Source organism: Engraulis encrasicolus, unplaced genomic scaffold, assembly GCF_034702125.1.
Source record: "Engraulis encrasicolus isolate BLACKSEA-1 unplaced genomic scaffold, IST_EnEncr_1.0 scaffold_33_np1212, whole genome shotgun sequence".
NCBI lineage: Eukaryota > Metazoa > Chordata > Actinopteri > Clupeiformes > Engraulidae > Engraulis > Engraulis encrasicolus.
In genome coordinates this window covers 137,501-202,500 of record NW_026945632.1, presented here as the reverse complement: position 1 = coordinate 202,500, position 65,000 = coordinate 137,501, and the positions used below count along the sequence as shown (strand labels likewise).

Below are 65,000 nucleotides of genomic sequence, written 5' to 3'. Positions count from 1 at the left end.
AGCCAGCAGCCTGGTCCAACCCATCCTCACCAGTGGCAACTGTATAAATTGTAGCTTATGTGAGTGTACGGTTTAGCAATCATTCACTATTTCGATCGGATTGGATGTTCTGAGAAAATTGTAGTGACATTGCAATGATAAAATATCTATAAATAATACTGATAATAAAAAACCTACAACTACAACTACAAAACAACTACAAAAAAACTGATCTGTCTTTTTGTGAACTGAATATGTTAAACAGTTATTCAGTATTTCGATCGGATCGGGTCTTGTAAGAAATTGCAGTTTGGTTATTTGGCCACAAGAGGGAACTCTTTGATCACCTTGTCCTTAAAGCCCAGCTGGGAGACTCCCATTGACCAGGCCCGTCTCCAGGGCTGTGTCTCAAATGCCGCACTTGTGCACTTTGGGCACTGTTTTTCAGTGCCTAGGGCGCTCACGCTGAAAATGTCAGTTGAGCCAGTGCACTGAATTCATATTATTAGAATATTGTAATAAAATCACCTTTTACTTCAGAAACAAAGAAAGATATTTGGGTCACATCAAATCAGTTGACATTTACATAACATGTCAATGTTAAATACGATAAATAAATAAGTACATATATAAACTAGGAGCAAAAAATCGTGGTTGAAGTGGACTTTTCTCCCTTTTTTAAAAAATATATTGTTTGGGCTTTTTATGCCTCTATTGTGACAGGACAGTTACAGAGGGACAGGAAATGAGAGGTGAGAGAGAGAGAGACGGGCTATGTCTCAAATGACACACTTTTGTCAGTGCACTGACAGTCAGTGCACAATGCACACAGTGCACTGAGGTCTTTAGTGCACAGTGTCGTGGAAAAATTTGGGCACTATGCACTATGCACTGCTGGAAGTGACGGCTGAGCATGGCATTAGCTCGCCAAAATATGAGTTGACTTCTGTTTACAATGCACAGCATCTGGTGCTTGTATTTCCATGTCCTTCACCCCAAAAGACAACAATCACACATACAATAATTTGGTTGGCATGAAAAGGTTGGTGTCCCATCAACATTACTTACAGAATTAGGAGACTGTTGACCAAACAGGGTACTGAAAAAACTAAAATCCAAGGCAGCTGGCCCTGATGGCGTTTGTGCAAGACTGCTCAAGACATGTGCTGAGGCATTAGCTGAGCCATTACATCACCTGTACAATAGGAGTCTGCAGGAAGGAAAGGTCCCCACCATGTGGAAAACATCATGCCTGATACCCGTCCCAAAGAAAGCACACCCCAAGGAACTCAACGATTACAGACCGGTTGCCCTCACCTCACATCTAATGAAAACATTCGAACGGGTGCTGCTGCGCTACCACCTCAAGCCCCAGGTACGACACGCACTGGATCCTCTGCAGTTTGCCTACCAAGAGAACGTGGGAGTGGAGGATGCTATCCTGTATCTCCTCCACAGGATACATTCTCACTTGGACAAGGGTGGCTGTGCTGTGAGAATCATGTTTTTTGATTTCTCCAGCGCTTTCAACACTATTCAACCACTGCTGCTGAGAGATAAACTGGTGCAGATGGGAGTGGAGCCTGGCCTGGTGACCTGGATCACTGACTACCTCACGGAACGACCCCAGTTTGTAAGGATGGGTGACATCACATCTGAGACAGTGGTGAGCAGCACAGGAGCGCCACAAGGAACGGTGCTTTCCCCCGTACTGTTCACTCTGTATACAACAGAGCTACAACTCTGCGACATGCCACATGCAGAAGTTTCTCAGACGACACTGCAATTTGGGGGGTGTATCAGAGATGGTTCAGGAGGAGGAGTACAGGGGACTGGTTGACAACTTTGTGGGATGGTGTCAAAACAATCAGCTGCACCTGAACACCACCAAAACCAAGGAAATGGTGGTTGATTTCAGGCGCTCCATCCCACCCTTGGTGCCTGTCTCTAATGGGGGAGAGAAAGTGGAGACTGTCAGCACTTACAAGTACCTAGGAGTGCACCTCGACAATAAACTGGACTGGTCCACAAACTCAGATGCACTCTACAGGAAAGGCCAAAGCAGGCTCTATTTCCTCAGAAGGCTGAGGTCCTTCAATGTCTGCAGCCGACTTCTGCTTATGTTCTACCAGTCTGTCATGGCCAGCGTGCTCTTCTTTGCTGCGACGTGCTGGGGAGGAAGCATCAGGAAGAGAGATGCTGGACGCCTTGACAGACTGGTGAGGAAGGCGGGATCAGTGGTGGGCATGGAACTGGAGAACACTCACCTCCATAACCGAGAGCAGAACACTGGAGCAGACTAGACTCTATTATGGACAAATCAGCATCACCCCCTTAAACGCCACCTTCACTAACCAACTGAGTCTGTTCAGCCACAGACTCCGTGCTTTCACCTGCAGGACTGACAGACTAAGGAGGTCCTTTGTCCCATGGGCAATTCAGCTGTTTAAAAACACACAGAAGGACACTAAGAAGAACATTATCATAGGGGACTGGACTGCATGAGATGCCAGAGCTGGCCCAGCCCGGGAAACCTCTTGGTGTGTGTGTGTGTGTGTGTGTGTGTGTGTGTGTGTGTGTGTGTGTGTGTGTGTGTGTGTGTGTGTGTGTGTGTGTGTGTGCGTGTGCTGTCCAATAACTGCACTAAGGAACTTTTGACCCTTGACCACTGGACATTCTTGTTTTTCCTGCCTACCACAAGCAAAGACCGTGATCTGTCGGAGCTGGCCCAGTTACTGGGGAACCTCTTTGTGTGTGTGTGTGTGTGTGTGTGTGTGTGTGTGTGTGTGTGTGTGTGTGTGTGTGTGTGTGTGTGTGTGTGTGTGTGTGTGTGTGTGGTGTGTGTGTGTGCTTGCCTAAAACACTTACCTGTACCTTACTGTGACATTGTAAGAATGTTCAACCCCTATCATACTCTGTACACTGCCTACTTCTACATACTATACTATATCATAGATGTATCCATCAACACTTGTTGTCTACCTTAACTGACAGAGTATGTTTTTCTGCTTTGGTCTATCCCAACTCACAGAATGTCTTTTTGCACAATTACCTTTTTCTACATTTATCTCTATTATTTTATTGTATTTTCCCCACCCTGATGACTATTCCTGTGTTTATTTTTGTCTTGAAATGTCCATGTGGGCTTTTGTGTATTTGTGTATTTATGTAAGCTACTGGATACCTGAATTTCCCCCTGGGGATCAATAAAGTTACTCTACTCTACTACTCTACTACTCTACTCTACTAAACTCTTCTACTGAACTGAATGCCACATTTCCTCCGTGTCATTGTCAACATGGCCGCCATTTAGTGCGTGCAGTGTCCATCTTTCAAGCACTGCATTTTTCCGCCATTGAAAGGGGATCATCCTGGCACTTTCAGTGCACTGGCTCAACCAAAATTTTCAGCGTGAGTGCCCTAGGCACTGAAAAACAGTGCCCGAAGTGCACAAGTGCGGCATTTGAGACACAGCCACGGAGAAGGTTTGGCAAATGACCTCAGGCCGGAATCGAACCCGGGTCGCCGGTGTAGCAGTCGAGTGCCCAGCCGATTGAGCCACAGCATGGGCCAGACTCTTCTCCTTTTATCTGGTCATGTGTTTGTCCTGTTTCCAGGTCAGATGTTGGATGTGCAGGCGTTAACCTCCTACTTGGAAATTCTCTCACTGACAGCATGGATTACTGTTTGGATATGCAGGCTTTAACCTCCTTTGTTAACTTTGTGAAGTACATTGAGTTGCACCTGTGTATGAAATGCGCTATATAAATAAACTTGCCTTGCCTTGCCTTACTTGGACATTCTCTCACTGACAGCATGGATTACTGTTTCTCAGCCTCTCTGAGCTGTACAAGTGGCTTTAATTTTCCGATTTCCATTTGCAATGTTTCTTCAGATGACCAAAAGCCACCTCTTTGTTTACACTTCTAACAAAAACATTATATGACTCAATAAGAAAACTTCTCCTATTTTACCCCAGTGTGCAAATATGCTAAAATGGACCAAGGGAAGAGCTGTGTTTGTATAGGGACACACATGTCAGTTTTGCTGTGATGTAGTTGGAGGAAGTTACATTTTAACATCATCCAAGTGGTTAGTTGGAGGAAGTTACTTACACATATTAACGTCATCCAGGCAGCTGATGCTGTGAAATGTGGAGCTTGTAGGTGGGTCTAGATGGTGGGTGTAGCAATGTCTGGCAGGTGGCAAGTTTGAGTCCCGAGTGGTGAACGAGCGCAGATCACCTCAGTTACACCAAATCATCATACTTCCTCCCTGCCTGGTCCATGTCTAGCCCACCCCACCCCACCCTTCCCCTGTCTTACTGTATTGTGCATATATAATCTACAGTTGGGTTGACAGGTCTGCTATTTTGAGTATGTAGGCCTACATATCCCCAATACTTTGTATTTGACAAATATCATCATTATCATCATCATTATCACCATTATCATCATGTAGGCCTATAAGAAAAGGTAGGAAATGTAAAACTAAAGCAAATATGATAGCACATCACAGGTAACTATATGAACTAATGCACCCTTGTGGCAATGTAATGTGATGTGGGGGCTTATAGTGTATTTGCTATACAAACCAATGCAGTCTAATGGAATAATGGCTTCGGGTCGTGTAGTGAAATTGTAAGTGGAATATTGAGTGGAATACTGAGTGGACTCACTCAGTGTATTATAAATGAATGTTGCACACTGGAAATCCAACACTATGGACACTCCCATGCGTTATAAAGTACTGTGGTTTAGTTGAAATCTATCTCTATAACTTTTGAGTCACCTGAGCCTACTTAAGGGTCATAGGTCAGAGGCTCAAGAGAGCCACTTGGAGACCTGTGGAACTGATGAGGCGCTAGTCACGCATGCTGGGCCCATAGAGGTAGAAAATAACACTAGAGAGGACACCGCAATTTGCGACAGCACTGGGAAATGGCAGCTGGAGCTTCCCAACTTCCGTAGGTACCTTCAGGCAATGCAAGTCAATGGAGAACACGCCCACCCCTGTCAAGAAATTGACTAAAACTGTGTAAATATGAAGTAACACTTTAATCAAAGACCAGATTTTAAATGTCAGGCTAAATATCTACTTAAATCATATGAGTCGATAAAATACATTTAAAAATCAAATAATATATTGTATGAACATAGTTAGCAACACACTTCAACTATTGTCATTGTATAGTGTGTTGGTGGACATTTTTTGACATGATTAAGCCATTTTTGACAGAGGTGAGCCTCGTTCTCCGTTAATTTCCATTTCTCTGATCTACCTACAGATAATGGCCGCTACAGATTGCCGTAAAAAGGGGGGCGGGGTCCACTCTAGTGTTATTTTCTACCTCTATGGTTTGGCCCCATAAAAGTTGAGCTTTGTGACCCAGTATATAATAATCTAGTGGCACAAAATAATCGAAACGCTACTCAAATGGGGCCTTTGGGGTTGGCATTGGAGCTAGCCTGCTCCAGAAAGTGTTTAGAGACTGGCCATGTGCCTTTGAACCAGTAGCGCTACAAAGACCTTGTGGACTTGCCTGATGGGATTGTACTGGGAACTTTTGTATATCTGTCTGGGAGTTTTCTCCCACTGTCTGAACTTTGGAGGAGAGCCAGAAGGATGTCGGCTCAGGGCCGTGCTCGCCCATCAAGGAAGATGTTCTGCTTGGGTTTGCCCTGGGCACTAAGGTAAGAGCGGTGCCCCAGACATACACCCAATATTAGCGTTGTACATGCCAACTGTCACATCAATGCACACATGAAATGTTAGGATTTAGACAGAATATTGTATAATGTTAAAGGTGCGCTGTGTAGGATGGTGGACAGAGTAGGTATTGCAACTATGCAGATCTTTGAAACTGTGCTTTCTACTGCCAAATTTAATCTTTTCATGAATATTTAGTAAATAATGAACTAATATTTACTGGTATGACAAAAAGTACCATGTGTTTTCCAGCTAAAAATGTACAATTCTGGAAACTCAAAATGGTGGACCATGGAGAAGATCCCCCTTTTCATGTAGCTATGAAAAGTACAATATCCCCAGTCTAAATGAATACTTATATGATGGTGGTGGTAAGTATTCATGAAAAAGGTAACATTTTTGAACGGGCAGCATGAATTCTGGAAATAAACTAATTCAAATACAGTATTACACCGTTAATTGCAGCTTTAACACTATGTGTGTGCATTACGTAACTCAGCCAGTTGAGATCAGTGTGGCCACGTCATTACACACAGTCAGCACCACAACACCATCTGTGTCATCTGTCCATTTGCCAACATTGTACCAAGATCCAGACTTGTGACCCAAAGGCATTTTTGAGACAAAATCAGCCTAATAGAGCTTGGCATGTTGCACATTTTAATTCAGTTCACCCAAATTGCCAAAATGAAACTGTTTGCCAACTTTGTGTCAAAAATGCTGTTAACTCCATAAATAATTGGTAGGCCTACTACTAGTATAACATGAAGAAAATTGATGGACCCAAATCAGAATAATTAAATGAATCAAGTTATTTATTGAGCAGAAATCACATGGTTACATACAGAAAGAAATAAAACAAAGAGTGCAGAGAAATCATCCAATTTGAAGTGAAAGAAAAATACAGAGAAACATTGTACAACATAATCAAGCTCTCTGGATCTTGATCCAATGTCCTTTAAAGTGGAAATAATAACCCACCACGATCCCACAAGAGTTTGCCTGAAATTGAATTCAAACAAAATTTGATCTTGACACTGATTATGAAATTTTCACTGAGATATTGAATAGTAACAAAGAAAAAGCAAAAAAAAGACAAAAAAGTAATCGTATAATGGAAAAATATATCCCCACAATTAGTAAAGGTGATAAAACAATGTGAAAAACCCATTCAATTACACAGCTGTTTAAAAAAATAACATAATGGTGATAAAAGATAGAAGTGACACTATGGAATTTGTGAAACAATCAAACCACATGATCGAACCAACACCTAACTCCTCAATAAAATACAAAATACATCTCATAACTATAAAAAAGGGGAAACTCCAGGTGAAAAAGAGGAAGTCCATTAAAACGCCTTTATTGTCGTAGGGCTAAAACATGATTAAAAAAGCCAACATGTTTCGACCGCACCTGTTCACCTGGAGTTGCCTGGATTTTCCCCCTTTTTTAATTGAACTGATCCCCTTCACCCAACAAATAAGAAGATACTGCGACTTTTTGAGCTACCAGCCATTTTGTGTTTTATCAAAAAATAAGTAATTAATTATGAGATGTAAAACTTTGCCAGTCAATACATTTCATAGTTGGCTTGGGAAAGATATTCACCATGGCAGTAAACGTAGCCAGAGAGATGTTGCTGCTGCTGATGTACTTCAAAACACAGTAAACGGGGACCCACTTTATCATAGACGTTAGCTTACATTTTCATTCCTTTTTTAAATTGAAATCAAATTCTGAAGAAATGCAAACAAAAAATGCAAGCAAAGCGAAATACAAGTGGCATTATGTAAAGTAACCCAGAAAATCATTGAATGCCGCCTTAGTTTTTGATTTCATCATTTGGAGTATTGATGTCTCTTTTCCACTGAGAGTGATTTTCTCTGCCACCTTCTGCATGAGAATAGCTCCTTGTTTTACTTCTTGTAACTCTTTGATGCGCTGCAGATATCCAGGTCTGGCCTCCTGTTCTTCTGACTGTATCATCAGGTCGATGTAGTCTGGAGCAGCCAAAGGATCTGGCCGGAGTGCAATCTCTTTCAGACGCTGCAGACAGGTAGTTACATTTTCCATCATCTCCAACACCCTTCCCTGCATTTGGTGATACTCTACTTCCAACTTCTCCACAATCTTCTCTGTACTCATCTTCTCTCCCTTTGCTTTTTCGTACTTACTCTTCAGGTCATTGTAAGTTTTCTTCACCTTCTTACGTTTTATGTCCAATTTGTAGGGCATGTTATGATGAACACTCCACACACATTTTCCTGGACACACTGTGCAGTCTCCATTTCTCATTGCAGCACAGCCCCTTTTATAGGCATCATTTGGTATACCACAGGGGTAGTGGCAGGTGTGATTGCATCCAAGGCAGTTGGTGATGAAAGTTCCTTTTGGAATATCAGTCTTAACTGTTACGTCCTCCTCTACTTCATATTCAAAGTTCTTGTTTTCCTTAATTTGTGTCTTGTGTGTTTCCAGAATAGCTTGTGTGGTTCGTATTTGCTCCATGGTTGACAAACCCTTCCGGATGAGTGGCTGCACTCCCTGGACAGTTGCCTCCAGCTGTTTACGCTCTTGAAGAACTTGCTTTGTCAGCGTCAGACTCTGAGTTTCCATCATTCCAAGATGAGTAAAGAATTTGTTCATGCTGGCCTTTCCCATTTTCCAGAACATGTAATCAAAGTCCTCACCACCGCTGCATCCGGTGTTGTCGGCAAAAAGAACAGAATTGTTAAACTTGAAATGGACAGGTGTCCCATCAGCTTGTGCGGCACATGGAATCTTGGCTTCTGTGATGGCTTCCAGTACTGGAGGACTTTTGCCATCAGCAAAGGTGACCAGAGTGATGATGTTGTTGGAGATGTCCTTCCCAAACACAGAGAGGATTGCCTGAAATATGTACCGCTGTGTGTGCGTCAGACGAGCTAAAGCAGACTGCACTACGAAACATACTGCATCAATTGCATCAATTCCACCCTTCTTATTGAAAAACTCTCTGATTTTTTCTGTAATCTCCTTGTCTTGTTTGATTCCTCTGGTGTCTCCAAACCCTGGGGTGTCGATGATTGTGAGGGAGTACGGAACTTGGAATTCATCTGTGCAGTGAATCTGATAGGCTGTCACCTCTGAAGTCTGACTGTGTGCTTGTGATTTGTTGGTTTCTTCATCAATCAGTTTAAATCTCCAGTTGTCCTCCCAGTCAACTCCTAGTATGTAGTTGATCATGCCATTGATGAGGGTTGTTTTGCCAGATCCAGTGGCACCAACAAGCATGATGGTTTTGTTTGTAGGGCTACGGGATGATGCTTTCCCGAACACCTTCTTGTTGAACCGATGTGATGAAGATTTTTTCATTTTCAGCAGATATGCTTTTGGAGTACCTGAGAGGGGAGTAAACCTTTCTGTATCCAGTGGTCCTTTCCTGGTTTTGGTCTTAATCTCTTCACCAGGTTTGCTTACACTGTTAGCAGCATCTGTGTACATCCTAATGGAGAAGGTTGTATTCGGTTCCAGGTTCTTCAGAGTAAATGTGTACACCTCTGTTTTGGTTTCTTCTCTCTGCCAATCACTGCTGTTTTCCTCCTTATACTCAATGGTGTACTGCTTTACAGGTTCACATTGTTCTGGGTTTAACCAGGACAAGGTGATGGAGTTCGCCTTCACTTCCTCCACTTTCATATTGGTTGGTGGGCTAGTAATAGGTTTAGCAGTCACAACAGTAACAGCATCACTGCTGATGACATAGCCAAGTTTACCCACAGCTGTGACTCTGATCTCATATTTAGTGCCTGGCTTCAGTCCTGACAGAGTTACTGTCTTCTTGTTTTTCTGCACAGGGTGAGACATCCATTCAGTCTCCTGTGTCTTCTGAAACTCTACTCGATACTCTACAGTGGCAGAATCTGGATCTGATACCCCAACTGTTAATGCGTCAAACGATACATCAGAGGTGGTTGGAGTGGCAGGTTTGGACGGAGGAATGAAGGTGACAGGCTCATCATTCCCATCTTCGTATATGAATATACAGGCTCCAGGGTAACGCTCATCATGTTTGGATGACACAATGAATTTGGTGGCATCACTGTTGGTCATCTTCTTCAACTGCATGAACAGTTGTAATTGTCTCCTCATGCTTTGTCTGGTATCAGTTAGCCAGTCAGTATTTATGCTCTGTGGAACATCCGCCTGCAGACTTTCAGTCATCATTCCTGTGGGAGTAAGGAAACTGGATTGTTTCACGAGGCTGCTATCAGGCTGGTCTAAAGAGGTAAATGAAAAGCTCACAATGTTTGTGATGTCTACATCAGACAAAATATCATCCAAGTTGTCATCCAGTTTTAGGCCATGCTTCTCTAGCTGCTTGAGGAAGGATTTCAGTGTCTCTGATTCCTTTTCCTTCTGCTTTAGCCACACATCCAGGGCTCCACTGTTGAAAGGAGATTTCTCATGAGCCTTAAGGATGTCTTCAAGGGCACTCTCCTCTTTTCCACCCCCTCGAATAGAGGGAAGAACTGACCCGAGCTTCTGCATAAACTCTAACTTGTAGTGACGGCAGTTTTGCATGAAAGTCCTCAGGTTCTTCTCCATGGCAGAGAAAGTTGACGCTGCTGTGTCCTCCACCAGGTCATTGCACCTCATCTCCGTCTTGTTTAAATGCTCTATGACTTCTGAGGAGTGTGTGATGAGGCTGTTGTTGATTTCTCTGTGCAGTTTTGCAGCTTTTGAGTCCAGCTTCACCAGAGGGTACAACCACACCTTGACTGGAATGGCATGCTCCCCATTATCTCCCAGGAGTGTTGGAAGTTGTCTGTAAACATTTACAGCCTCACTGAATGTCGACGGGTTGCTAGGTAGCTGGAAGTCTCCATGAAATGTGCAGCTGAATTTTTCCACTGCTAATTTCTCTTTTTCATCCATGTTAAAAGATGCCTCTGCATTTACTTTGAGGAATTTCAGTTTTTCCATCATGATTTCTGCTTCCCCCTCTACTTCTTTCTTGTTTTCATCGTTAGATAATTCTCTGTCAAATACAAAGTAAGCATTGGCCCCGTACAAGATGGCAGTGACAACATGTGTGGCGGTGTCCTCTTCAAACACGTTGGGATGGGATACCTTACCGCGGCCCAGATGAGCCATTGTTAACGCTTTATATCTAGTTGTTGTTTTGTACTGAAGAGTGATCCGCTCTTGTTTATGAGATTTCTTTGTGTCCTGGAAGTATTTAGCTGATCCTGCCACATTCACTAGTCCTCCATGGAGACTTAATTTCAGAGATCCCGATACATTCAATGAATTTGACTTCTCCTCAATTGAGTCTAATGTTGTTATATTGAATTCAGAATTGTGTTGCTGGCGTTCATCGGTATTCCTCTGCAGCTCATCGTGATCCCACAGTGTCACACCTGTTGACAAATCAACAATTACAGAAAGGACATTGGAATTTGAATGATACATTTTATGCATCTAATATTAGGCAGTTGATTGATCTGCATGTATTTGGATACATCCTTTCCCTAAGTGGTGTGTGTGTGTGTGTGTGTGTGTGTGTGTGTGTGTGTGTGATCCTTGAGACCTCACCTGGAACGAGACCATCTGTTCGGCAATCGTACAGCATCCCCAGAGCGAATGGTCTCCCAAGGGCAGCAATCTCTTTCTCCTTGGGAGATGAAGCCATGTTTTCAGTCCAACACTCTGCAAATGGCAAATGCAATCTTTGAGAACAGCACAATCAATTTTATACATACAAACTGAGAAGCAATTACTGCATTTTAAAGCAGGAATTCACAACCTAGTTGCAATTCACTTTTTTTCCAATTAGTGAATGTGGGCAATTCTTATTGGGAAACAGGTAACATGGCAGCCTTCAATCATGATATAAATGGGCGGTACAAGAGGATCTCTATATGGAGGGGGCGGAAGTTGCTCGTTAACACCAACCAGCTGCAGTACCACCACAGACAAGTGACAAATGAATGAGTTTTTATAATATTTTTTTTTCTCTGTGTATTTTTTTTGCTCTGAAATATTAATATTCATTTTAAAGCTAGTCCTTTTTTGTGCCACTAGATTATTACCTACTGACTCAGCAAGCTGAATTCATGAGGCAAAATCCATATACATTAGCAGCTAGCCAGTCAAAATCAATTGCACTGCTGGAAAAACAAACACTGAGTCTCTGTACAGGTGTCCAAGGTAACAGCTTCTCCATCCTCTCCATCTTAAAGAAGGACATTAGATTACGCAATACACATCCGTTCAAGTGAAATGTAGGAAATGGTTTCTAAGTATAGTATGTATACAATAGGAAGGCAGAGGTAAATTGTTAGCCTAGCGAGCCAGACCCGTACAGCAAAAAGCTGTACCAGGGTCTAGGAGGGCTGGGCAGCAGTGTGGGCGGGATAAACGGTTGCTTCAGCACTCAACGCCACGCAATTGGATGGCAAACAACCAATCCCCACACACTTCTGTGTAACGTCACAGCTGTCTTGTGAAGCGGCAATTTCGAGCCGTCGTAGCAGTGAATGCGTGTGATCACCACAGCCACAAACAAGTTTCCTAATAAATCGTGTTTTCACTTACATAGTTCAAAAATGCCTCGTTTTCAACCACACGGCCCTTCTTGATCATCCAGCGAAATGTCGAGCAATTTGGGGCTTGTTAAATGGTTATATGATTGTTGTCAACATGGCATGTTCGGTGTTAGCTAGCTAGCTGTATACCCATAACTAATACACGGCTGGATATTAGCTCTGTGTAATTGACGACAGATTGGCTAGCCGCTAGCTCGGTAGACTTTAGGTGTCATTCCCATCTATTTAGTAAGCGACTTACAGACTTTCAAAGCTCCCAAATGTCTCGTTTTTAATGACATGGATCTTATTAGAATTTGGGGCAGGCATATAATACAAGGCTGGATACCTAGCTCTGTGTTATTATTGGCGACAGGTTAGCTAGCCAGCGAGGGCCCCTTTGTAGGTGGAGCGGCAAATTCGAGCCGTCGTAGCAGTGAATGCATGTGATGACCACAGCCACAAACAAGTGTCCTAATAAATCGTGTTTTCACTTATACAGTTCAAAAATGCCTCGTTTTCAACCACATGGCCCTCCTTGATCAACCAGCGAAATGTTGAGCCATTTGGGGCTTGTTAAATGGTTATATTAAGACTGGATACCTAGCTCTGTGTTATTGACGACAGGTTAGCTAGCCACTAGCTTGGTAGACTATGCCATTCCCATCTATTTAGTAAGCTACTCAAAGACTTTCAAAGCTCCCAAATGTCTCGTTTTTAATGGCATGTGTCTTATTAGAAATTGGGGCAGCAATTTCATTCTACACCTACAGTAGTGGTCTGATAATAGCGTGTGACTATCTGGTCCTGTAAAATGCTCAACTTAGCTTACCGAGCTAGTTTAAAACATCGAATGATCATGGTATTGTGTTGTGATCTATTTGTGTCCGATAAGTTCATGGTGTATTATTACATCAGTCCATGTCAGACACAAAATTATCATCCAGGCTTTTTAAATTAAGTGCACTTTCGTGCTGTACGTAGCACGGACGGACACCATGCTTCTTCTTAGAAAGTTTCCTGTTTACTAAGTAGCCCGGCCCCCCTCGCGATTTGATTGGCCCTGTCATCGGATAACTTTCAGCCTCGCAAAACGACCGGGGTCCGCTAGACTGCCCCCGGGAGCAAATTCAATTTGCGGTCGCTAGGGGCGTCTAGATTTCTAGGCTAGTAAATTGTATTCTTTCCTGAATTTGAAAACAAGTCCTCACCTAATATTTGTGTCTGAAGTTGTATTAGGCCTACAGTTGGCTCAGTAATCTATAGTCTCTTACCCATTAGAGTTCTCGTAAATATTTATATCTAGCCTTCGTAAATACTCATGAAAGTTGACGGGGGGTCGATGGTGCATTCACATACAACTGGGCTGTATGAGCAACTGCGTAGCTGCGCAGATGTGTAGCCGCGACAACACCGTGTTCATGACTTTCATGCCATGGTGAGTAGCAGGAGCGAAAGAGTCCTAATCTAAACGGTAACAGTTACTCATTACTCAATTGGGAAGTCGTCTTGTGAATTGTTGGGGTTTAGGTTGGACTGTAGATTTTAGCCGTAGTCTTCCCTCTGTAGCCAAAGTGCATTCGCAAACCAGGAATTAAATGAACATTAGTCCCATTGTGAAAAGTACTTTCGGTGGGATGTTTATCATAATTTCTCAGCGTGCCCTCTCTTCATCTAATGCACTGTGAAATCTAATGAAGTAACGCTCATCTGGCCTGCATGTCCAGGTGCATTTGCAAATTAACATTGGTCGCGCTGTTTTTTTTTTTTTTTGTGGCAGCGTGCGTGCATCTATGAGGGAGTGAGCTATCCCTGTCTAAACTACTTGCGATCCCTTGCAATTTTCATGCTCCGTTGTCATAGTTATTAAAAGCAAATTTTAAGAAGGACGAGGCTCGCGAAAGAAGCAATTTGTAGTCTAGGCTACGGATACCCATACTGTTAAACTCTACTCTACGGAGAAGCAACCAAGATACTCTGTCTTACGGAGACCCCACGTATGTAAAACCGTTTCGCAATGAAACGAAATTAGTTAAATGCTTGCGAGCTGATTATTGTGCATTATGAAGACTTATTTGCACGAGTGTTTATATTTCTCCTGTCTAACCGGCTTCTCACAAGGAGGCTTGGATCTTCCGATGGCTTCATGGCAATAATAGCTAGGCATATTATTTGACTTTTTCAAAAATGGGTTGATAATGCCGTCAGCACAAAATAAATAAATTGACAACTAATTCCTTGGCCAAGGACTGGAGCTTTAACTGCTTGACCAATTGCCAATGGTCGAATGGAGGCGTAGCCATACTTTTCTCCAACAAATTGAATTGTACTAAGACTAATTTGGGCTCTGTCTCTTCATTTGAATACATGGCAATGAGGGTCCAAGCAAACGTCACACGGATTATTATTGTTCTGTAGCGCTCACCGAAATTCTCTCAGACATTCATGTCTGAAGTACTTACTAACTAGAGTGTGGCTCGGGCCGTTTTTTTCTGTCCGAGCCCGGCTCTCAGCCGACAAAATAGTGATCGACCCCGACCCGAGCCCGAAACTAATTAAAATGTTCGAAGTGTCCGAACCCGGTCGAAGTCTGAGAACACTGTAATAACAACAGAACCTGTGCGCAAGCAAGATTTTCTATGTGGGCTCCTCCATACTCAAAATAGCATGTGATAAATAGCCAGGATAGGCAAAGACGTTAGGATGAGGCAATTTGTAGTAGCCTAATTTAGTTACACACGCATAGTAAGTATAAACACACACATACACACACACACACACACACGCACATGTGACAGCGCACCTTATGTTTCTTTCGGTTAGACTAACCAGAGATGTTGGGTGCGGTGATCGAATGCATGGGAGGGGCGTGAGAGGATAAGAAAGGCGAAAACTCACGAATACGTTTTGGATGCAGTCAGCGCGGCTACCGAAGCATTTGTTACGTTACTGTTAGTGCAAATAAATCCCTGCGAGCCCCGTGAAGCTGCCGCTCCTTGTCGTTAAGAAGGATGAGCTATAAGTTAATCCCGAAGAACAGTAGCCTGTTCGGCCCTGCAAGAGAATGCCATTTCCCCTGATGTCCATGCTGTCAATGTAAAATCAAGAAAGGTTGCACGAGCATAGTTACAACTGCAGTAAAAGTGACAACAATTAAGAACCTACGTCAAGGACATGACATGTCACAGTGGACAAAATAGTAACAGGAAACCTCTCCGCCCCTACCTTACTCCACGTAGCGTGTGCGTCTTCTTAGTTATCCATATTATGCTCCTTGCTAGCCCATGCTGGAAATGTAATCCTTGGCGAACAATGCAGTGACAAACTTCGTCATTTTATGTTCAACATTCAAGACAGCCTCGAAGGCATGCTAAAACATGGCCTACACTAGGCCTACAACAAAAGACCATGCGTTCACTGAAAACTGTTGATTTGGCGCTTATTAAGAAAGCAAGTTGACTCAGCATCCCTGTAGTCCGGCAGCCAAAAGCCAAATATCAGCCGAACCCAGTTTCGTCTGATAAAGTTTTTTTCTTTGCAGTTTGTGGTTGCCTAAGGTGTACCTATTAAGATTCCAGACGATGCCCGGTGATATCCCTTGAGCATTTTCAGATATTGAGCCTTTTATGCTTGATGTGCTGCAGCCATAGATTACAACAGTCTTTGGCTCCCAATTCATGTTATGCTGACCAAATACCCTATACCATACTTATTTTGTGTTTGTTTACATGGTGGGATGTGTATAAGAACAGGTGGTGAGGTATGGACATCAGTGGAGGTGGGGTCATGCATGTTTGGGGGCGGGGCATTCACCCAAAAAGCCTGATTTTCCAAGTCGGAGACACAAAGGCCAACATTTCGCCAAACGTGACTTTATATCTCATAGTGGGTTGTTTGGTTTTGCTGTTTGTAGTTGTCCAACACTTACCCATCAGGATAAGAGTGGGTGATGTGCCAATTTCAGATATTAACCCTTTCATGTTGATTTCGCTGCAGCCATAGCCCACAAGCTTTTGACAGCTTCATAACTGCACTATGATTAACCATAGAGCATTCTGGGTGGTAGGCCTGCCACATCAAAGTGGAGAAAGTGTCCTCGTACCAAATAAATTTTAGACAATTACATAACTAGCTGTTTGTCAAGCAGAAATATGTAACATTTAGGCGAATATTGGTGGTGTCAGCTTAGACATACCCAGAAAGGATTACCGGTACTAATTCAACACAGAATTTCACCATTTCATACATTGCTATTTATCCTGTGCTGTTGTAACACAAAATAAAAAATGTAAGTAATAATTACATAATTTTTGGCTGATTATTTGTTTGCCTACAAAGTACATAATTTCAGTGGTGGTCGTATTAACATGGAAAGAGATTAAATTAAAAATGTAAATCCACAAAATGACATTGTAATTGACCTTTTACCAGCCCATGCCATATCAGGGTGTGACACTGTGGCATCCTATTTTGGTATTGGTAAAGGCTCTGTTATCAAGACCCTAAAAGCTGGATATCACTTGACATCAATTGGTAATGTGCTGGCACCATTCCAACAACTTTCCAGAGAGGCCACTAACTTTGTGTCGGCATGTTATGGCATTCCAGACAGTATCAGCATGTCACATACAAGGTTGGTGGTATGGGGAAAAAAAGAATGGGAAAGGTCATTTATCTTCACCTAACCTGGCTGCTCTTCCACCAACAACAGAGGCATTTCTTGAGAATGTGAAAAGGGCTCATTTTCAAGCAATATTGTGGAGGACATTGGTTCACACTCCACCTGAATTATATCCTGAAGCATTTGGATGGAAGAAAGACCCATGCAACAAAGCACTGATACCAATAAGTGTTCCAGAAAAGGTCAAAGTGGCACCAGACTACATTTTACAGATGATCAGATGTGGTTGCAAGAGTAAATTCTGCAATTCTAAGAAATGTAGCTGTGCTGTAAACAGTGTGCCTTGCACCATTTTCTGTGCATGTTTTCAGTTGGGATGCTGCCGAACCAATGTTGTGTGAGCTTTACCGTGTGTGTGTGTGTGTGTGTGTGTGTGTGTGTGTGTGTGTGTGCGTGCGTGCGTGCGTGCGTGCAGTATAATGTAGGCTATAGGTGTTTTAGGTGTTAAGGACTCTGTATGTTGTATAGGTGTAGACAGGTCTTTCTGTGCGAATTTAAATGCATGTACATGTCTTATTTGATGGCTTCATGGACTTTTAAGTGATCATTTAAATACCAGTCAGGATACACTGGATTGACTTTAATTTTTTGACTCAACGTATATATAATGTATAGCTGTTTTCCTATGTTTTAGACCTCTCTCTCTCTCCTCTCTCTCTCTCTCTCTCTCTCTCTTCTCTCTCTCTCTCTCCTCTCTCAGCGTGCGGTACTGTATGTTGCAGTGTATATAGGTCTTTCTGTGTAAATTTAAATGCATGTACAGATCTTATTTGATGGCTTTATGGATTTAAGTGATCATTCAATACCAGTCTGGATACACTGGTGTATGTCATGTCTTTACTCATCTTTTGGAACAGCCAACGACTGCTCACCAGTTACCCCCACACTCTGTTGTTCTTTTTTTTTTTTTATGTTGGCTATTTGTGGTAGGCTACCTACCGGCGATGTTGTCATGTATGTTGTCATGATGTGATGTTATGCAGGATCTCATGCACAATCCGTTCCATACTTTACAGTCTTATTCTAAGCAATGTTGTGAATGTTTTTACTGAGGCATTTGTTTATTTGTCATTCATGACCTGATTTATATAACTAAATGCATAAAAATAGGCTGAAATCGCATTTTTTAAGGTTATTAGCAGTATTTTCTCTGTACCTGGATAACAAAAGGAGATAGCCACAATTAACCACAGTAAATATTCTTGTATGTAGGATATTAACAAGATAAAAAAGGAATTTTGAAGCTGGCATTTTCAGGTGGTCAGATTCATTGCATCAAATTATAATGCAAATTAGTGCATATTTAATTAGATAATAGCCTAATTAGCATATTTAAACATAAAATATAGAAAACTTGTAATACATTTTTTTCTCCAATTCATACGAGTAATCATCTGATAAAGTTTCATATTGATATCTGCAAGTTAAAAAAAAATACCCTATTCACCTACAGTGTCTCGTCTATTTGTGGGATTGCTGTTATGAAAGGGTTAATTATTACCCCCATATTGGGTTTGTTTCATAAGGGCAGTGTTAAGGCAGTCCAATGTGAATGTTTTTCAGGTTAATATAAGCAATTTGGTACATTTTGTACATTATTCACAGTAATATTAGGTGTCTTTAGTTTTTTGTCATAATTTGCATTTATGGGACAATGAAGGCTCAAAATCTGAAAATGCTCAAGTGATATCACCGGGCATCGTCTGAAATCTTGAAGACTTACTTAAAATCTATCAGATAAAGCAAAAAAAATAACTTTATCAAAGAAATCTGGGTTCAACCCCACTGCTCCCGGACTACTGCCCGGCTGACTCGGAGTGAGAGTCCAAATGTTGCCACTGGTAACTGGCGCGTGCATACAGCCAATAATAATCACTCGCACGAGTAGCCTACCAACATTTTCATTTATGCATATTCAATTACTTATTTTTTAATCACAAAATGCCGTTTGCATGAACTGAAACGTTTCCTCTGGTTGCTTACAATTTTCACAATGTCTGTTTGCATCAAGCCCGAGTCCGACCCGAGTCCGACAGATATTCTATTTTTTTTGTCCGAGTCCGGCCCGGCCCGTCGGGTTACAACCAGGCCCGTAGGGCTTCGGTCGGGTTGCCATGCTCTATTACTAACTATGATAAAGCAATAATTGCTGGCGACTTTAATATCCACGTAAGTAAATCAGATGACGCAGTAATCAAGTCTTTTTTAGATACATTAACACTAGAACTACCAGGATTTTTCTGCCTACCTAGAAGTACCAGAGAGGGGTCATTTGACCCGGCGGCTTTTACCTAATACACTAATCACTCATTTTGTTATGGTAATGAGGCTGTTGGGAGCCGTGTGTGGGGTGAGGGGTGAGGGGGTCACACCTTACAGTGCTAACAGCCAAGACAAACAGGGACAGACAGCTTCTTCCCAAGGGCTGTCAGCCTCCAAAATCACCACAGGTAAATAGCAACTTGCATGAAGATATCAGCAATAAAGACAGATAGCACAGTTTGGCGGACAGTGTGTTAGAGTTTTTCTCCAAATCCCAAAACTAATTTGCAGTTCCTCACAACAGAATGGCATTTATCATTGCTTTCATCAAATTTCAAATGCTTTTGTACATGTCTCAATCATTTAGTACATCCTTGCAAATGGCTATGTACAAGTATCCTACAGTTAACACAATCAGCTTACATTTAGTAGAATTTTCAAATGAATGTACCTTGCTGATCCGTCCCAATTGGTTGATTCTCAGTGTAATGGTTGTCCTGAAAACATGTCAGCACATTTTCTTCATATAAGTCATCAATGAGCGTGTGAATGTCCCATGTGATCATGATGAATCATATGACTGCAACCAGATAATGGTTGAATTACAGTTTTTCTCGATTGGTTTGGCTCATTTCTTGAAACTGAGATGACATTCCTATAACCATTGGGTCATTTGGCCAAACATTCTTACACTTCTGCGCAACAGTTCAGATAACTAGCAAAATGTCATATACCTCCCAAAACACTTCATTCTTGCATCAGCACTAAACCGTCTCATATATAAATAGTCAGTACCATCAAAATGGCATAGATCCTTCTCAATTGCTTTGGCTCATTTGCATTCATTTAGTCCTTCTGTCAAAATAAACTGGATGGTTCAGCATAACTATGGATCCTCATCACTCGCTCATATCACCCCAAAAACAGTTTACCCATGTGTCAAAACTAAATATCTTCCCCACATATATCATCAGTACCCCCAAAATACATTGTCCCTTTGCCATTGTGTAAGCACTGCCAGTCAAAATGGTTAGGTGTTTTATCTACGTTCAGCTAACAGATTTCGACTATGAAAAAGTGAGTGAAACCATTGAAGTTTGACAACACAGATAATTTACCAAGGACATTTATCACTAACTTTCTTTACTGTAAATTCATATACAGAAAGTAATGCCCATATATCACAGGTTTCTCATGGGTTTGGCTCATTTCTCAAAACAGAGATAATATTCTCAAAATAACATGGACAAATGCCAAAGCAACTAGCAATTGTTCAAAACAGAATGTTAGAAAGAAAAAAAAAATCATGAAATTAGCCAAATAACAGAGGAAACTGTAGTATACACGGTTGTAAAATTATTTTCTACTAACTAGTAAAGTTACAATACCATCTGACCTGTTGAACACTGTCATGAATTTACTATGTAATGAAATTCTTAAAATATGATGTCCTTGACTGTTTTGGGAATTGCGTAGACCACTTTGCATATGATGACTTACACAATGAAATAATGCTGACGTGTTTTGGAGAGGGCAACCATCAGACTGAGAATAGTCTAATTCGTTTATATAAGCATGGTCAATTTATTTGGAAAATGTGCTGAATGTATGCTGAATGTGTCAACTGAAGGGTATTTGTACATATCCATCTGCAGAGATGTACTAAACATTTGAGACATGTACAAAGCATTTGATATCTGATGAAAGCAATGAAAAATGCCATTCTGTTTTGGGAAATTGCAAGTTGGTTTGGGGATTTGTCCGTGTTGTTTTGAGAATGTCATCTCAGTTTCAAGAAATCAGCCAAACCAATCGAGAAAAACTGTAACGTGTGAATCTTCCATGCCATGTGACCATAACGACTCATGTGAATGCAACCTGGCAATTGTTAGATGGATAAATACCAGTGCATGTGGACTACTGCTTCATTTCCCTCAAGAATTTTGTGGTGAAAGAAGCTCCTCTCCAAGGAACGAAGATGCAGAGATGCAGGCATTGGAAATGATCCACACACGCACACACACGCACACACACACACACACACACACACACACACACACACACACACACACACACACACACACACACACACACACACACACACACACACACACACACACACACACACACACACACACACACACTCTGTCTCTCAAGTGACAGCTGTGAGCTGCTAACAGCCACATTTCCACAACAAAAGGAGTGTCCGCAGGGGGTCCAAAGGGTCAAATGACCCTCTTGTGTGGCTTTTAGGTAAAAAGGTCAATTGACCCCTCCGTGGTATTTCTAGTGTTAAATGGATTCGGTCTCGTCCAGAATGTTACTGAACAGCCTACCCATTGGAAAGGCAACACACTTGACCTTGTTATTTCACATGCGCTTGATATCAACAATATATCGGTCACGGATGTCGGCCTCTCCGACCACCACTGTGTGTTTTTTGATTTTGACATTTCAACTCAAATTAGTACACCAAACAATGTCATTCACAGACGACACATTAATGCCTCTGCTGAGCTTAAGATTTCAGACCTCATCAAATCAGGCGACCTACTAAGTGGTCACCGCACACCTGATGAAATGGTTGATAGCTTCAACAACAATTTAAGAGGAATTCTAGATGACATAACTCCAATTATAAGGACGACAAGAACCAGAGCTAGGTATTCACCTTGGATGAATGACTCGCTTAGAGTCTTAAAAAGAAAGTGCAGAGCTACTGAGCGTCTTTGGAGAAAAACAAAATTAGAAGTCCACAGACAATCCCTTAGGGATAAGATTTCCTCCTACAATAATGCGGTACGCTCAGAAAGGAAAGCATATTTTTCCAAAATCATAACAGACAACCAGCATAATGCTAAAGTTCTTTTTCCACTATTGATCACCTGCTTAATCCAACACATAGCAATAACAACCTAAATGCAGCATCGCATGCTAAGTGCGAGGAATTTGCTAGATTTTTAAATAAAAAGATTGCAGACATTAGAGAAGGCATCCAAGGTGAAAACGCAGCAACCTCTGGCGCCCACTCAGGCGACACACTGAGGGGAGGGTTTAAAACATGTTTGTTTAAAACATGTCTGCCTGCCTTCCCTCTCTCACATAGGCTACTAAAATAGTCTTTCAAAAACTTAAAACAACAGCATGTGGAAATCATATTGGCTTTGGAGCGCTAAAGTCTATAAGACTATACTGTACTCTACTGTACTCTACTGTATTGCACTGTACTGTACTGTACTGTACTGTACTGTAATGTGATATACTGTACTGTACTCTACTGCACCGTGCAGTATGCTACTGTACTGAACTGTACTGTACTGTACTGTACTGTACTGTACTGTACTAGACTGCACCGTACTGTATGCTACTGTACTGTACAGTACTTAACTAGACTCCACCGTACTGTATGCTACTGTACTGTACTGAACTTTACTTTACTGTACTGTACTGCACCGTACTGTATGCTACTGTACTGCAGTGTTTCCCAACCTTTTTTGTCTTGTGTACCCCCAAGCCTTTTCGTTGTGCCATGAGTACCCCCTAAGTCAAGTTCTATATCGCTTTCTCTATCCCAATATAACTAATCTCAATATATTTGTCAAAATTTAAATTTTCCAAGTACCCCCTGCAGTGTGCTCGCGTACCCCTAGTGGTACACGTACCCCTGGTTGGGAAACACTGCTGTACTGTACTGCACCGTACTGTATGCTACTGTACTGTACTATACTGCACCGTACTGTATGCTACTGTACTGTACTGTACTATACTCTACTGTACTTTATTACACTGCACCGTTCTGTATGCTACTGTACTGTACTGCACTCCACTGCACTGCACTGTACAGTACAACTACATAGAACTGAAACATGTAAAGCATTCTGAGGACATGTACAATATTATGCAAAAAGGTGTAGTGGGAATGAGTTATGTTACTGTTACCACTCAAAATCTTGAAGGTTAAAAAAAAGTCTTGTGGCATTTTGTTTGGGGGGGCGGGGTATGATCGACTATTCTTCCTCCCAGACTATTTGTGTGCCTTGCATATCAAGAAAATGAGTCCAGGTAATGATTTACTTTCATAGTATATACCATATGAGAATTGTTGTTCTATATAAATATTTCTCCTATGGGTAAGGGTGGCAAAATACCTACGGTACATGTTGTCCATCAGCTGACAGTTTGATAGCAATTTAAGTACTCAATGATTACTGAGCTAACTAATACAACTTATGACACAAGTACTAGGTGAGGACTTGTCTGCAAATAAAAAAACTTCTTAATCAACATATACTAAGAAATCATTCCCATTTAATTTGAACTGAAGCCATACTGTGGCCTACATGTAGGCCTATATTGAGTAATCTGTAATGCCATTCTAAAGATGACTGAAATGCTCTCACAATATGCACAATGCCTTGTAAAAATATAGAATTAGGTGATCTTATGGGGTTCTTCATACATATGGAAAGGTCCTGTCCTTTACCCTCTCTCATACAAATAAAATACGTATATCTGTTATGGAAATTAGAGGATGGAGAACCTGCTACCTAGGGCATCTTGCACTGACACTATCCCATTCAGATCGAGCATTAGCAGCAGTCTATTCTCACCATAGTTTTAGTGTGGGCAATGCTCATGCTAATGTTCACAATATTACATGCTGTCAAGCACGTAAGCACAGACTCACCCATACTTTCGCACTATGTACATTTTGTAGTTTTATCAATCTGGTCTAGCAGGCTACCCTTGCTTCATCTCTGCTGAGGACTATATTAACATTGTCAGCTAAGTATAATGCCATGTAATAACAATGTAATGCATTACCAACATGACATATTGTATATGACATGGTAGACATTTTTTTTCAAGTGGCACCCCTTCTAGGATGTCTTCAAATCAGTCAAGGAACACGTGTACCGAATTATATGCTTCTATCCAGCGCGTAACGATTTCTCGGCTTAGAGCCCCTACTACTAGGTGTGGTCATAGACTCGGATTTGAGTTTTGAGCCTCACATCAACAAGAAAACAAAATCTGCTTCTTTCCACCTTAGAAATGTCAACAAAGTGCGCGGCTTGGCCCCCCGACAAGACGCTGAAAAACCTATTCATGCCTTTGTCACCAGTAGGCTAGACTACTGTAATGCTCTCTTCTCTGGCCTGCCAAAAAAGTTAATTGACAAATTGCAACTCATTCAAAATTCTGCGGCAAGAATCCTAACAAGAACCAGAAGGAGAGAGCACATCACTCCTCTCTTAGCAGACCTGCACTGGTTACCTGTCTCATACAGAATTGACTTTAAGATTCTGCTGACAGTATTTAAAGCATTAAATGGAGTTGTCCCTAGTTACATCTCTGACATGCTCTCTTTTTATGCCCCTGCTCAAGCTCTCAGGTCCCCCCCCCCCGGAAGACTGGCAACGCCACATTCGTTTGCTATGCGCCCAACACATGGAACGCCCTCCCCATCAAGATCAGATCAGCCAGCTCCGTTGACTCCTTCAAGAAGCAGCTGAAGACCCACCTTTTCATCCTTGCCCAGGCGAATTTCTACCCTAAATTGTGTCTAAATCAAAACCATCCCTAAACCTAACCTGTCACAGGGCGTTGTGGAGCACGACTTAAATTGAAAATGCGTATTGGACACAGGCGATAGTGGGTTCAAATCAGCGTGTCATACATAGGCCTATGCATGTTGACACGTTGCTCTTCTTCCTCTGCCTTCCTGCTATTTCTGCCTCTCCTCTCTACCTCTCCTTTTAAATCCATCTCTAACAATGATTTTTTCCCCCCATTTGTTAAGCACTTTGAGTTGCATGCCTTGTATGATACAGTGCTACACAAATGCAATTATTATTATCAATCCACTACAGTAGCCTAAAAACAGGTGGTAGGAAAGCCATGGTGATTTTTACAGTGCGTGGGATAGATGTGTAGCCTACACATGATGGTAAATTCTTACAGAGAGGGCAACATATCACAGTTGGAACTAGACTCGCCCTCTCAGAACTACGTCTGGGGAGATTCTAAAATTGACACTGTTGAACCGAAGATGGGTGGGGTAAGGGCTGGGTAAAAAAATAAAGTGAAGCCACGCCTCAGTGGAACGAAAACCCTGTATAACCGGGCTAGTGGGCAAGGGGCTTTGATTGGTATCAGAAGCTGACAGCTCATGGCAAGAAGTCGTGTTCGACTTTCCCAAATTTAGCCCTGATCATAGTCTCATATGGTCCCTAATACTAGTGGAAATTGACACAGAAATTGACAGAATTCCTGCAGTTGCTCCGCTTTGTGTTGTGCCCCAACTCTCCTTACCCATTATAAATCAAACACAAACCCACATTCTCTTCTTTAAATAAATCATAACCAGAGAAAGCATAGCTACAAAGTGCAATAGTCTCATTTACATTGGCCTATTTAGCGATAAATGCAATAACAAACATGTCAATTTAATATTACTTTAATGTTCATCCTTCCGTAGAACTATCATGGATATTAAAAACAAAAACTTGTGTCACGTACTGTCTGATGGAAAGCTGGTCCTCTTGATCAGCCGTTCAGCCTGGTCATCTGAAGGGCTGGTGGGTGCAGACTGTAGGCTACAGCAGAAGAAAGTTTTAATTCATTTAAAATTGATATCAGGAAATCCGCAAAAAAAACAGATTCTGGTATTTTTGACACCATGCATTTTAGCAATGGAAAAGCTACTTCTTAGAAATGTGTTGAAGCATATTTATTGCATTGGCACATTTTACAAAGACACCACAGTTGGTGTTAAAGGGACACTGTGTGAGATTTTTAGTTGTTTATTTCCAGAATTCATTCTGCCCATTCACTAATGTTACCTTTTTCATGAATACTTATCACCACCATCAAATTCTAAGTATTCATTATGACTGTAAAAAATACATTTTTCATACATGAAAAGGGGGATCCTCTCCATGGTCCGCCATTTTGAATTTCCAGAAATAGCCATTTTTAGCTGCAAAAATGACTCTACTTGGGCCATACTAGAAAATATTCATTTATTACTTTGTAAACTTTCATGAAAAGAAAAGATCAAATTTGGCAATAGGCAACAACTTTTCAATGAGCAGCATAGTTGCAGTACCTTTTTTGACAATTTCCTGCACAGTGTCCCTTTAACCAATTACTATTTAATTTATTGGCATTAGCTGTAGTTGTACCACCTGATGTCTCAGCCTCCCCACCCCAAAGAAAACATCTTTGTACATACATTTGCATTCTATCGCAACTATTTGCCAAAGCTAAATCAGTTCAATTTCAAAAATTAAATTTTTTTATTGCTTTAAAACACCTTTTTCTTTGTGAAAGCTTTTATATGTACACACATTTAATGCCTTGTAAAATTCACTGTTCAAACAAAAATGGAGTTTGACCGTGACCTGCACAATAAACATAGATGGTGTTAGAATTACTTACTTGAAAAAAGAAAAGGAAAAACCTTTGTCACTATCTGTCGGACGGAGATATGGTTCTCTTGAGCAGCAGTTCAGTCTGGTCTTCTGCAGGGTGTGAGTCTGAGAGTGGCAGATGGAGAGTGAAGACTGCTGGTTTTATAGTAGAAGAAGGAAAGTGAAAGTGTCTGTGCATTCTGAAGGTTTTCTTAAAATGACCACAATGAACATGTTGGTTTGAAGTGGCAAATATATCTTCATGTCATTTTGCAAAGTGATTCCAAGCCATACAGGCTAAATTGCACTGAAATTTAACTGTACAATCGAACCTCCAAATGGTACACCACCACCACTCCACCACAACACCCACACATCCATTGCCTTGGCTTTAGGTGTGGTTGTTCAACTGTGTGAAATGAATGTAACTTCATGTTTATTTTAAAAAGAAGGATTCTTTAATAAAAAATACTATTATTGTTAAATACACATATGTGTAGCCTGTGGGCCATTGCACTTGCTCGCTCTAGTTCCTTTTTCTCTCCATCTGTAAACGCCACTAATTGGGTCTTGGGATGGCCACTGATTAGGCTGCCTAAGCGGCATAGCTGGGACACCTATAAAGTTACTTGGGGTCCTTGTCGTTGCACAGGACCCGCTTAGCACGCTCGGTGGTGGCGTTTGATGTTTGAAGGGGCTACCTTCGCTTCAGGTATGTTTCTGCTATGTTACGAGGGTAAATTATTTTACTTATGAGTAGCAATCTAAGCGTGCATTTGTTTGTGTAGTGTATGGGGAGTCGAGAGCTGCCAGGCTGGCTGTGAAGTGAACCCCTGGATCAATGTTTACTGGCGGCCATTGCCGCAGTGAAACTGGTTACCTGCAAGTTAAACACCGGGCATATGTCGTCCTTAGTTGGGAGGTATGTGTCTCCTTGTCTGTACATTCCTGTCGGGTCGCATTGACTGGTGCTTCGTAACTTCGCAGTGTTGTTTAGTGATCGCACGTTTGTTGATGTTAGCCTCTGGCATTAGTCCCACCGGCAGCTGTCTCCATGTTGGACTCGATGAATCTTCAAACCCCTTAACTCCTGGGATACGCTGCTAGACTAGGAAAGGTGTATGTTATTTTAACTATGTCCCTGCCACGATGTTTGTAGGCTACTTTTATAATGTAGTGTCTACAGTAGTATAACATGAAGTCCATGCACTAACAGCCCCATTGCCTTAACGTGCACACGGTCTACTCGGGCTGGTAATTGTGTTTCTGCACTGTGTTAGAAATGACAAATGAATGAACACTCGTAGCCTACCCATTAAGCGTGTCTGGCTTTTAGGTCCGAACAGCCACAGAGCATCGTTAGTTGCTGTTCTCTGGTGTGTGAATGTGTGCTTGCTCAATGTGTGTGCGTGAACCGGTACTGCTCAGGTTGTGTTAGGGTATTTTTTTCTTTTCTGTTTCCTGCCTGTTAGCTTGCTGTGGCGTAGCATCTACGGTCTGAAATAGCTACAGGCTAGAGTGGTTTCTTTTTTCTATTGTCGTTTGTTTTGTTTTGTCCGTATGTTAGCCCCTCTCCTGTCCCTGCTCACTCGTTGCTGGCGTGTGGCGTGCCTACTGACGTGTGTGAGAGGCCACACTGAAAGACTAGGTCTTATCTTAGAGTAGTGACGAGTTTGCTGTGACATTACGTGACTCCTAGTGTGTAACCGAAAGGTGGGGATCACCGAGTGGGAAAGCAAATGTGTAACAAGTGTGAATTCCAGTGTGTAACGAAACAAATGTGTAACAAGTGTGAATTCCAGTGTGTAACGAAACAAGTGTGTAACAAGTGTGAATTCCAGTGTGTAACGAAACAAGTGTGTAACAAGTGTGAATTCCAGTGTGTAACGAAACAAGTGTGTAACAAGTGTGAATTCCAGTGTGTAACAGACAAGTTTGTTCGCACCACATTAGGTGTATTATTCTTATTCAGTGGTGGCCTCCTAGCCAGGCCCACGTCTGTCAGGGTTTTCCTTTTTTGTTGATGTATTGTTTATTTTCTTTTTGCCCCATTATACCCATGGGAACCAGATTTTCTATGTATTTATTAATAAAAACTGTATTTTATTGTACTCTTCTAAAAAACCTGAGTCTGTCCACCTTTTGTGGTATTTGGTCCCTTTACTGTCTCTCACGATTTCATAGGGAGGTAAAGGGTGGCATAGTCTACTAGCTGTAAACTAGAAGTTAATTATAACTCTTATTTAAGTTCTTGGGCGTTACATATGTATTTTGTATGTGTGTGTGTGTGTGTGTGTGTGTGTGTGTGTGTGTGTGTGTGTGCGTGCGTGCGTGCGTGCGTGCGTGCGTGCGTGCGTGCGTGCGTGCGTAGTGTAGGAAATAGATGTTTGGGCCTTTACAAGTGACACCAGCTACTGCAGCTGTGCCCAGCCACATACTGTGCACGCCCCTTAACGGTGCACCTTGTGGTTTGGCTTGCAGCGAAGACGAACAGCACACTGAAACTGAAAAACACTCCTCTAAACCCTTTTTCTTGTTGTGTCTTCCTTTATGAGTGTGCTTTGCACATGTAGCACACCCTTTCAACAATAATTTGCAACTATACCTGAAGTAAAATAATAATATACGTATATACACAGTGTGTGTGTGTGTGTGTGTGTGTGTGTGTGTGTGTGTGTGTGTGTGTGTGTGTGTGTGTGTGTGTGTGTGTGTGTGTGTGTGTGTGTGTGTGTGTGTGTGTGTGTGTGAAGTAACACAGGGGGCGACTTGTGTTACCCCCCATCTCTTTGTCCAAGGAATGCAATGGACACTGTAGTAGGCAGAGAGACTATGGACACTTTATGCCCACTTTGTCTTGGCTTCTACACTCGCCTCCAAAAGAGTTGTCGCCTATCCATCTGTTTGGAATAACAGCTAATAACCTGTCTTTCAATTAATCACTTGGCTTCAGAAGTCACTCATATGAAAGCTACAACCCTCCCGAATGAAAATGTATGTACAAAAATAAATTTCATGCCCCAAAGAAAGATTGACCCTTTATTGAACACAGACAGGGCAGATTTTCACAAGACAAAAGTTTTGTCGCCTATCGAACATAATGTGAAAATGAGCAGATAAGTCACTTCAAAACACTTCAAATATGCAGATTGGGTGTCCTACTTAATCACTGAATCACTCTCACCTCTCCAGAAAATCGACTTTGGCCTTAGGTGTATGTTTAGGGTCATTGTAATCATGGAAAGCAACAAAATGAAAATCAATGGAGTTCAATGAGAGATGGTGACATATTCGCTATTCGTAGAGCAATACATCTTAACTTCATGATTTAATCAATGATAAAAGCCCTCAAACACCTGCAGCATGCATGCAGCTCCTCATAAGAGCTGTATCTGTACCATGTTTCACTTTATGCACCATTTCTCTTTTTTCATATTCTTCATCTCCAACACAATATAGTTTTGATGCTATCAGTTCTAAAATGGTTGATCTTGGGATCTTGACTTCAGAGTATGAGTCCCATTAACCTTCATTTTTGTCAGAATTAGGCCTGACATACTCTTGGCTGGCTTTTTTGAGACAGGACAGTGGGAGAGACTTATTTGGTGTTAAAGGTGAAGAATTTGGAAAAAAAATACATGGTGCCTAAAGTCAAACATGGGAGGGATACAGCTCTTATGTGGAGCTGCATGCATGCTGCTGGTGTGTGAGGGCTTTTATCATTGATTACATCATGAAGTTAAAAATGTATTGCTCTACGAATAGCAAATATGTCACCATCTCTCATTGAACTCCATTGATTTTCATTGTGTTGCTTTCCATGATTACAATGACCCTAAACATACACTTAAGGCCAAAGTTGATTTTCTGGAGAGGTGTGAGTGAATCAGTGATTAAGTATGACACCCGATCTGCGTATTTGAAGTGTTTTGAAGTGACTTATCTGCTCATTTTCACATTATGTTCGATAGGCGACAAAACTTTTGTCTTGTCAAAATCTGCCCTGTCTGTGTTCATTAAAGGGTCAATCTTTCTTTGGTGCATGACATTTATTTTTGTACATACATTTTCATTCGAGAGGGTTGTAGCTTTCATATGAGTGACTTCTGAAGCCAAGTGATTAATTGAAAGTCAGGTTATTAGCTGTTATTCCAAACAGATGGGTAGGCGACAACTCTTTTGGAGGCGAGTGTATGTGCCTCTCAGCTAAGGCACATGTGAACACTGTGGACACTTTACACTTTCTTGTGTGTGTGTGTGTGTGTGTGTGTGTGCGTGCGTGCGTGCGTGCGTGCGTGCGTGCGTGTGTGTGTGTGTGAGTGAGAGAGATATGCCTTGGCAAAATGTATGTAACAGTGAGGTATATATGATTTTTTTTTGTGTGTAAATGTGTGTGTTATGTCTTGTGGGCAATGTCTTTATTTATGTATGTATGTATGTATGTATGCTACTTGACACCTTAATTTCCCCCTGGGATCAATAAATGATACTCTACTCTACTGTCTACAAATGCCAAGTTTTTGTGATGTAACAAAATGATAGACAGGCAAATAATTGCACAACTTAAGATTTTACACATTTAATATAAACTGCTAACCTGTATAATGTAATTGAAAAACAACCTCAAAGCTTTAAAAGGAAAAATAGAAAATAAAAAAACGTGAATTAACATGGATGCATAAATAGGAACACAACAAATACTGTGCATTGTTCCAGCATTTTTTTTATTACATTCTTCTTTTTGGGCAACATATCTTGATGTGGCAATATTAGCCCAGTCTTCTTTGCAAAGGCACTCCACATCACACAGATTGTAAGTCCATCTCCTGTGCACAGGCCTCTTCAGATCACCCAACAGATGTTTGATTGGATTCAGGTCTTGACATGGGTTATTCCATTGTGTGTGTGTGTGTCTGCGTGTGTGTGTGTATTTATGTGTGTGTGTGTGTGTGTGTGTGTGTGTGTGTGTGTGTGTGTGTGTGTGTGTGTGTGTGTGTGTGTGTGTGTGTGTAGCATGTCAACCTGGTGGTGCGTTCCCTCCTGAACGTGATCCTCTGTGGTGTGTGTGTGTGTGTCTGTGTGTGTGTGTGTATGTGGGGTTGTGTGTGTGTGTGTGTGTGTGTGTGTGTGTGTGTGTGTGTGTGTGTGTGTGTGTGTGTGTGCGCGCGTAGTGTAGGAAATAGATGTTTGGGCCTTTACAAGTGACACCAGCTACTGCAGCTGTGCCCAGCCACATACTGTGCACGCCCCTTAACGGTGTACCTTGTGGTTTGGCTGAAACTGAAAAACACTCCTCTAAACCCTTTTCCAGTTGTGTCTTGTATGAGTGTGCTTTGCACATGTAGCACATCCTTTCAACAATAATTTGCAACTATACCTGAAGTAAAATAATAATATACGTATATACACAGTTGGTATGTTGGAGAGGTGGGTGTATGTGCTGATTTAATGATTATAGGTTACCTAAATACACACAGAGCCTATGAATAGTATACACACCCCTGTTCAAATGCCAAGTTTGTGTGATGTATCAAAATGACAGAAAGGCAAATAATTGCACAGCTTAAGTTTTTACACATTTAATATAAACTGCTAACCCGTACAATGGCAATTAAAAAGAACCTCAAAGCTTTAAAGGGAAAAATATAAAATCAAAAATCATAAATTAAGATTTGCATAAATTTGCACACATCTAATATGTTGTTGCAGCCTTTCTGGATTTTATTACAGTACTCTTTTTGGGTGTCTGTCAACGTAACATACGGTATCTTGATGTGGCAATATTAGCCAGAGATGGATTCTGATTATTGGGGGTTCAGGAGTTTCTCCCCCGAGAAAATGTTTAAATTTGCACTTAACACAATATGTGAAGAAGGGATGTTTTGATTATTAGGGGGGATGGCATCCCCCCCCCCCCATCCCCCTACAACTCGAGCCCTGCCTAGTGCTTGATTCTAGCCTAGCGAGCTAAACCCCTACAGCTGAAATTTGCGGCCACAAGGGGCGTCTAGATTTCTAGGCTACTAGGATTCGAGAGTGCCACCATGAAATTGGTGGAGGAATTCTACAAACGTTGTAAAAACTTAGAAATGAAGTTTCTTTCATATTGTAGATACAGTATGTACATTTGATATACACCGCACAGGTTTTTATTCTCACTGCACATGTGGCTCAGGAGGATTTCAGTCTAAAGGCTCATACGTACCAGCAGGAAACAGCCAACCACAGCCTGCTGTGTGTGTGTGTGTGTGTGTGTGTGGGGGGGGGGGGTTGTGTGTGTGTGTGTGTGTGTGTGTGTACAGCTCCAGGCCTTTTTATTAGAATACCATGAAAAAGTTGATTTATTTCCATAATTCCATCAATAATGTTAATCTGTCATGGATTGTAGATGCATGGCCCAGTTTTTTAACTATTCCAATCATTATTTTTTTTCTTTTTATATACGTTGGCCTTCTAGCTCAAAAAACCCATGAATTGGGGAATTCGCATTATTAGAATATTGTTATAAAATCACATTTTTCTTCATCAAAATTCGGGTCACATTAAATCAGTTGAAATTTGGTACTTTCTACATAACATGCAATGGTCAATACTTGGTTAGGACATTCTCTGTCTTCATAATGGCCATGATGCATTTAACATTGAAGTCAATGGCAAAAACAGTGCATGGGAGTTATGGAAGCCCAGATATCCTTGATGCTTTGCTGTCAGCTGTTCTTGTTTGTTGACCTGGTGCCCCACACCTCCCTCTTCAATATACCCGAAGATTTCAATGCCACGTTTTGGTGTTAACTCACCAGTTTAATTCACAAGGCAAAAAAGGTTGGGAAACACTGATGTAATGTAATGTAATGTAATGTTTAAAAAGGTGCATGCTATGCTGAGTTTTCAGAAACAGTGTTATACAAGTGCTACACCTCATATGTGTTGTTTACATTTTAATTTGTTAGAAAAAAAAACCCACACACAGATTTGTGCACGCACACACACACGCACACGCACACGCACACACACACACACACACATACAGCTCCAGGCCTTTTTAAACATTACATTACATTACATTACATCAGTGTTTCCCAACCTTTTTTGCCTTGTGTACCCCCAAGCCTTTTCGTTGTGCCATGAGTGCCCCCTAAGTCAAGTTCTATATAGATTTTTCCATCCCAATGTAACTAAGCTCCAAATATTTGTTAAAATTTCATTTTTCCAAGTACCCCCTGCAGTGTGCTCGCGTACCCCTAGTGGTACACGTACCCCTGGTTGGGAAACACTGCATTACATTACATTACATTACATTACATTACACTTAGCTGACACAGAAGCTAAATCAACTTACAGACATTTAGAGGGTATTGTTTGCAGTAGCAATGTGGGATTAAATGTATTGCCTATTGCTCAAGGACATGGTCTATCTCACCACACTAGTTTTCCATCATGGCACAGCACAGCTCAACATTAGTGATTCAGGCCAGTCATTTATTGCAAACCAACTGTATAAAATAATCCAAACTCTGAGAGTATGTGAGTGTACAGTTTGGTGGTTTAAACAAGTTGTTTAATATTTCTATTGGGTGTTCTAACAATCTACAGTTTAGCAAGTTGACCACAGGAGGGAACTCTTTCACCTCCTTGTCCTTGAAGCCCAGCTGGGAAACTCCAATTGACATTGTGACACAGCACTCTACAGCACGCAGTCGTGGCTGGATCGGGGGACCCACTAGTTTGACGCCCTCTCGGTACTTCACATGGTAATCAAACATTTCAAACAAGCGATTTAAGGTTAGGGTTAGGTTTAGGGTTAGGGTTAAGGTTAGGGTTAGGTTTAGGGTTAAGGTTAGGGTTAGGGTTAGGTTTAGGGTCGTATGACGTAAGCGGTAAGTGCCGAAAGGGCGTTGAACTAGTGAGTCCCCTGGATCGGCCAAAATTGGTCAAAATGGGGCACCTAAGTCACGCCCTCTACTTCCTGGTTCATGGGGCAGAGGGAGTCAAAAAATGATTACTGGGCTTGAAAATGAGTTATTTTTGGATTTGTGGTGCATAGGTGGAGGTCCAAGGTTTGGATTGGTGTAAATAAAAAAACTCATTTTCAAGCCCAGTAATTATTTTTTGACTCCCCCTGCCCCATGAACCAGGAAGTAGAGGGCGTGACTTAGGTGCCCCATAGCCTATAATAGAAAACTAAAACATGTTGTCATGGGGTTTATTGTATCTCTCAATGCCTGGCGGACCGGTCTTGGCTGGAAATGCCCAGCCTGTTTTTTGTCTTCCAGCTCAGCCCTGAGCACAGTTCTAACTGCACAAAAGGAAATTGCCCGTGCAGCAATCTGTTTTTAGTGTAAATCAGGGGTGGGGAACCTCTGTCTCGAAGGCCGTCTCGCAGACAGCCATATTTAGTACATCCATCTGCAGGGACTGGCACATCTGGCAGATCGGACAAAAGTGGTCAAAACTACGCCCTTGAGCAACACTGGTGAACAAAATCATTTTAGAGAGAGAGAGTTTGTTGTCCGAGCCGTTACATTGGTTGTTTGGACATGTTATGTGTTACGTTATAATTATTATGACGTAAGAGTTGGAAGAGATGAAGACATGGTCATTACCGTTTTGGTGACAATAAGGTTGGAACAGAAGCTCTGCATGAACGACGTAGCCATATAATTTCTCCACTGGAACGCTGTAATAGGCGTTGAAAAGTCCTTCCTACCATAATACTACACTACTATGACATAACACAGGGCCTTTAGCAATGCACTATGTGTGTGTGTGTGTGTGTGTGTGTGTGTGTGTGTGTGTGTGTGTGTGTGTGTGTGTGTGTGTGTGTGTGTGTGTGTGTGTGTGTGTCCGTGTGTGTGTCCGTGTGTGTGTGTGTGTGTGTGTGTGTGTGTGAAAGTTACCCTTGAAACCTCCTGTATCATTACAGCATCTCCCCACTAGGTGGCAGTAGCATAAAATGAAAACAACATGACCAGCTTTTTATTCCAAGTATGTATGAGCGGGGGGCAGGTCTGGATCACATCTCCCTCCTCCCCCCTGAGCACATCGAGTGCCTCCCCCTTGTCATTCAGCGCCAAGCTTCTACACGGGAAGAGAAATAGCTCTGGAAGTCACTGCACCGTGCAGAGCAAATACGCAGAGTTTTCACAAATAAAGTCGTAGATCCACTCTCTCTACTCCACTAAATTATAATGGCTTGGTGAGTGTAGGAAACACGAGCGGGGAGCTTTGAGTGAACCGCGTGATGAACAGCACGCGACCCTGTTTAGTATAATTTATTAATCCTGAGGGAAATTAATATCAGGACAGCTACATATACCCTAGTATTTGTTAAAGCATGGGTCTAATTTTAATTATTATTAAGTGTCTCTTCTGGGGGTCGGTATCTTAGTTTGAAGACCAGATATTTGGTGCCAGTTTCTAAAAATCGAAAGATGGGTGCTACAGGAAAAGTAATATGGCAGTAAAACGCTTGTGCAGTGGCGAATTATTCCATGTGTGATCCGATCAAAATTAAACATAGGCTACCCATCATTGAAAAGCATGAGGACACTCTTCAAAGTCCCAAAGCCTGGATGCTGAGTAATCGCCACAATCTCTTTAGGATTGGGGACTGGACTCTAAGCAGGCCATTGCAGTAGCCTAGCCTATCCTTCGTGCATCAGCCCCGCTTCCAAACTGACACCCTGACACTTTTGTTTTTAACCGTCTAACAGCGCTTAACATTATCATTAAATCAATGGAACCTAAAGCAGTTGCAGAGACCGTTGGATCAATCCCTTCTCCTTTAGGCCTACTATGAAAGAGAAAGTAAGGTCAAGGACAAAAAAATATTCTATGTAGGCCTAAATGGAAATAAACACTCATGCAATTGGAAAGTGGAAATTGAAAATGAAATATATTTAGTAGGCTAAATATAGGCCTATTTAATTAGCACTCCAAACGACGAGACATGATACAAGCGTGCATAGAATACAGTGTAGCCAACTACGCATTCACTATTAGGCCTACGTATTGATGAATGATTCTATGTCCAGTGTTTAGTAAATGTAGGCCTATTTAGCCTACTTAACACTCCAAACGACGAGACGATACAATCTGCCAACAATACAGGGTGACGCATTCGCTATTGACGAATGATTCTATGTCCAGTGTTTAGTAGGCCTAAATATATTTACTTAACACTTCAAACGACGAGACACGATACAAGCTGTGTGCATAGAATAAGCCTACTGCATTCGCCAGATACTTGTCATTTAGGTCCATTTCTCAAATATGGTGCGCTATTAGGATTGATGAATGATTCTATGTCCAGTGTTTAGTAAATACATTTGTTTAGCACTCCAAACGACGAGACACGATACAAGCTATGTGCATAGAATACAGTGTACTATGCATTCGCCGGAGAAGACAGTTGGCGCAAATTCTCAAATAGGGTGACGTCGGGATGGTGTGGCCCTTCCTATCAAAATCTCTGGTGTGGGACTGTACAGAGTACCATAATAGGAACAAGGCCGACAGGCGGACAACAGATGCGTCCCTCTATGCCAGTTCCAACTATGCCACTTTTCCCCCCAAACGCCCCCCTGGCCTCCTCCTAGCCTGTCAACGCCCCCCGAGGATGTACTTTTTGTTTATGGGTCATCATGGACACTCCAAATATTGTGGCAGGCAGCAAGGCAGCAAAATGGCGATACATGGCTTTATTTTTTGCAGTTTAGGGTATAATAAGCTTATCATCATTCTTGGATTTGGAAGAACCATAGGCTATGATTTGAAATTTCACATAGCCTAGATGAAGTAGGCTACATTACAAATTACCAGACATTTATTAGGCCTAACAACCTTTAGTATCACGCCATTTCAGCATTATGTGCATGTGGGAAAGAATCTAAACATCGACAAATAATAAATAAATAAAACCGTTTGGGTGAATCATGTGCTTATGGGTTGACCCTTTAGGTGAATTATGGACTTTTTTTCAATACCAGCTTCACCGTCAAGGCACAAAGCAGTGAACTTCCGTGCCAGAGTTTCTCCTTGCGTGAAACTCAATTACCCAGAATGCTGCACGTGAGCTCTCTACCCGGGTGATTAATAATGTGTTAATCCGACGCTAGATTTCTTAACTGATGAAAATCGAAGGCAGAAATCAACATTGTAGTGTCTAAATATGAGGTCGATTGGTCTATTTGTGGCGTACATCACGATCGGCTGAGTTGTTGGCCTCACGTTTGTCAGTTAGCCTGTGGCTAGGGTATTTTTCGCCAACGTTAGCATCCGGTTTAGTATAGAAAGGCTATGCTTGCACGCATTCGCTCCGGTCCAAAATGGCAAGTCTGCCGCCTTGTGGCCACAGGAAGGAACAATTTAAAGAAAGCGTTTCAGACGGACAACAATTTAATGAAAGCGTTTCAGACGGACGGACGGACGGACAGACCCTGTTATAGAGATGCTGGACGCATCTAAAAATAGGAGGGGCGAGATACAAAATGGGAGGGGCGGGATCTCAGACATCCAGACCTGCCCACTTCTGCAAACTGCAGTTGGATGCTACTCTTTTATTCAGACAACCAGGTGCCCCGCCCCCCGAGAGTGCCATCCTCCCCCCATCCCTACTACAGTAGTACTACACTACTACGACATTACTATACACAGTGTCTTTAGTAATGCGCTACGACTTGGCCCTTGCCGTTCTAGTAACAGCCAGTTTATAACAGGTGTTGTGTCTTAAAGGGTTAATAAGGCTTCTGCCCCTCTACCACCCCATTGCTCTCCAGCTCACAGGAGCTCTTAATGTGTGTGTCTGTGTGTTTGTGTGTGTAGCTGTGTGTGTGTGTGTGTGTGTGTGTGTGTGTGTGTGTGTGTGTGTGTGTGTGTGTGTGTGTGTGTGTGTGTGTGTGTGTGTGTGTGTGTGTGTAGCTCTGTGTTTGTGTGTGTGTGCATGTGTGTGTGTGTGTGTGTGTGTGTGTGTGTGTGTGTGTGTGTGTGTGTGTGTGTGTGTGTGTGTGTGTGTGTGTGTGCATGTGTAGCTGTGTGTGTTTATGTGTGTATGTGCGTGTGTTTATGTGTGTATGTGCGTGTGTGTAGCTGTGTGTGTGTGTGTGTGTGTGTGTAGCTGTGTGTGTGTGTGTTTGTGCAGCTGAGTGTGTGTGTGTAGCGTTTGTGTGTGTAGCGTGTGTGTGTGTAGCGTTTGTGTGTGTAGCGTGTGTGTGTGTGTAGCGTGTGTGTGTGTGCTCTCCAGCTCACAGCAGTTGGGCCAGCCGGGAACATGCTTGCTGTGTGCATAAAGCTATGCATGCAGCCCCGTGCACAGTACGACTGCCAGTGTTGCCAGATATGTCAGATCAAATCCCGCCCAAAAGCTTCTCAAAAAACGCCAAAATGCGCTAAATTCTGCCCAAATTCAACAAATTACATTGACTTCTATGGGCCCAAAACGGCTGAAAAAAAAACCGCCAAATGGCCAATTTTTCTCATCCCAAGTAGCCCAATTGGGCGGGCACCCGCCCAATCTGGCAACACTGACGACTAGAGCATTTCACATGATACTTGAGGTGTCATCTAACTGGCCTATTAGTGTTTTGCTCGCTGTTTTGTCAATATAGCACCATATGCACGCATGTTTATACACTGTGTGTGCATTCCAATATGCTACCTTGCTTCCTCCACTTGTGCGTGTGGCCTCGCCCTGCCTTCTGGCCCCCCTCCGTGGAGAAAACCGTGAAGTTTCCCCGCTGTCAGCCTAGCCACAACAATTTTTGGGGGACTATTCTTCATTCACCATCCAGTTTCCAAATGGGAAAATGACTTTACATTTTAGCTTTTGCGAGATATTTAAATATAATGCTGTCGTCAGTGATGTCATCATGACATATTACTTCCTGGTACGAGGCCACAAGCACAAGTGGAGGACGCAAGGTTGCATATTGGAACGCACCCAGAGACTGGTGCTCTACCGCATGCAAAATTCACATGAAATTCGCGTGGCAACCCGTTCATGCACTAAAAGTGCACGGGCACACGCAGGGATGTATTGGATGGGGGGGCCCTTTCAGATGTCTTTGTCCTGGGCCCAGCCAAAGCTGTCAGCGGCCCTGCGCACATGTATCCTGCAGTCAGCATGAGCCCGACCTTGGTAGCCTACTTGTCACCTAGTGGGCCTCGTCCCCTTGAAATATTTGCCATTTGCACATACAGGCCACTAACAGTAGAGAGTTTGTTCACCTCAATACATCGATCTGTCTCGTTCTGTTGACCTCTCGTGACACTTGTGAACAAACAGTGCATGGTTGAAAACACTGTTCGCTTTCAGCTGCGCATATTGCATTTATTTAGTATGTCTCATATCAGGCCCTAAGGTATTTTTTCCCTACATGTTAAATGTTCAATGTTGGGGGGGGGGGGGGGGGGGGTGGCGCCCCCCACATTTGGACTTGCATGCCCACGGGGACCCCGGTTCCAGTCCGGCCCGGGTCCCGATCACACCCTGTCTCTCTGTCCCACTCGCTTCCTGTCACCATCTCAGACTGTCCTATCAAATAAAGGCATAAAAGCCCCTAAAAAAAAAAAATTCAATGATGTTATTTATTACTTCATCACTTTGTTGTTACTGGTTGGTATTGTTAATTGTCCTGTCTTGCATTTTAATGTCAGTCTGTCAATGTCAGTCATGTCTATGTCCTGACATGGCCTCTAGAGAGAGAAATGTAATTTCAATTTCCTTGTATGACCTGTGCATACGAAGAAACTGACAATAACATCTGACTTGACTTGACTTTTCACATGTGTTGCTATTTAAACTTGTGAAATTATAAAGTGGACAAATAATGTACATGTTGCAGGCAAGCATGTTTTTGAAACTGTGCCAATGTCAATGTACTGAATTGTAGACTTGAACTTGAGTCGGCCTACGGTTTGTCCACAACAGTCCCTTACCCCAGAGGTCTAGCCTGCTGCACTGGGGGACTCTGACTGTCAAGGAAGCTGACAGGGGGGGGGGGGGGGGGGGGGCGCAAAGGGGTGAGTTGTGATTGGGGGGGGGGGGGGGATATAATTGGGTCCTCATTACATTGCATGTATTGGGAAGGGGGCCCTTTCAGATGACTTTGTCCTGGGCCCAGCCAAAGCTGTCAGCTGCGCTGGGGGACTGTGACTGTGATCATGGTGCCACTCTCTGCCTGAACTCTTGTCACCTCTGCTGAGGTCATTACAGGAAATCAGGAGGCTGCGTCCGTGACATCCCACGACCAGCGTTGTATAAGGTAGGATACATGGGTTCTAATTTTTTTTTTTATATCCCCTGGCTGCGCGAACCTAGCTGCACACAACTCAACCTCTGATTGTTGGAAACCGCTGTCGGTTAAAACAATTAGCTCACGTGGTTGGTTGTCCGTGTCTTGCCCCTCCTCACAACATCGTGTTTACAAACACTGTGAATCCATGTATTGGTACAAAATAATGTAATAATTACAACACTAGTAGTTACATTGCTGCAACTATGTAATACCATACTAATAGTGCTGTAATTACCTCTGCCAAGGAGATAATATTTTCGGTTGCGTTGGTCTGTCTGTCTGTCTGTCTGTCTGTCTGTCTGTCTGTCTGTCAGCAGCATAACTCAAAAACTAATCAACGGAATTCGACGAAACTTTGTGGGTTTGTAGATAATGACCCAAGGAGCAAGTGATTAAATTCTGGTGATGATCCAGATCACGAACCGGAACCAGGACTTTTTAAAAGTTACTTCACCATCTAGACACCTACTAGTGACCAGAAATTGAATTGCGGGAACGCCACAAAAACAAGGCAGAAAGAAAGACCTAGGGTGTTACATAGTCAAATGTATCAAGCAGCTTCCTTGGCGGAGGTCTGCGCTCTCTGAGTGCTTCTAGTTGCATATGTAACAGTACTTCTACTTTGTACATTTTTGTTCTACATTTTCAAGATTCCCTTTGGTCCAAAGGGGAATTTTGTGACAGACATCCACATAACTGACACATAACATATCAAATATGTTATGTTAAAAAAAAAGAAAGAATAAAATTACAAAAATGCATTAAAAGTGCTAATACTGTAATCTCATAGTTACCGCTCTATATATTACCTGGATGGTCAACAGTTACCGCTCTATGTGTATTACCTGGATGGTCATCACAAGCTGCTTGACAAAAACCCATTTACATCACAAGGTAAATATTGAGTACCCTGAATATTTACTGTCAATATATCCAATGACAATTTCATAAAATCGGCTCACAGTTTTAATAATTAATTTTATAGCAGTTGTATAGCAATATCATGTACCGTATATAGATTGTTTTGAAAAGAATCAGTGATACACATCACATTTTTAATCTGTGTCTTTATATGTGTCAAATACCGACAGGATACAGACCTACTACCACCAGCATCAGAACCATGCTGTGTGTGTGTGTGTTTGTGTGTGTGTGTGTGTGTGTGTGTGTATGTGCGCGCGCGTGCGTGTGTGTGTTTGTGTTTGTGTGTGTGTGTGGTTAGGGGGTGGCGCTGGGTGCCGTCCTCCTTGCATTATAAAACCAGTAGTCTCCTCTCTCCCACTCCCACCTGCCCCTCAGAGGACCAGACTGAGCCGCAGCTCCAGAGGACCAGCTTCACACCACACTGTAAGTCACCCAATGCAATTCTATGACATTATACAGACATTGTTGTAGACACTAGCCTGAAATTGATAACTTAAAAGTGTGTGTGTGTGTGTGTGTGTGTGTGTGTGTGTGTGTGTGTGTGCGCGTGTGCGCGCGTGTGTGTGTGAGTGTGTGTGTGTGTGTCAAGTGTACTTTATTGTCAAAAATCTATATAACAGGGTTAGTACAGACATTTGAAATTGTGTGTGTGTGTGTGTGTGTGTGTGTGTGTGTCTGTGTGTGTGTGTGTGTGTGTGTGTGTGTGTGTGTGTGTGTGTGTGTGTGTGTGTGTGTGTGTGTGTGTGTGTGTGTGTGTGTGTGTGTGGTTAGGAAGTGGCACGGGGCACTTTTCGTCTCATATTATAACTCCCACCTCAGAGGACCAGACTGAGCCGCAGCTCCAGAGGACCAGCTTCACACCACACTGTAAGTCTCCCAATGCAATTAAAAAAAAAAAAAACATGTTTAAGATAGTTGCTGATCAACAACATTTTTAATTTAGTTGTTGATGTTCATGAGATATGAAAAGACTTCATATGAAAATGCACAAATCGGTTGTACTCTGTATAGTGTATTCTCCAACTTATTCCACTACTGTTCAAAGCGTTTTACAACGCCCTAAGTACTTTAAATTACAGATCCATTATTCATTGATTGCTATCAACAATTGCTACAACTAATTCTCGAATGCAGTGGTTTCCAAACATGTTTTTTTATGATGGAACCCCCTTTTGGAGTGCAGAAGATTTTCAGGACCCCATATTTTTGTCCCTTAATATTGCTTGATTGTAATCCCATAGATTGAGGGTCTAATGCAAACTGCCCCTTCTCTCTGCGACCTCTGGGATGTAACCCTGCGCCCACTTCCTGTCCTTCCAGTCTGTTAGTCCCTCTGCTGGCCATGCAAGGTTGTGTTCAAATCAGATGAGAACTATGAATAGTTTATTTTTATATACTGTATTCCGACCATCGTACTAAAGACATTACCAGGCCTTACATTTACTAGAGGATATTTAGCCCTTACTTGTTCACACCCTCATACAAAGGAGGTTATGGGCAATGTCGATTAAGAATCAGAATGCTTTGATGTAATGGAAGTACTGGAACTGGAACTGATCTATTGGAAATACACATACACATACACCGAAACATATTCTGCTATAAGCAATTAAAATGAATAGAATATTATAGGCAAAAGTTACCTTGAGTAACAGACATGATGTAACCCTGTGCCACACCAAAGGGTACTGGACCCTAGTTTGGGAACCACTGAGTTAATGGCTCAAATATGTTTTAAAAAAGTTTATTTCATTCAAATATGTTTAATTTTTTATTTTATTTCATACTACAATATTTAGAATGTTACATTGATAATATATTTGATATTTATTTTGTTCATGATTGAGATCATGAATAATTTAAGAATGGGATTTTAGAAGTGGTTTTCACTGCACATGTACAGTGCACATAAAAAGTCTTCATACCCCTGTTCAAATGCCACACCCCTGTTCAAATGCCAGGATTTTGTGATATAAAAGTATGACAGATTTTTTTTTTTTTTTTTTCCACATTTAATGTAAACCATAACCGGACTTGATGGCCCTCTTCTTTGCCGTTCCAAACTTAAATTAACATGGTGGCATAAATATGCACACCCTTAAACTAAAACATTGTTGTAGGACCTTTATGCTTTTATTACAGCACTCAGACTTCTTGGCTGGTAGTCTTATTGGCGTAGCAGATTTTGGTGTGTCAATGTTCGTCCACTCCTCTTTGCAAAGTGCATCTCCTGTGCACAGTCCTCTTTAGATCACCCCTCAAATGTTTGATGGGATTCAGGTCTGAACTCTGTGTGGGACATTCTAAAACCTCAGTCTTATTCTGGCGAAGTCCTTCTTTCTGCAACAAAGTATTAGTTTAAGGGTGTGCATATTTATGCAACCATGTTAATTTAAGGGGTTTCCCCCCTGTTTGTTTTTCAATGACAGTGTACAGGTTAAAAGTTTAGATTAACCTCTCAGTCAGTGTAGAGCCTCTATTATAACCTTATTCCCACCAAAATGGTAATGCCCAAGTCTAAATCAGTTACTTAACCCATTGATGCCTAAAGCACCTGCACGAACAGCTGCTTGTGAGCCTGAATGCGGCATCATGCAGCTTCAAGTTGTTAGGGTCAATGTTGCACTGGACAGCATCAATGGGTTAAGACTCTCTGCAATGTTGTCATGATTTCTTTCAGCCGGGAGTGAATAAGCCCATCAATGGACCCAACTACAGAAATGATTTGTCTGTATGTCATTTGTTTACATAAAAAACTGATAGGAGAGGTGTGTAGACTTTTTATACATATTTGAGTTGACCACTGCTTGCTTGTGTGTGTGTGTGTGTGTGTGTGTGTGTGTGTGTGTGTGTGTGTGTGTGTGTGTGTGTGTGTGTGTGTGTGTGTGTGTGTGTGTGTGTGTGTGTGTGTGTGTGTGTGTGTGTGGTTAGGAAGTGGCACGGGGCACTTTTCATCTCGTGTTATAACTCCCACCTCAGAGGACCAGACTGAGCCGCAGCTCCAGAGGACCAGCTTCACACCACACTGTAAGACACCCAATGCAATTCTATGACATTATACAGATATTGTTGTAGACACTGGCCTGAAATTGTTATCTTAAAGGGACACTGTGTGAGATTTTTTGTTGTTTATTTTCCAGAATTCAAGCTGCCCATTCACTAATGTTACCTTTTACATGAATACTTACCACCAGCATCAAATTCTAAATATTCACTATGACTGGAAAAATTGCACTTACATGAAAAGGGGGATCTTCTCCATGGTCCGCCATTTTGAATTTCCAAAAATAGCCATTTTTAGCTGCAAAAATGACTGTACTTGGACCACACTAGAAAATATTTGTTTATTACTTAGTATACTTTCATGTAAAGATCACATTTGGCAATAGGCAACCCAGTTTCAATGAGCAGCATAGTTGCAATACCTTTTTTGACCATTTCCTGCACAGTGTCCCTTTAAGTTCACAATGAAGGTTATTCAAAATCAAAAAAATGTGAATTTAAAACCAGTGGTGTCTCACTATGTACACCCGTCTCCAAAAGAGTTGTCGCCTATCCATCTGTTTGGAATAACAGCTAATAACCTGACTTTCAATTAATCACTTGGCTACAGAAGTCACTCATATGAAAGCTACAACCCTCCCGAATGAAAATGTATGTACAAAAATAAATTTCATGCACCAAAGAAAGATTGACCCTTTATTGAATACAGACAGGGCAGATTTTCACAAGACAAACGTTTTGTCGCCTATCGAACATAATGTGAAAATGAGCAGATAAGTCACTTCAAAACACTTTAAATACGCAGATCGGGTGTCATACTTAATCACTGATTAACTCACACCTCTCCAGAAAATCAACTTCGGCCTTAGGTGTATGTTTAGGGTCATTGTAATCATGGAAAGCAACACAATGAAAATCAATGGAGTTCAATGAGAGATGGTGACATATTTGCTATTCGTAGAGCAATACATTTTTAACTTCATGATGTAATCAATGATAAAAGCCCTCACACACCAGCAGCATGCATGCAGCTCCACATAAGAGCTGTATCCCTCCCATGTTTGACTTTAGTCATCATGTATTTTTTCCAAATTCTTCACCTTTAACACTAAAGAAGTCTCTCCCACTGTCCTGTCTCAAAAAAGCCAGCAAAGAGTTTGTCAGGCCTAATTCAGACAAAAATGAAGGCTAATGGGACTAGTACTCTGAAGTCAAGATCCCAAGATCAACCATTTTAGAACTGATGGCATCAAAACTGTATGGTGTTGGAGATGAAGAATATGAAAAAAGAGAAATGGTGCATAAAGTGAAACATGGTACGGATACAGCTCTTATGAGGAGCTGCATGCATGCTGCAGGTGTTTGAGGGCTTTTATCATTGATTAAATCATGGAGTTAAACATGTATTGGTCTACGAATAGCGAATGTCACCTTCTCTCACTGATCTTCATTGTTTTTCATTGTGTTGCTTTCCAAGATTACAATGACCCTAAACATACATCATTGAAGTCCCCTTAGCGCTGTAGATGGCGGTAGTGCACGTCTTGCGCAAACACCTCAAAAAGAGAAGAAGAAGTAGGGGACAACGCCCCCTTAGGAGACCCAACTTGACCACACGCTTTTGCATTGAGTGGGCGTGATTTGCGATATCTTGATTCAGTCAGAGCCATACAGTGAACAGAGTCAGGCGATCTCCGCTGTGTCCTAAGGCCGACTTCCTCATTAGCAAAATTAGCTGTTTTAGCTTCTCAGTACTGCTCAGCGTTGCGAATGTTAGTTCCTAGTAGTGGGCGTAGCACACAGCAAATGCAATGCGATGCAATGCAGGGAATATGACAAGACTTGCTGTTCATAGTAATAACTTCAGATTAACATCACAGGTGCTGAAAGTGTTGTGATTATCACCACCGAGACAGTTGATAGTTTACATATTTGTGGTGATTACCCCGCAGTATAGTTCGTTAGTCCTTATTTTTGGCTGTTAATGTGGTGGTTCTATGTTGAGTCTATGAGAAGACAGCTGCTTTAGGCACTCCCTTATCTCGCTGAAAGGCGGGGCTGCAATTTAATTCCTGGTCCTCCAATCGCGTAACTCTGTTCACTGTATGGCTCTGGATTCAGTATTTTTGGTGTAAGCCTAGCCTTAGAGGGAGGAGGGCTGCTTGACACAGGAAGTGGGTTGGACCTGAGCCTGGTCAGGTTGGGGGGGGGGGGGGGGTGAATACAAATTCGAAGGGGCCGCGTGATCACTTTGTCGTTTTCACTCATTGAAGACAATTTGAGCCATAGGTTCCTGCTATGGCCCACAGCAGCCAGGCCCTCGGATCTCTGCCTGTAGCCTGCGCTGAACAACGAGAGACTCTTAGGATAATATCCGTGGCTATCCTATACATTTAGGGTTTAACCCCAAAAAAATTGATACAAAAGGTTTTTTTTAATGGATTCTATTACTATTGGACCTGCTAAATGACATACTAAAAATCTAGTAAAATCTGACTTTGGGAAATGAGTTTTTTCAACATGGCTGCCATAGGCTTATTATAAGGGTCAAGAGACACTCCAGGTGAATAGGCCAAAAAATGTAGCTTGCCGATATCACCATGAAACTTAATCCGGTGATTACTCACATATTTGTGAGAAAAAAATGTATTGCAAGTTTTCTGAAATGTTATGTTTTAATATGGTAATTGAACTATATCTAATTAAATATGCATTAAATTTCAAAATGCAAAACCTCAAAATCTGAAAATGCCAAGCTCAAAATTACTCTTTTATTTTGTTTCTAGTAAGCCAGAAGATGTCTCCAGAAGAGATTATGGACATCTCTTTTTGTTTTGTAGTAAATCTACAAATCTTTGTGCAGACTCACCAGCTAGCATTTTTTTTTCAAAACATGATTATTTAACATCTCTCTTAGATAAATAATTGAGTTGCATGTGTCTCAAGTTCTTCCAGACATTCTTTGAGTCTGGTGGTATCATTCTTAGCATGTATCAAGGGCAAGGTCAGCTGTCCTTAAATCATAGCCTCTCCACAGAGGTGTCCTAAGGGCTGGTGCTGGGACTCCTATTTGCCATGTACACCACATCACTGGGCCATGGTATCTGTTCTCACAGCTTCTCATACTACTGTTACACCGATGAAGCAGTTACTTTGTGCCAGATGACTCCACGGTCACACACATTTCCGCTTGCCTCTCTGAACTATCCACAAGTATGAAGGAATACAACCTTCAGTTGAGCCTCGCCCAAATGCACTGCTGGTGATCCCAGCCAAAGATTTAGGTTGCCATGATATAGAGCTCAATATGGATTCTGCTACTGTTGCCTCAAATAAGGCCACAAGAAATCTAGGTGTCATTGTTGATGACCATCTATCATTCTCTGACCACATAGCCTCAGTTTCCCAGTCATGTCCTCTTTTTCTTGCCCTAATTGAATACAAGGCCCTGACCCTTGCCTATGAAGCTACAACAGGCCCTACTCTGGCTCACCCGAAAGTTATGCTAAAGCCCTATGTCCTTTCAGGACATTGTCTGTCTCCAGTACCAACCGTTTCACCTTGCCCTCTACTTACACATGTAGTGGCTCCTGTCTATTCAGTTCAGCTGCTGAAAGACCCAAAATACCTAGTGACACCATGATTCATTACTGATGACGTGCCCTGACAAACAACACATGGATATCATAGCAGTAGTGTCTTTATCCACCCAAACAGCACTCCAAACAAACAGATCCTGAAAACATGTTAGTTCATGCCAATGTAATTATCATGTAGTAACCTTTATTTTAAAAAACTTTGATCTTGAAAATGACATCTTTCCTGAAGTCAGATTTTCCTAGATTTTTAGTATGTTATTAAGGACACTTAGAGGTAACAAAATAAGTTGAAAAACCTTTTGTATCAATTTTTTTGGGGTTAGGCCTTTTTTTTGCATAGATATACTCGTCTAATAAGGCTGCATAGATGTGCCGAGCTGGAGGAGGCGGTGCTCCACGGTCCCACAGGGGCAAAGTCAAAAATGGGGACCCTTGCTGAGAGTGGCGCATGCCATGTCTTCTGGAGACATCAGGGAACGGGGGTAGCACTTGACGCCTTGGGGGCGCTGGCTGGGGGGGAAAGAGACTTCACAGCTTCACAGCTGGAGGGGCTGCAGGCCTTCCGGCACATAGCATGCAGAGTAGCCATAATGGAAAAGGTAGCTCCCTCTCCTTTGGCTTCCTTCGATGGGGTCCAAGGCCATGAAAAGCCAAAACGATGTAGCCCGAATAGCCCGGGAGAGGTAACAGGGATTAGCCAAACACTACACGGAGAGTGGTTGAGTAGAAGGCTAATTTACCTCAGGTGAAGATTAGCAAAGTAGAGCTAGCAGGAAGTTACAGCAGTAATTGGCTAGCAAATGAAACCTGAGAAATTCGCCAAATGCCACAAAAAGTGGTCGTGTGGAAGGCAAATATAACTAGGTAAGAGTACCACACAGTCTCCACACAGACTAAATTTTAGCTCGGCACAACAGCAGTGGTCGGCTAGAAAGCCACAGGTGGTTGAAATAGCTAATCTCGCTAATGACCAAGCTAATCAAGAAAGCTAAGCGTGTGATAGTGGGGAATATTGCAGACACGTCAACTTACCTCTCAGAAAAAAAAAAACAGGAATGGTTTGAGAAACTGTTTATTTTGCAAAGCATGGAAGTGGGACTGACATCGTTTGGGGATGTATGAATGCAGTCAACATTGGAAATCTGAATTACATCTAAAGAAGCATGCATGTCAACATGCACTGTGATTAGGGTGACCAGCAGTCCGGACTTCGGCCGGACAACCCCGCCCCTTAACTTTCTAACCTAGCGTCCTCGCGCCGTACCCATCGCTTTGACTTGCCGCCTCCCCGCCTCTGTGGAGTAGAGCTGATATAAAACCCGGAGGATCCGGTTGGAGAGCCGGATCAAGACCTCATCCGAACAGACCGGATGGCTGTCGTGCATTGATCCGCCAAAGGCGGGTCAGACGGCATTTCATTAATATGTCAACAAAATGGCAGTTACAGCGCGAGAAATTGTGAAACCGGAATATATCCTCTTTAGTTGACTACAACAGCCATTCACTAATCTCCCTAGTATGCTGTTCAGTCACGAACACTGAGTAAAACTGAACCAACTCCCGCCTCGTCATTCATCGAGCCTGTTTGATCCGTCCAGCCTGTTGTGGCCAATTGAGTCGCGGATCCCCGCTCCCTATGTGTGTGCTTCCGACTCTGTTGAGGTCTACATTTCTAAATGCTAACAGTGCTCTGCCAACGCATTACATTACATTACATTACATTGCATTTGGCAGACGCTTTATAACCAAAGCGACTTTCAAAAGAGGACATAATCAAGCCAACATCACAAGCAAATACAAAGTGCACAGGAGATATACAGAACAACAAGTGCAGTTGCAAAGAGGGTTTTTTGTTTTTTTGTTTTTTTTAATGTAAAGAGTAAATAACGAGTACACACACACACACAAACACACACTCACAAACTAAACTAAACTAAACATCATGTCAGGAGTCTGCCCTGGGGCAAGGCCAGTTCAAGCATTAGTCTAGTAGATTCTCTCGAAAGAGGAATGTCTTTAGTTGTTTCTTGAAAGCTGCAAGAGATGTGCTCAGTCTTGCTGCCTCTGGGAGACTGTTCCACCACTTGGGTACCACAACGGAGAACAATCTTGACTGGGAGTACCTAGAGCGACTGGATGGCAGAGCCAGACGGCTTGTGCTGGATGAGCGCAGTTCTCTTCCAGTAACATAAGGCGTTAGTAGGTCCTTCAGATAAGCTGGGGCCGTTCCTGTGATGGTTTTGTAGGCAAGGGTCAATGCCTTGTGCTTGATCCGGGCGGCGATCGGTAACCAGTGCAACTCAATAAATAGAGGAGTAACATGGGTCCTTTTGGGTTGATTGAAAATCAACCGTGCCGCCGCATTCTGGATCATCTGCAGAGGCTTTAGCGCACAAGCAGGTAGACCTGTCATGAGTGAGTTGCAGTAGTCAACGCGGGACAGGACCGTAGCCTGGACCAGTCGTTGTGTAGAATATTGTGTCAGCACAGGTCTGATATTCCGTACGTTGGACATCTGGATTCGACAGGTCCGGGTGACCGAGTTGATGTAGTTGGAGCATGACAGCTCATCATCAATCATGACGCCGAGGTTTTTGGCGACTTTGTTTGGGGTCACGATGGTGGAGCCTATCTTGAGGTTGATGTTGTGACTGAGCGACTCAGCTGGGATCACCAGGAGCTCTGTCTTGGCCAGGTTCAGCTGTAGGTGGTGGTCCTTCATCCATGTTGACAAGTCGGTGAGGCAGGCAGAGATGCGTTCCGAAACCGTGTTGTCCTCTGGACGGAACGACAGGTACATCTGGGTGTCATCAGCATAGCAGTGGTAGGAGAACCCATGTGTTTGAATGACACGTCCCAGGGAGGAGGTGTATATTGCAAACAGAAGGGGTCCCAGCACTGATCCTTGGGGTACGCCTGTGGAGAGGGTGTGAGTCGTAGACAGCTTCCCTTGCCATGACACACTGAAGGTGCGTCCAGAGAGGTAGGAGTTGAACCATCTCAGTCTGTAGGCTACTCTTAGGGAAATTATTGTCTAGACGTGACTCTACTATCACTCACTGCGTTACAGCGTACAGTCTTTAAAGCCACTGCTGTCACTCCCCTCGTCCGAGTCACTCAGCAGAGGCGCCCTCGGCGACTCGGTGAGACGAATCCTGACTGAGTTGTTGGTAGCAGCGAATCCCCTACGGATCGGATCAACGCTTAAGTTTCGTTTTTGCCACGAGTGTGCGAGTTGCAAGGCAACTCGGCAGCGGAAGCGAGTGGTCATCTGCTGCTCGCCTCCTGACTGTCCCTGCTCAACTAGACTTCTGCTCCCAAATATTTGACTTTTAGTCTTCTTAAATACAAACACACACATTATTTATTTCAAAATCAGGAACATGCCGTTTCACTGCTGCCAAAGGCTGTTCGAGTTGTGGTTGCATGTTTAGTGAGGAGACCCAGGTGGGTCGGATCGCAGCATGAGTTTAGGAACTGTGACATTCATAAAGTGAGTTTTGTTGATCAAACTGTCTTACTCTTTGATTTATCAACGTAAATTGATAAATGGAACAATAAAGGCGAGGCGCATAGCTACTTAACGGCAGAAACGTTTTTAAAAATACATTATTATTATTTATTTTTATTTATTTTAAATAAGTGATCCGTGTGATCCGTCTAATCCGGATACCCTCCTTGGAATGATCCAATCAATCCGGACGCCTCAAAGATTCGAGTTAAGCACCTCTACTGTGGAGAAAACAGTGAAGTCTGCATTCTAAACTGTAAGCAGAAATCAGGGAACAGCGCTGCCATCTTACCTCAGACTAACTCAGCTGCCAACAACAGTTTTACTTGTAAACAAGATTTGTTTGGGAAGTAATTTCACATTTCATTACCTCACTCCGATAAAGGAGTCAGCGGTAGGCCAACACTAACTTAATGTTGTATCAGAGACGGCAGGTTACGATAGACAAATCTTTCCGTTGTTGTCTGTATTATTTCACAGGGCCTAAATATTTTTTTAATGTATTTTGAGTAGTCATGCATGCGTAGGCCTATAATAGCCAACAATTAATTTGATTTACTTAACTCAAAACTCAGTTGGTCAGGAGAGTGTTTATCAGTCGTGTTTTAAAATGAGAGGCAAACCGCTTCTGTCAACCTTTTTTTCCCCATGCAGACGCTGGATAACCATAGCAACAACACGAGCTCAAAATACAGACAGAGCGCCAGCAGAAAGACGCTTTCTTTGCCCTGTTTGTAAAGTTGTGAGAGCCCTCGTTGTTAGGCATTTAACGGACAAACTTAGTTGCACTATGTGCAGGGAAAAAAATAGGAAACAGACCGTAGACAATACCTTATTTAACTTTCATACAGTAAGGCAATGCACTTCATAGGGTTATGGACCACAATTAACACTAATTGCACAGAGATTTCCCCGACATAAGGCGACAACAATACAGTTAATTCGCTGTGCAAATTCTGGAGTTAAATCTGGAGTAACATGGCGGCAGCAGATATCGGAAACGCGACCGACTGTCAAGGTCTAGTTTGCGTCAATGACGTTGCCTCGCATCTCGAGGCCATAAGCAAAAGGCTAGGAGGAGAGGAAAGACAAAGAGAGGGACACACGGACGTTGTGAACAGGTCGCAAAAACGGACGGATGGCCACCCTCAGGGCTGTAGTGGTCAAATTAGAGGTGGGTAAACTATGAATTTTTTGATCAGACAGACCGTGACGCGACGCAACGTGACGCGACGCGACACAGCAAACAGCAATGCAAGGTGTCGCGAATCTGTATGGCGGTCCTGGCCTTATTCCATGACATTATCAGTTGAAGTCATATTAAATCAATTAAATTTCAAATGTCAACAGTAAAGAAAAGTATGTGTGGAGTAAGAACTATCCAGGCTACAGTAGATATGGTGTGTGTGTGTGTGTGTGTGTGTGTGTGTGTGTGTGTGTGTGTGTGCGTGCGTGCGTGCGTGTGTCCTCTCGCACTACCTGTTTCTTCATCTCCTATTTCATCTTTCTCTGTTTCCTCATTCTCTGTTGGTACTCTTTCCTTTCCTCATCTTTCCTCTTCTATCTCTCTCTGATCTCCTGATGTTTCTCCTCTCCCTATGATCTCTGCCTCATTGCCTGTACCATCACTGCCTGAAAAAAGTAGAATTTAAGAGTTGTGGGGCTGAGAACACCAGTTAAGCAGCCTGCCAATTACACTGACAACATAAGATAAAGAATCACTCATAGGCTATAACTACCTATGTCAGCATAAATAGCCTATAGGCCGTTTTTTTTGTTATATTGTTTTATATTTAGAAAATATAAGGTTGCTATTTTTGTTTTACACTTGCCAATTCAAGGGCTGTTTTAAAAAAAATCATATGTAAGCCATCACATAAATCATATTTTTTGCGGTATTTAGAATGACAATTGACCTTTTATTAACTCCGCCAGGAGGTTATGTGATCGCCTGCTTTCTGTGTTACCATGTCTGTCCGTCTGTCGCTCTGTTCGTTCGCTGCTATTTCGCGGCCTGCCACAAGGTGGCCGAGGTGAATTGAGCTATGACAGGGTGCGCCTGCGAGGTGGATTGATGGACAGTGACCACAGCCAGAATGTAGGCTATTACGCGCGGATTTGCTGTGCCTACATGGCTGCGTAGCCAATAGTACACCAAATGATATAATAATAATATACAATATGGCACACATATCGTCGCAGAGTGTTTGCCCTGTCAACCAAATCAGCTTTCGCGGAGTTAATTGTTCTCTGAGTGTTTCCCTGCTCAGTTGAAGTTCACGAAGGCTGGAGATAATATTAATAACGGCGAATAGTGGTATAACAGATAACCGACAGCGCCAAGGAGGGAGAGGTACCCGGTTCACTAGGCTACATGAAAGGTTGGCGGAGGTCTGCACACTCTGGGTGCATTTCTAGTTTGATTTGCTATTCTCATTTCACCTTGAAGCACGAGAACGTCTGTAAAATTATTGTTGTAAAATTACACTGGTGGCATTGCTAGCTTTCGTGATAGAATGACTAGCGGTGGATGACGAGTGCAATACTGTACAAGGATAGCATGACTACGCATTAGCTAATCTGAAAGCTTGTTCTGTCATTGCCATAATTCGTCAAGTCAAACTTATTTATGAAGCACATTTAACGACTCATGTAAATTGATCTCTGTCAGTCTTACTTTGTACTTGAGGTCTTTTGCTGGCATCTGCGGAAGTTGAAGCACTGGATGGTCTCTTCAAATATCTCCTAATATCCATGATGACTAACTTTGAACAGGTAGGCAGGCAGGCAGGCAACACAACGTGTATGTGTTTACATATTCCCTGGATCCTGATTGGTGTCGCCGCCGCAGCCGAAAGGCACTGATTGGAAGGTCACATACCCGAATACAGAGCAGATGAAAATGATTCCTACTAAAGCGTTAAGTATGTTCAACAATATTTTTTAAATGACACCAAATTTATTTTGGATTATTCCAACGGCAGATCACAAGGCGCAGGGAACTTTGACGTGCGTAATTGCCATTAAGAGCGGCGTAAACGCTATTTAGAGGTGGGTAAACGCTATTAGAGGTGGGTAAACGCTATTTCCTAAATTCCAGAGGTGCGTAAACGGCGTTTACGTGCGTTTACCCTCCACTACAGCCCTGGCCACCCTAACTGTGACTACAGAAGCATATCATGATATTCTCCATAGGATTGCATTAAAATCTCACAATGACCTCCCTTTTCATTTCAAAATGAAAAAATGAATGTAGTTGCTGCCAAAGGTGGTTCTACAAAGTATTAAGCAAAGGCTGTGAATACTTTTGTAAATATGATTTCTTTGATTTTTATTTTTATTTATTTTCAAAACTGTCAAGACAACTTGTTTTTCACATGGTCATAATGGAATAATTTGTATAGGATTTTGACAACAGAGATTCATTAGTAGCATTTGGAGTAAGGCTGTAAGATAATAAAATGTGAAAAAAGTGAAGCGCTGTGAATACTTTCCGGATTGACTGTATCTTCGACGGGAAGGGGTAGACCAACTGTCATTGAGAACATTGACAGTTCTTACGATCAGCATCAGTTTCCCAGCTCATCTCCAGCCTTTTCCCCGGGTTTTGTGTTCCCCGGGTCCTATGTTCCCCTGTCTTTGTATGGGACAGGGGAACATAGGATCCTTTTTCTAAAAAAGGGTTCTATGTTCCCCGCATTGGTATGTTTCAGAGTTTTCAAATTGTGCCCTTCCCAAAACCATCCCTAAACCTAACCTGTCACTAATGCAATGTTTTTGAGTTGTAAATTTGTACCCTTCCCAAAACTATCCCTAAACCTAACCTGTCAGAGGTGCAACATCAACCTACGCTTTGCCATGCGGCAGCAGTCTACTTGAAAGCAGCGGGAAACATAGAACTGTGGGTTTTTTTTCCATAAATGTCAGACAGGCACTTTTGATGTGGTGTGTTTTCTGCAGATTTATTACTGCTCCAACATGGAGCAGGAGGTCTCGTTGAGGTCTACATTGCTCTCACTTGTCCTCCTCCACCAGGCCTAGCTCTTCAGGCAGGATTGTTCCCTATATAGGCAAAGTACCCACACCTGTGGCACAGCCAGGTCAGAGCCTTCACATATGCTAATCAGCTCAATCACACATCCGCTGACAGCCCCCCCTCATTCAGGCAGAGATTACAATACTTACACACTGGATATATATATATATATATACAGTATAGTCACATACATATACATCTATATTCCTGCATATACATGTACATATAAGAATCTACATAAGAATCATATGAGAATACAAATTTAACCACAGAACCCTTTTTTGAAAAAGGTTCCTAAGTTCCCCGCATTGTATGTTTCAGAGTTTTCAAATTGTGCCTTTCCCAAAACCATCCCTAAACCTAATCTGTCAGTAATGCAATGTTTCTGAGTTGTAAATGTGTGCCCTTCCCAAAACTATCCCTAAACCTAACCTGTCATTTCCTGGTGAACCAGTAGCCTGTAAGTAACAGGCTACTGGCACACTGCCCTTTCACGCGTCTCCGCAGGCGGGGTTTAGTCAAAAGATGCTTGCACGCGGTTGGAGCAACCTCATATGAATGACATGACACTTCGACCACTCACGTTGAAGCTTTGTGACGTAGGACGTGTCGTCACGTAACCGCCGCCAGGTCGGGAACCAAAACAGAACAACGTTCTTTAGAAAATCAACTTGAGGTATTTTGGATAACACCGCTGAAATTGCTGGTTCCATCCCGACGCATGATAACTCCTCGCACGCCGCCATTACTGTTGTGATTCAGGGAGGGGGCGGGCACAGCCGAACTACCCTGGGGGAGGGTGTTGCGTTCGATAAACGTCATACCCACTGAAATCCCTCCCTACGATCCTGATTCGTCGAGCTGCCCCGTTTATTTCATAAACGGAGGAGGAGAGCGAATCACAGGTGCACCAGAAGGTTTGTGTAGCCCAGCCCCCTGGGCGTCAACACATGGCTTCTGGTTCACCAGGAAAAACCTGTCAGAGGTTCGACAACAACCTGCGCTTTGCCATGCGGAAGCAGTCTACTTGGAAGCAGCGGGGAACATAGAACCCTTTTTTGGAAAAAGGGTCCTAAGTTCCCCGGTTGAGGGGAACGTAGGACCTGGGTAACATAGGACCTGGGGAACATAGGGATGACCCCGACAGTTAAGCCACTGCAAAACGTCTGGTGTAGTATTGCACAGGCAAAAAAGATTAAGCTCTTAGCATGCGGCATTCAGTTATATACTCCTTGGGAAAGCCCCTAAGTCACGCATCTCCTTGGCCTGGTGGCAAGACTGAAATCTGGCTTTGGTAAATGTCCCACAAGAGGGATCCAACCTATAGTGAGATATCAAAATAAGACGACCAAAAACTACATCCAGGGCTACATCTGACTACATTACTTACCGGGCTATCCAACACACGGCTGATAGTGAAAAAAAATCCTGAGCCTGAACTTTTTTCCCTGCTCTAACGACGACAAGATACTGCATAGTGACATAACGTAGGCCTATTTTGACACATTATTCAAACATATAATAACCTGTGTATGACCATTATTCAAGCCTGATAGTAGAAGAAAACCCTGAACCTGAAACACTTTCTGAGATAAGAATAACCTAATGGCTAATTATTATCAATGTTTTTATTTTTGCAAACTCTGTCAAGCCTGAAATCAGGCATGGAGCCTGAATACTATCAGCCCTGAACACAGCAATTAAGTTGTTTTGTGACACAGATTGTTCACCCTGTCACTGTTGTGACTCTGTATTGTCCACAGTAGCCATACATGACTACATGACTAAGGTCAGCTAACTTGTTTGCTTACATAGCGTTCAAAAATATAATCTGTATAATCTAAACTTTTTTGAACAAACACCCCCTTGACTTCCTCATAAGTCTCTCATCACCCCCTTGACATCAGCATGACCCTCCCAACTTAATATTGAAAAATAAAATAGACTACTGCCCCCCAATGGCAACTAAGCCCCTCCCTCACTTGGCTGTATACTTCTCAATGCCCCCCCTCCCCCCCAGGGGGTCCCCAAGGCCCCCTGGGGGCTGTACTGCCCCCTTTGAGAAACACTCATTTAAACAGTTAGTCTGTGTTGTAAACTGACTACAGAAAAAATTGAATAATAAGACGTTTTGAGACTTTTCCTTTTCAGTTTCCTTTTCAGTTAACATTAGTTTTTTTTCTGTATCCCACTTTTATTTTTACAGACAGTCTTGGTACAGAAGCCCTAAAGCTATCATGGACCCACCAACCAACGTGGAAGTGACAGACGCGAAGGCGGACTCCATAACCTTGACCTGGGTCAATCCGGCTGAGCAACAACGTCAATTCCTAATTATTGAATACAGAATGAGGCAGGAGACTGAATGGACCCAAGGAGACCCTGTGAAGAAGACCCAGGAGACAGTGACTCTGTCGGGACTGAAGCCGGACACAGAATATGAGATCAGAGCCACAGCTGTGGGTAAACTCGGGTATGCCAGCAGTGATGCTGTTACTGCGGTAACTGCCAAAGCCGTCATTAGTCCCCCAACCAATGTGAAAGTCACTCAAGTGAAGGCAAACTCCATCACCTTGACCTGGTCAATCCCAGAAAAATGTGGAGGTCTGAAGCAGTACATCATTGAGTATAAGGAGGACGACAACAGCAGTGATTGGCAGAGAGAGGAAACCAAAACAGAGATGTACACATTTACTCTGAGGAAACTGAAACCAAACACCACCTACTCCATCAGGATCTGCTCAGACGCGGGAAAAGGAGTGAGCCTTCCTGGGGAAGAGATAATGAATAAAACAGAGAAAGGTCCATCCGACACAAACAGCTTCACCCCACTCTCAGGTACCCCACCAATCTATCTGCTCAATATGAAACGAGCAGAAAGTGAGATCAACAAAATGTTTTTTGGAGAGGAATCATCCAGAAACCCCTCAAACAAAACAATCATGGTTGTTGGTGCCACTGGATCTGGCAAAACAACACTCATCAATGGCATGGTCAACTACATACTGGGAGTTGACTGGGAGGACAATTGGAGATTTAAACTGGTAGACGAAGATTTCAATAAATCACAAGCACACAGTCAGACCTCTGAGGTGACAGCCTATCAGATTCAGCGCACAGATGAATTCCGTTCCGAAATTCCGTACTCCCTCACAATCATCGACACCCCAGGGTTTGGAGACACCAGAGGAATCAAACAAGACAGGGAGATCACAGAAAGAATTAGACAGTTTTTCACCAATAAGGATGGCATTGATGCAATTGATGCAGTGTGCTTCGTAGTGCAAGCTGCTTTAGCTCGTCTGACACACACACAGAGGTACATATTTGAGGCAATCCTCTCTGTGTTTGGAAAGAACATCGCCAGCAACATAATCACTCTGGTCACCTTTGCTGATGGCAAAAGTCCTCCAGTACTGGAAGCCATCAAAGAGGCCAAAATCCCATGCGCCACACAGAAAGATGGGACACCTGTCCATTTCAAGTTTAACAATTCTGTTCTTTTTGCCAACAACACAGCCGGCAGCGATGATGAGGACTTTGATTACATGTTCTGGAAAATGGGAAAGGCCAGCATGAACAAATTCTTCACTCATCTTGGAATGATGGAAACCCAGAGTCTGATGCTGACAAAACAAGTCCTCGAGGAACGTAAACAGCTGGAGGCAACTGTTCAGGGAGTGCAGCCTCTCATCAGGCAGGGTTTAGCAACCATGGAGGAAATACGAAGCACACAAGCCATTCTGGAGGAAAACAAGGCTCAAATTCAGGCGAACAAGAACTTTCAGTGGTCTCAACCGGTTCCAACACCTGTTAGGATTAACATTCCATCAGGAACTTTCATCACCAACTGCCATGGATGCAACTTCACCTGCCACTACCCCTGCCAGATACCAAATGATGCTGATAAAAGTCGCTGTGGTGCAATGAGCAATGGAAAATGCACAGTGTGTCCAGGAGGATGTGTGTGGTGTCTTCATCACAACATGACCTACAGATGGGACACAATAACGGTGACACAGACTACAACGTTTTATGATCTGAAGAGTAAATACGAGGAAGCAATGGGAGAGAAAATGAACCAAGAGCAAATAATGGTGAAGTTGGAGGAGGAATATAATCAAGTGCAGGCCAAGGTTTTGGAAATGATGGAAACTCTAACTAAATGCCTGAAACGTCTGAAAGCGATCGCTCTTCGGTCAGATCCTTTGTCGACTCCAGACTACATCGACCTGATGATAGAGTCAGAGAAACAGCAGGCCAAGCCTGGATGGCAGCAGCGCATCAAAGAGTTGCAGGAAGTGAGAGAAGGAGCTCTTCTTGTGCAGAAGGCGGCAGAGAAAATCGTTCTCACTGGAGAAGAACAATCGAAACTCCAGAAGTTGAGGGGAATCGTAAAGGGGGCTGCTTTTGGGTTTCTCAAGAAGTTCAACTGAGACAGCAAGAAGAATACAGCTTTTTTGCTCCGACACACACACACACACACACACACAGAGTTGCAATTGTTTCCGGAATGAGGGCGAGTGGACGCTGGCACGTTTTAGCTTCCACTTCTTGTTTCTCTTCCACTCATTTTACTCACTTACCCACTCAAACATAATACAAACTTCGGACCATCTTTCACCTTTTCCGGAAGGACGACCAACTCCCCGATGCTCGGCTGTGGGGGCCTCAGCTACAGTACATGTGTGCTGGGCCGCTTTTGTGGCTGCTCTACACAATATCTGCTGTTCGTTAAGACATTTTCCACTGCTGCTTCCAACGCCACCTCAAACGCTGCTCCAGGAAGTTTTGACTGTTGGCGTTTCAGTTTAATCCTCGGTCAGCATCTTCGTGGCATCCTGCCACGGCTTGCTCCTTGTAGGTGACCTCAAACGTCTCCGCAGCCCTGTCCATAAACTTCACCAGCATGTTCGGCTGCCTCCTTTGGCCGAGCCTGCCCCCCACGACGGGAGGCTCTGGACTTTCATTTCCCTCTGGCCAGCATGAGCGCTCCTTCTATCGCTGTTTATTTTTGTTGTACCTTTGTTGAGTCTTTTCATGTCTTTGAGTGTCTATTAATGTTTGTTTTCATGTTATATTGTCTGTAAAGCGTCGTTGACTGTCTGGAAAAGCTTATTCATTATTGTTATTTAGTTGCATGTTTCATTCCATTCTTTTCCTGGTTGGAAAGAACATTGCCAATATCATGCTAGTCACCTTTGCTGATCGGAAAAAGGGAAACTGTCATTCCCTGTGCAAAGGGGACAGTTGCCCCGGGCCCAGGAACAGAGGGGGCCTAGAATTGGGTTCTAATTATGTTGTATGTATTGGGTGGGGGGGCTTTCAGATGACTTTGCCCTGGGCCCAGCCAAATCTGCCAGCGGCCCTGGTTATGGTCATGCATCCGAGATAATCTAACCTCATTGGATCTGCATGTATATGTGGTTTGATCATGTTTCCGTCCTGGCCAAATGCATGTTTTCAGTTTTTACATAACTTTAAACTTGTTACTAATTGTACGACAGGTGACTTTTATTGCATTCTACAGTGCATGACTGCTTTTTAAAATAGATTTTATTTGGTTTTCCTCATTACCACTGACTTGTGTCCGTGACAGTCACTACGTTTATATGATGTTTTTAATTCCGAATTAATAATTCAGAATTAAATAGTTCCGTCGAGTTTACTTTTCTTTAATTCCGAATTCAGAGGTGTTTACATGACGTTTTCAAAGAGGAATTAAGCTTTATTCAGAATAGAAGTCACTTAATTCTGAATGAAATGCCTCATGTAAACGTAACAATTTTCATAATCTGGTACAAGATCTGCTCTGTTGAGTAATTGGAGCTGACTCAACTTCGTGATTTGTCATGACATCTAGAGCCAACGAGCACATTTAGTGAGGTTTTGTCATGACATCTAGACTAGAGCCAAAGAGCTTATTTAGTGTGATTTTTCATGACATCTAGAGCCAAAGCTCATATTTAGTGTTTTTACTTAGTGTACACACTGTATACTGTTGCTGTTGTGTAATGTTTTCAATCTCATGTAGAGCCTACAGTATACACAGAACTTCAGTCTGTACCATTTTAACATAATCATTTGATTTCAGATGAATAAAACTTACTTGATTTTCTTCAATGGTTCTGTGTTCATCTGCTTCTGTGTGGGTAATGCAATGGTTGGAGAATACGGTGCTGTTTCCAGGTAGCCGGATATTTTTGAGAACGCATTGGTTTTGGACTTCCGTTTCCACGTAAACAGTTTAGAATTCACATATAAAAAATCCGCCTTTAAAAATATCCAATTTAGGAGGTTAAAAGGCGCCTGTTACAACAGAGTTTGTGTTTTTATCCACATGTTGCGTTTATACCTGAACAGGAGAAAAAAATATCCACATCTAAAAACATCCGTCTATGTGGAAACAGCACCTAAGTGAATGAAGTAATTCTTTACAGGCCCCTGGTCCGGACAAGATTTAGAGGTTTAACCAAGATGTTGGAGTGGCTTTGTTCTTGGGGGTGCGGGGGAGAGAATTGGGATATGCCTTAGTTTAACCCATTGTGTCCTGGAGACACGTATACAGGTTTTTCAGGATTTTGAGATTTTAGCTGTTTTATGTATTATGTGGGTATGTTAGAGCTGAATTAACACATTACAATGCAAGGGGAGGGTCTTGGCTTTTAAATGTAACTCATTTCATGTTTGTATGTGCTTCGGAGGCTGAGATATTTAGGATTTAATAGGAAGAGGGCATCCTTTCCCAAAAAGGGCTCAGGACAAAATGGTTAAAATGTGAGTGAATATGTTAGAGCTGACTGGACAAAATGGGTTAAAGTGTACTTTTAATACAATATGAGAACAGAAATATTGACTAATAATAAAGTGTTTTTTTTTATTCAGGGCCCCTTTGGCTCTTGGGCCCGTGCAGTAATCAGGAATTGCAGGTTTCACATGTGTGGATATTGATGTTTGTAAATGTGGATATTTTCATCTGCTTATGAAAAAAAAAACATGACGTGCAGATAACAATTAAAGGACCAGTTCAGTCAATTTCAACATGCAGCTGTAATGCTCACACTACCTTGGACTTGTAAGAACCTGAGGTTTTTTTCCCCCTTCTTCAGCCTTTTCCGAGATCTTGGTCATTGAAATGGGGGCAGCGCTTTGTTTACATTTCAAAAAAAGTATTTTTAATGTATTCCCAAAAATATCCAAAAGGTTATACAACATCAGCAGACAACTAGCAAACAGCGGTACCTTTTGGAAAAATATTTGCAGTAGGCCTTTGTTAATTTTTAAAAATGTAAACAAACGCTGCCCCCATTAGAATAGCTCATATCTCGGAAGCCGCTTAGCCGAAAAATGTGGCATCACCGGGTACTGACGAGTCAAGGGTAGCGTGAGCAATACAACAGCATATTGAAATTGACTGAACTGGCCCTTTAACTGGTCGGGCAGTCATGGGTGAGCGGTTAGGCTGTCAGACTTGCATCCCAGAGGTTGCCGGTTCGACTCCCGACCCACCTGGTTGGTGGGGGGAGTAATCAACCAGTGCTCTCCCCCATCCTCCTCCATGACTGAGGTACCCTGAGCATGGTACCGTCCCACCGCACTGCTCCCCATGGGGCGCCACTGAGGGCTGCTCCCTTGCACGGGTGAGGCATAAATGCAATTTTGTTGTGTGCAGTGTGCAGTGTTCACTTGTGTGCTGTGGAGTGCTGTATCACAATGACAATGGGAGTTGGAGTTTCCCAATGGGCTCTCACTTTCACTTTCACTTTAAAACTCTTTTGTGACTGGCACATTTTAGCCCCCTAAATGGTGTAACGCTTCTGTGATGGACAGGGGGGACCCTCATATGGAAAGAGACAGATCAAAGTCAATGTTTGGTCTTGTCAAAATAAGAAATCTTGTTCATAAATAAGGATGTGGTAAATTCTAGACAACTGATGTGCTTTTAGGTTTGAATACATGTCTTTAATCTGGAAAAAAAACGTAGTTGTTTTGGTGACATTGCAATGTTTAAACAGCTAAAAAACACATCGGCCCGTCTTAACTGAACATGTAAACAGTTACTCAGTATTTTGATTGGATTGGGTGTTGTTGTAAGAAACTGCAGTTTGGTCATTTTGCCACATGAGGGAACTCTTTGCCTTTTGCAGGAAAGGCAGCCTGGGCCCACCCATCCTCACCAGTGGTGGAGCAATGGTACACGGGGCCTCAGGGCAAAACACTGATAGGGCCCCCCCTACGTTTCACAAACTGACATAGAACTTTGATAGTCCCTTCAGCCAATCAGGGGGCAGCGGAGGAGTATGGACCAGTTTAGAAGTTACGCCATCACTGTCTACAGTCAATATAGGGACCCCACCACCAATACAGGAGGGCCCTGCTGGCCCCTGATCCTAACTGTGATTTCGATCGGATTGGGTGTTCTGAGAAAGTTATAGTGACATTGCAATGCTAAAATATCTATAAATGATACTGATAATAAAAAACCTGATCTGTCTTTTTTTTAACTGAATATGTTAAACAGTTACTCAGTATTTCGATTGGATTGGGTGTTGTAAGAAACTGCAGTTTGGTGATTTGGCCACAAGAGGGAACTCTTCTACCGCCTCGTCCTTAAAGCCCAGCTGGGAGACTGCCATTGATATTGACAAAGCACTCCACAACACACAGTGCTCACTGCACACAACAAAATTGCATTTACGCCCCACCCATGGAACGGGGCAGCCCAAAACAGCCAAGAGACTTATGGGATTACCATCCACCATTGCGTTTGACAATTTGCGTACAAGTGTGTCTGTAAGTAATCAAAACAGGTATGTTGCCCCAGGCCCAGAAAGACAGAGGGGGGTCAGAACTGGGTCCTCCTTTGTATCACATGATTGATGAGGGGGGCCCTTTTAGATGATCTTGTCCTGGGCCCAGTTAAAGCTGTCGCCGGCCTGCCCTGGCTATAGCTATAAAAAGCCTCTCTACTCATCTCTGCTATTACCTGTGTGTGAGTGTGAGTGTGTGTGTGTGTGT

At 42.6% G+C, this 65,000-nt stretch overlaps 2 protein-coding genes across 3 annotated transcripts; one reads left to right on the top strand and one right to left on the bottom strand.

Moving 5' to 3' along the window:
• Window positions 1–6,485: 6,485 nt before the first annotated feature.
• Window positions 6,486–26,768, bottom strand: LOC134443531 (uncharacterized). Its single transcript, XM_063193294.1, has 4 exons — window positions 26,647–26,768; window positions 25,726–25,802; window positions 11,269–11,382; window positions 6,486–11,093 (listed from the first exon to the last, which is right to left on the bottom strand). The coding sequence occupies exons 3-4, from the start codon at window positions 11,363–11,365 to the stop codon at window positions 7,477–7,479; spliced, it is 3,714 nt and encodes a 1,237-aa protein (XP_063049364.1). The 5' UTR covers window positions 11,366–11,382; window positions 25,726–25,802; window positions 26,647–26,768; the 3' UTR covers window positions 6,486–7,476.
• Window positions 26,769–42,152: 15,384 nt separating this feature from the next.
• LOC134443526 (uncharacterized) lies at window positions 42,153–62,105 on the top strand. 2 transcript variants are annotated; one of them, XM_063193290.1, is made up of 4 exons: window positions 42,153–42,256; window positions 42,605–42,700; window positions 44,769–44,860; window positions 58,189–62,105. In XM_063193290.1, exon 4 carries the CDS (start codon window positions 58,220–58,222, stop codon window positions 60,416–60,418), a length of 2,199 nt encoding a protein of 732 aa, XP_063049360.1. In that variant the 5' UTR covers window positions 42,153–42,256; window positions 42,605–42,700; window positions 44,769–44,860; window positions 58,189–58,219; the 3' UTR covers window positions 60,419–62,105. The 2 variants fall into 2 exon arrangements, with proteins under 2 accessions (XP_063049360.1, XP_063049359.1); XM_063193289.1 differs by having other exon boundaries at window positions 44,765–44,860.
• Window positions 62,106–65,000: the final 2,895 nt, after the last annotated feature.

Bases quoted from the DNA above. Each gene is read 5' to 3' on its own strand.
- LOC134443531 (XM_063193294.1), bottom strand. From the start codon at position 11,365: ATGGCTTCATCTCCCAAGGAGAAAGAGATTGCTGCCCTTGGGAGACCA. The intron at 11,094-11,268 runs GTGAGGTCTCAA...ATTTGTCAACAG, and splicing joins AACAGATGGTCTCGTTCCAG to GTGTGACACTGTGGGATCAC.
- LOC134443526 (XM_063193290.1), top strand. From the start codon at position 58,220: ATGGACCCACCAACCAACGTGGAAGTGACAGACGCGAAGGCGGACTCC.